Source organism: Solanum dulcamara, chromosome 12, assembly GCF_947179165.1.
Source record: "Solanum dulcamara chromosome 12, daSolDulc1.2, whole genome shotgun sequence".
Taxonomy (NCBI): domain Eukaryota; kingdom Viridiplantae; phylum Streptophyta; class Magnoliopsida; order Solanales; family Solanaceae; genus Solanum; species Solanum dulcamara.
This window is the reverse complement of record NC_077248.1, coordinates 31,157,078-31,229,166: the sequence shown is the minus strand read 5'-3', so window position 1 is coordinate 31,229,166 and position 72,089 is coordinate 31,157,078. Positions and strand designations below refer to the sequence as shown.

At 35.7% G+C, this 72,089-nt stretch overlaps 1 protein-coding gene across 1 annotated transcript; it reads left to right on the top strand.

Annotated features, from left to right (window-relative positions):
• The first annotated feature begins 40,095 nt into the window (after nucleotides 1-40,095).
• On the top strand, nucleotides 40,096-45,888 carry LOC129876738 (G2/mitotic-specific cyclin C13-1-like). Its single transcript, XM_055952238.1, has 8 exons — nucleotides 40,096-40,654; nucleotides 42,144-42,376; nucleotides 42,461-42,536; nucleotides 42,614-42,690; nucleotides 42,871-42,904; nucleotides 42,988-43,137; nucleotides 45,084-45,218; nucleotides 45,430-45,888. The coding sequence occupies exons 1-8, from the start codon at nucleotides 40,283-40,285 to the stop codon at nucleotides 45,490-45,492; spliced, it is 1,140 nt and encodes a 379-aa protein (XP_055808213.1). The 5' UTR covers nucleotides 40,096-40,282; the 3' UTR covers nucleotides 45,493-45,888.
• The last annotated feature ends 26,201 nt before the right edge of the window (nucleotides 45,889-72,089 follow it).

The window sequence follows — 72,089 nt, the reverse complement described above, 5'->3', positions numbered from 1 at the left end:
GAATTTGTACTATTGTTAAGATATATGAATATTGTGTTGTTAGAACTGTTAGACTGGTTGATCTCTATGTAGGTTATAGTCAGGGGTTGGATGGTGTGATAGGAGTAGGGGTATTTTACTAGTTTTGCTTAGTCTTATTTATTTACTTGTTGGGTACCGCATTATTGGTACTCACTCATTGCTAACTATACTTGTGTGGGTTCTGAGCCCGGACAGTAACCTAGCTTTTCTTATTCTCATACAAGGTGATTCGAGAGGTAGTTATTGATGTCAGCCTTCTTTTCTATTCCTTTTTACTTATTACTTTGTTCTATTCGAGAGACAAAGATTGAGACTTGTATTTATTTCGTATCTTGTAATTAGAAGGATTGTACATGTGAAAACTATTCCATGAGGGATTTTTGTAGTTGACTAAGTTTTTGCTTTATCTATATTTATTTATCTAAACTGTCTTCCGCTTTTACCTTCCGTATTTATTGGGTTTAGGCTGACTTGTCTGGTAGGAAAGGACAAGTTCCATCATGCCCGTTTTAGGGTCATGACAAGATAATCCAAGTCACAGTTCAGATAGATTAGTTTCAGATATCGATGGATTAAATACAAGTTATGCTAGTCCATAAATATCTATTAGATCCCCAAGCGTCTGAGAAGATGATCATGATGGAGCACATTCTTATTACCAAGATGCTCAAGACCCCAACATAGATGATGACTATGGGATGATTTTTGACTCCATTGCATTACATAACTTGAATACGTAAAACAAATAGGCAAGGACACTAGAATAGATAGAGACATCAACAATAATGCAGGATGAATGACTAAGATTCAATATAAAAAGATAAGACGATAAGAAAGGATACATGGCTAAATTACCTCCAACTATTATGTAAACAATAGAGTGTGCCATGTGGGTATGCCCACATTCGTATTGTGAGTGCTTACTTTATCACTACCCTCCAAAGAAAAAAATTGATAAGCACACGTTTAGTCCATGTCAGTCCAAGAAAAGAAGCAAATAATGCATGTGACGATGGAACCCACAGAGCAACCGACGTGTATTATTTTGAATCTTATCTTTAAAGTACCGGCCATATGTTTTAGGTCACTACTTTATTTTTACTTTATGCCTTTGAACATCTATATAAGATGCCCCTCTTTATTCGAAGAGAGACAGGGCTTAGAGAGAACAAAGCCAAACACACAACATATTCCCCTTCCTTCATATTTCCAACTCCTCTCCAAAAACCAACTACCCTCTTTCTGTAATCAGTCTTTATATAATACTAAGTGTGTTTTAATAAAGTTTTTAAGTTTGTAAAAGTTCTTCGGGGTTCCCAAAAGAAAAACCTCTCTCAGTTTTAATCATGTAAGTCTTTATGTTGTTATATTTTTCCTATATTCTCTTTCAAAAATATGTTTTATTTACTATTATGTTATAATAGTTGTTTAAGTATTTGTGTATTATGTTTATCATGTTCATATCATGCATTATCCTTAATATATGGTTAACCTCTTAATCTCTTAACTATAACGATAGATTAACCTATAAATTCCTAGGAGTTTAAAGGCTTGGCTTTGGAGTCCGACATAAGTAAAAGGAAACGTTTGTTGCCATATGCCATATCTGGGGTGAGGTTAAAGAAGAAGTTGTTAAGAATATAGGTTAAGAGAGAGCTGAACAAGGTAAGTTTAAAAAAAGGGAGAAAACATAGGTTAAAATAATCAAACAAGAGGCTAATACATGATAAGATTACATGAGAGAGGGAGTACTGAGTAGGATTTACAACAATACTTGAACACACCGCATGTTTAATCTAAATCACATTAATTATCAAATCACTTTATATTCAAAGCACTTTATTTTGGTATATATATATATATATATGTTTGTCTGTGTGTATTTTCCCTTCAAAAACAAGTTCCTTCAATAAAGTGTAATACGGGTCTCACCCCATTACCATTACCAAAAGTTTAGTCAATGCCGCTAACAAAGGTAATTCACATAAATGCAACCCATTGAAAAATCAACAATCCACACTACATAAGCATCAGACCAAAATTAGGTAAACACCATTCACGAGTAGTGGTACTAACCTGGAACTCTAGCCAGTCCAAGTTCAAGGCTTTGGGCTCAACAAGTATAAATAAAGCGATAAAACCAAAGATAACTGCACCAAGATAACCAATCAACTCAAGCATTCAAGTCATTTAAGAACTAGGTTTCATATCACCTAAAAACATACTAAGGAGATAAATCATCAAGCAAACCAAAAGTAGACCTAGACTAAGGCTAAACGGCTAAATACTAGGTACAATTCTTGGACATGGCCATTTCAATACTAAAGATCATGAAATCCTAAAATCATTACATATATTCCGTCTCAATGATCAAACTACTATCATATATATACATAAATTATCCAAACCAAGTCTTAAAGAGAAATCATAATCTACCTCAAGGACAAAACCACATCCGAACCTCTTTCCACTCTACCAAATTAGCGGAGAAAACATTAAAACAAGACAATTGATACCCATATTGTAATTTATAAATTCAGAATCAAAATGGGCTAAAATTGGACCTTGAGACTCGCATACGAAATCGCGAAAATGATTTTATCATAAGGTCCCAATTAACTCAAGAAATTTATGCTCCAAAAAAATGAGCACAATTTGGGCACGTTTACCAAGAATGTTGACCGAAATCAAACTTTGGCCAAAACATTAAAACTAAAACTCCTAATCTCACAAACTCAAAATGATAGCCTAGAATTCTAAACCAATCATCCCATTGGATTAAAATGACTCTTTTGGAGCTAATGGAACTTACAAAATCTTCATCCGACATCAAAATATTTGAATGTTGACTAAACTCAACTCTTTCAAGCCTTAGGCCTCAAAAAGGCTAAACATACTCAAAACTCACCCAACCTTCTCAAAAAACGTACATCCCTCCCAGCACCTCAAAAATTCTACAAAGAATCTATGGGAAGGGAAAAAAATAAAAGCATGCAAAAATACAAAAATGACCACAAGGTTTATTACAGCCCTATTACACTGGTCTTCGCAAACATAGAGAAGGCTCTTCCGTGATCACGGAAGGCAATCTGCCTACCCTTTGAAAAACATCGCCCAAGCCTCGTGAACGTGGATGCCAACTATCGTGGCTATCACAAATGCAATGAAGGTCTCCACGATTACGAAGAAAAAAGGTGGCCTACACTATCTGAGTTGCATCACCTTGTTTGGCCAAGTCCAAAATTCTACGACGGGGTTCTCAAAATTGTTTGGGACCCCCTGCATGCAAAAAAAGTTCTAGACTCAATGGTAAATTTCAAATTTTCAACAGAGGTTGTTTTGATAAAAAGTGGGTTCCATACCCAAGTGTCATTTTAGCAAATTTCAACAAGGGGCACATAATCATATCGAAAGCCTCGGGAAGAGCACACAAGATTCTAGAAAAAAGTTGACATTCTAGAGCTAACCACGCTGACAAAATTCTCATTCGAACACCCTTGACAAGAATGTTGACTAGGGTCAAACTTAGGCCAAAGCTTAAAAGCTAAACCGCATAATGGCACAAACTCGCATCGACCTCTTTGGGACTTGAGTCAATCATGTTACTAGCCTAATATGACCTTTCTAGAGCTGATGGAACTGTCAAAATTCAATTATGAGGCTTCTTATCTAATGTTTTGATCGAAGTCAACTATTTAAGTTTCATAAGCTCCAAAACATAAAACGAGCATAAAACCCAAATGAACGATCAGGCAACCGAACAGTTAGTGCCAGCAAGTTGTAAATGACTTGGGGTCACTATAGGAACACTCTAAAAAATGAAAAGAAGAAATTAACACAAAAATTATATGGAGGGTCATTACATAATAAGTCTTACTCTTATTCCAAAAGTACGAGTAAATGAAAAAGGTAGCTGTCCAAACTTCAAAAAAATATCACACTTTGCATATTATATATATGTATGTTTTTTTTAATTATTTTTTACTAAACTATTCTGTGATAATTTTTTATAATATCAACATAGTTAAAGGTAATCAAATTCCCCACATCACAAAAATTGAGTTAAGAGATTGGAATTGATAATATAATCAATAAATGGTATGTTGGAATGTGAATGTTGGTATAAATATTTGAGGGCGCTACAATACCTTTGATATAATGTAGAGGTGAACATTATAAATGAACATGAGGATATTAATTTTAAATTTGTCAAATAGTGTGAACAGATAAATGATTGGCCAAATAAAATATGTAATTCATGTACATTTTATTTCAATTGAAAAAGTGTTGTTTTGAGCTTACGATCCAAAGACCAAGGCATAACGTCAGTGGGATCCAAATCAGTTATTGTGCGAATAGAAAAATGAAATGTAAAATCCTAAGATATAAAGTATGGCTTGTGTCTTAGAGTATAAATTTTTTTTTCGCAAAAGTCCTAGCATTATTGTATGAAGATGTGTTCTCCTGTTATAGACACAATTAATAAGGTCTCTTTTGATCTGGCAGTATATGAAAAACGTGAATGTATATATAATGAAATTGTAATGACCCAAATCATCGTTAATTAAAATTAGAAGAAATCACAAGAAATTTACTCAACTGGTCCTATCATCACGCTAAAGCGGGATGGTCCAGTCTTAGCGGCATCGCCAGAGCGGGAATATGGCAGCCAAAGTGGGAGAACGTGGGATAAAACTTAAGTCTCAATTTTCTTATTTTCCCCACTTTGTCCAAGGAGAGTTTAGAGGCAAGAGTTACAACAAAAACCCTCCAAAAGGCTGCTCCTGGCTTGGGGAGAAAAGGGGAAAGAATCTCAACATTGGAATGCTTTCAACTGGTGGAATTTAGTCCTACCCTGCCCATAGGATATCTGGAACCAAGTATTTCAGCAACATTATCTCTTCACAGTTGCTTGGCGCCCAGGTAGGCTAGGCTTTTCTTTTCTGAGTAGTAAATCTATGCCCATTATGTAGTATAGAAGGAAATCTAATGAGAAATCGTACAATGAAGTTGTGGTTCATGAGTCACAGATAGAATTCGGTTGCATTAGTATGAAATTCGAAGTGATCTGGGTAAGAGGGTGGTACAATTATTGGAAAAGTTATTAATTATTGTATTATTGTATACAAACGAGTTAAGTTGTAATGGATATGGTAGTATGTACAGAGATATAAAATACTTAGAAATAGGAGATAAACCTTATTGTTTAGTAGTGCAGGTAATGGTTTGTTTTTTAGATGTGTTCCATGTAATCCTTGAATTACTTATAATACGCATAGATGTGTATGAATAGGGGAACATGCTAGAACTTATGTGAAATGATCACTTGCTGGTCTATTTGATGATGAACCTTTTTTTTGATATAATGTGGTCTGTTATTAATATTGGTGATTGGTTTGTATCAAGGGATCGGGTGTCACATTCTGACACATTCATGGTTGGATTGGATCCCCTGAGAGGGCCAAGTATGTGTGTGTGGATAGTCCCATGAGAGGACCAGATGATATATGTATTTGTGTAAATAGGGAGGTTAGTGCACATGAGCCAAGGAAAAAGGCATATAAAGGAACATTTGAGTACGGTATGTTAGTTATAAAGAACTGTGAACCTATGCAATATTACTAGGGGGTAAGATGGCGGGCTATGTCAGACCTCGAGGTGACATATGTGATATATGATTTATCCTATATTTATAGGTTTAGAGGTGGAGGTTGTTTGGTTACAGAGAATTGTTCATATTGAAGTTTCCCCCAGAAATTGTAGTAGTAGTTGTCACTAGAATTCAGGGTTAGTTATGAGGTGTGGTTATGGAACAGCTAGGTTCTTATGTTGTGAGATAGTTGTATCAAGAAAAGTGGTAGTGGGGCGGAACCATTGAGTGGCTAAGGCTGTTAGGTGGTGATTAATAGATTGAAGTGAGTAGGTAGAGTGGTGAAGGCTATAAGAGTGAGAGTAAATTAGTTATCAGTCGCTTTCATCTCCTTATCTTCTTGCCTTTCAATTCTTATGTTCTACATATCTTCTCAAGAAGACAAAATGTTAGCTATCAGTAGCAATCATCCTTTTCTTTCTTCTTCTGCCTTATCTTCTCATCCTTCGTCCATTTGTCTCATTCCTATTCGGAGGATGTTGACATGACATCTTCAATTATCTTCTTTTTTGGAGAGCAAAATTCGCACGTGCCTTTGGCGTGCTTCCTCATTTCGCACAATCGTTGTTGAACCTGAGGGCTGGACTTAAGAATACCTTTATTAATTAAATTTATCTTTGTTTCCATATATCTTTTAGCTGCCGGCAGAGTATTCTTTGTCGGGGCAATCAAAATAGAGGAATGTATTTTGGTTCCTCCATAAGTTCTAAATTCTTTTTTGAAACTGTGTTCCATATTTTACAATACAATTCTTAATCCAATAGCACGTCTATAATGGAAATCCTTGTTGGTGAATCTTTGAAATATCTTTTCTTGAAAATTATTTACAATATTAAAATCGTCAGCCTTTCCAATTTGCATAAAATGGTAGGCATGATATCTTTCTTCTTTGTAGAAATCTGGTCCGGTAGAAATAAACTTAAGGACCAAAATATCTTTTATGGTAATCATTGGGTTATTGAGATAACAATATTTTACTCCGTCTTGTACCTATTACGGTAATCTACTAATTTCTGAAAAATTTGGAGAAGTAAGATAAATAGAATTTATCGCTCCAAAATCATACCAATATCTAATTTCTTGAAGGGATGAATCATGCAAGTAATTGATTCGAGAATATATCCCCGTAAAATCGATGTACCTGTTGGGAGTAATTTTAAGAGAAAATAAATCTCTTATTATCTGTTCTTGATCTCCAATGACTTGAAGTAACTTATCGAATTTTTTTATATATCCCAAAGTAATTCCTTTTTGAGGCAATTGGGGTCTAAAAGATATTTTTTATACTTATCTTTTTCCTTCGTATTTATCGAGGTATTATCATTTTTTTGCGCTTTTATCAAGCTATTAACAATATCATAAGAATCACTGCACTGTCCAATTTTGAATGTTATCTGGGCACATACGCTGATTAATTTGTCAGAAATCAATTGTTCACAATCGAAATTAGCAATTTTAATAATATCCAAAACTGCTTTTTGAATATCTTTAAATTCTTTATCAATATCTTGAAGATGGTCTTTGACTCTTTCCATCTCTAGTGAGAAAATCTGCTGCAATATTTTTGTCAGTTCGAATAATTTCAATATCAAAAGAGTATTCAGACAAAAGCATTTGACATCTGATAAATCGTTTGTATTCCGATTTTGATGAAAGACTATTATGAACAAAAGTCTTTACTTGAGTATTATCAGTTCTAAGAGTAAATCATTTTGGTAGTAAGAAGTAATATAATTTTTGACAACTTTTTACTACGGATAATAATTCTTTTTCATTAATATGATATCTAGTTTGTGTATCTGAAAAGGTTCCGAAACAATATCTACATAGACTTTCTCCTATCTTATTTTTATTAACAGCATAATCTATCTTTTTTAATATTCTGCTCCAGCACTGTTCCGAAGCATCTGTTTCTAAAATTAAATCATCACTATCTTTTGGTAATTATAATTTTGGTAAGTTTTTACAAATAGATTTAATATCTTTTACTTTTTTCATTAAGATTTTATTAAATTCAAAGCTTTTATCCTTTTTTAATAATTCCTGAAATGGCCTTCTTAGTTCAGCCAAATTCTGGATATAATCAGAAGCATAGTTAAGTATTCCTAAAAAGCATTGTACTTGCTTTTTATCGACTAATTTATCTGAGAAAACAGATATTTTTTCGATGATATGGCTTTGTAATTTTATGTCATTTCCATCAATTATCATTCCTAAAAACTCTATCTTATTTTTTAATAAGCTTGCTTTCTTTTTAGAAAGTGCTAATCCATTTTTTAAGCATTAGTTAGTAAATTTATTTAAGTGTATTAAGTGTTTTTCGAGACTATCGGATAGAACTAAAATATCATCAACGTAAACAAATATATAGTCATAATCTTTAAATATATTATCCATTTTTCTTTGAAATATCTGTGGGCATTTTTTAATCCAAATGGCATGACTAACCATTCATATTGCCCTTGAGGGGTAGAAAATGCAGTATAATGAATACTATCTTTATTCATTTTTATCTGTCAAAATCCTCTTTTACAATCAAATTTAGAAAATATCTTTTTGTTAGTAGTTCTATTAATTAGACTTTCTTTATGAGGTAAGAAATATCCATCAAATATAGTATTATCATTTAATTTTTTATAATTAATAACCATTCTTGGTTTATTTCGTATTATCTCTGCATGGTTTCTAACCATGAAGGTTGGTGAACTGTGAGGAGAGTTACTAGGTCTTATTATTCTAAGACTTAATAATTCCTTAATCTGTTTTTGGAATTCTTCTTGGTCATCGGGGTTGTATCTCATTGATTTTACTCTAATAACTTTATCTTTATCTTTCATTTCTAACTTGGCTTCCATCTTATTTTTATCCCAAAATTCTAAAGGATTTTTTGAAAAACATTGTTCTAGCTTTTGTTTAATCATGTCTAAACTTTCTTCTAATTTATTAAAAGTTATTTTATATTCTAACAAGTTGTTAGATTATTTATTTATTGTTTGAGGGTTGTCTCAATCTGTATCGTATTGAAGAAAAGGAGTACTTTTTGGAAAAATCGGTCTATTTTGATATCCTATATCACCACGCTGGGCTGTGCGGGGTTTAAAGTGAATCGGTAGTCTTTTGGAGTAAGCAGTTTTAAATCGTGTTACCACAATAATATGTTGGCACGGAGTTTTGAATTTTATTTGAAATAAAACTCTATCATATAAAACAGTATGAAACATTTTAAAAAGTTATTTCCTAATAGAATATCTTGTCCGGTATTATGGAAATAAAATGGAGGACATTTTATTAGAAAATATCCTAGTAGTATAATCGGTTGAGCAATGCCTTTAGACATTGTTATGATATTATTAGATATATCTTTTACCTTAGTAATGGATAGTTCTTGATGGTATTCTTTGGGGAATACTTCTGGTCTACAGCAACATATTCCCGATCTGTTATCTATATAGGCAGCAAAATATTCTTCTTTGTAATCTTTATAAGTTATTCCTATTGGTATATAGATACTATATGGACTTGTCATTTTGATATGAAAATTATCTTATCGTCATAAGTAATCTTGATACCATGATCAAGTATATCATATATTTTTACACTATCTAGAAAAGTGGTTCCTAGCAGTATTTCTAACATATCGTTATTTCCTTCTGGTTCAACCAATAGTCTTATAGGTATAGTGTTATCTTTGAATTTTAAAATGGTTTCTATCATGTTTGTTATTTCATGTCTTTTTCCATTAAAATCAGTATAAAGATGATTATCTTTTAGTTTATATTGTTGGAGATGGTTACATAGCCTAAGGCTAATGTAATTTCCACTAGCTCCTGTATCTAATAGGATGTTGATGGGAATAAATTGTATACTATTAAAATATTCTCCTTTTATCTTATAATTTTTTATTTCATTATTTTTTGCTTCTAAGATAGGTTATCTTATATGGCATCTACACACCATGTACTAAGCCTATCTTTTAAATGAGTTATTCTTTTTCCTAAAGTATTGGTTGTTCGAGGATTATAAGTATCTATTAACTTTTTACCCCAAGGGTCTGGTATCTTAGTAAAAAACATCGATAAATTTCTGTATTTTTAACTTTGTTATAAACATAGTAATAATAGTCTTGAAAGACACAAATATATTTATCTATTTCACACATATCACATAATTGTAATCATAACAAAGCAATTTCATATTTTTAATCGTTGCAGGGTCTTTTAAAATATTACCTTCTCCGGCAAATTTTAATCTTATAGCTTCAGTAGCTCTTGTAATTAAATTAGCAATATTATCATCGGTACCAAATATATCATTTCTAGTGGCATCATTTAAGTTTTGCCAAAATCTTAGCACAATATTTAATAAAATTCGTTCTATAAAATGTTTAGTGGTGTCATAATCTATTTTGTTTACTGTTACTGCTATCCTTAAAGAAGTTTCTCATTTATCTATAGCTTCTTCAGTATTATTAATACAATCTAAATCTAGATATAATCCAAACAGATTAATCGCTTCACCTTTCATTGATCCTACGAGTGTGTGACTATCTATTGTTCTTAATACAACATTTATACTTGCATAAGCCCTAGTGGGACTATTAAAACTTGTTCGGCTGGTTTCAGCCTGAGTAGGGAGCTCAGTAATATTAGGATTAAAATCTATTTATTTTGGTTTGACTGTATCCATTTTTAAGTTTATCATATCACCTTTATTTTTTAACTGCGTTTCTTTTATATTTATTATAAGATTATCTAGTTCAGAATTTTCTGAGTCAGAGCTTACCATTTTAAATTATTTCCTCCGTATCCTTCAGGTATTTTTATTTTTGAAATATGGGATCCTATGATATCTAAGGTTTTATTTATAGGTTCTTTATCAACATTTATTTCTTTTTGATTTGGTATATCTTTCAAAGTTTGAATTTCTTTAACTATTAAATTTCCAAAATAAATTATCGTTTTTTGTATTTTGTACAAATCTTGTTTTATTTTTAGAGGATCTTCTTCATTAGGTAATTTATAATTGGATTTATTTTCCATTCTATCCTAAACTAGCTGGATGCTTTTTGAAATAATAGTTTTGAAGCAATTTTATATTATCTCATTCTCCTATTATATCATCTTCATTAGCATGTATTATATTTTGTACTCTTTTTACTTGTTCAATTTTATCAGGGTCTAATCTTTTTAAATATCTTTTGTAAGATCCGTCTTTTATCTTATCAACTTTTAAGTTTTTCTGAAAGGTCCAATTTAGAAGGTTATCTAATCTTATTTCTGTAAAAGAGGGTAATCTATTCATTATCCTATGCTAGAAGGATGAGTTTTAATTTCGAGTTGAATGAGTTTTATGTTATCAGTTAGTCCTTCTATGACTGTGTCATAGTCATCTAATATTTGTTTTGTTCTAATAATAGAATCTTTCAAGTTTTTGTTGTTATCTTTCAAAAGTAAACGTAATAATTTTTTACATTTTTCTTTACCATCATGGGTATCCTTTAAATATTTTCTAAACTCTCATAGATAGTTATTATCTATTTTTATATCTGAAAAGAGGGATGTATTTTCATTCTATATCTATGTTATTAAAAATTTTATCACATCTTAAAGAGTTAGTTATTTTATCAAATTTATCTTCACTATTTTCTTGTCTAATATTAATATCTAATGAGGACATGGACATATTTTGAGTAATATCAACTTCTACATCTTTAACGTCTATCATGGCTCTGATACCAATGGAGAGAGGGAGTCCATAAAATTGCTGGTTCGATAAGTCAAGTATCTAGGTAGGTATATTTTCATATCTAATAGCATTATCATCTTGTTTAACAAGCAAAATAAAGCCTCTTGAGGAGGTATATATAATGTCTAAAATTAACATAATTATTGGATTAGAGTAATTTTTCAGAGCAACGGGATATTATAATAGCATAATATAACTTGAATAAAAAGATAAGGGTCCAACACGCTTCTATACCTGTCCCGTTTTGACCAAAATTACACCGAGTATCCGTCGAGACTTTTACCGAATATTGCAATCCTAACCTGAAAACAAGTAACTTCTCTAACGTTCCTTCAGCATAACTCAACATAGCCTTAGTTCGTTTTCTACTCTAAGGCGTAAGGGTGATATGGAAGGGGATACTATTCTTTTTATAAAAGGAAAGTAATTATAACAGAAATAATAAAATTTTGCTCCAGAAAATACTCACAAACTTTTTAGTTATTATTCATAGTGCAGATGTTTGTAAAAAAAAAGAAGGCTGATAATTTCTCGATGCCTCCTTCGTTTACAAACTATCTCCTTTTATAGACAAAGGAGACGAATTTCAACTGCGGACTTCAAACTTACATTCACATATACTTAATAGTTACATTCACATTACCCACCAAAAATGTTTAATAGATAACCTATGGATGGCATAATAAGAAAGACTAAATATTTTATAGCTGCAGTAAATTCTTTATGCCAATATTTTACAGACAAAAGTAGAGAAAAAAAATTTAAATTCTAGTCATACTTGGAAAAACTAACTGTGTTTTTTCAGACATGGATAGAAGCACTAGACACTATAAAATGTTTGCAAAAACCTCTTTTTAAAGTTTTTAATGATTTTACTGAAGCTCTAGACTATGCAAGAGGGATATTTGGTCCCAACTACTATATTTCTCCAGTCCTTAGACAAAACCCAGACAAGACCCCTCAATATAACATCCAAAAAGACACAGACAAAATAATATTTTGCGACCATTGCTCTTTGATGATCGAAGCCTTCAAAAGACAAAATGCTAAAACTGAATTCCTCCTCCAAGAGAATGCTAAACTAATGCAGTAGGTGAAGATACTCAAAGGCAAAGTTACTCCTCAGAAGATCAATACCAGTACTCATACATTAGAACCAATATGTAATGACCCTGAAGATCAGTTTCAACATTTTCAATAAAATTATTATTTTACCCCTCACGTTAGTTGCCTTGAGTCATTTTAGATTGGGTTTGAAAGTTGGTTTTTGGAAATCTTGTGATAAGTTGAGGTTTTGCAAGAGAAATGAGTTTTAAATGCTTAAGTTGTCAAACTTTGAGTTTCAGAATCATTTGGTATTTCAAGTCTCGAAATGGAATTCCATCAGTTCCAAAATATGTAAATTAGTCTAGGAGAGTTGTCGGTATCATATTTGGAGTTGAAACATGGAATTTAGGTCCGAAGTTGCAAATTGAGTTAAAGTTTGATCCAAGTTTGACTTTGGTCAACATTTGAGGTTCGGATGCTCAGAATGAATATATGATGGTTCCAATGGTTTCGAAAAGTGTTTTAACGCTAGAAAGGGATTCATTGTAATTTTTGGAAGTCCCAAGCTCGTTGTGGTATTTTTGAGTTCTAAGTTATTTTAGTTGCGACTTTTTGAGTTTTGGGTTAAGAAGACCTCGAATTTGAATTCCGTCAATTCTATTGACTCCAAAATATCATTTCCATTCTAGTAGCATATTTGTTTTATATTCGGAAAGTTTCGGATGAATTTTGGGTGAGTTTTTAAGCTTTTTGGGTGTTTTGGCGCTGTTTCAAAAAATTGTGGCAACTAAAAGGTTCATTATTAGTTTTAAAGATCAAAAAATTATTTTGAAACTTTTAAAATTTTGAGCATGAATTATAGTACTTATCTTCAAAGTTTGGTGCATTTTCGCTAAGCCGATATTGGACTTTTATCGCAAAATAAGAAATAATTCTTTAGTGAGCAGAAATGATATTTGACTGGGCAAACGAGTTCAAAATTGAAATTTAATTGAAGGAGAAGACCTGTATCATTATTTAAGACATTTAGGGAAAAGAATTGGGTCATTGCGTTATCGTATGAGGGATTTACGGCTCTTTTATTGAAAATATAAGTTGTTGTTTTTCTAGTGCAAATAGAGTTGCGCAGTTATATAAATTTTAGATTGTGTTCATTTCGTATTTTGAGCTTATCGGGAGTTCTTATAGCTCGAAATGGAGTGATTCTTGCATATTTTATCTAGATATATTATGGGGGTTAGTATAGAATCCTCAATTCAACATTTTCTAATGATTTTTTCATTTTCTTTCCTTATCTGTAAATTTTAATGGAAAAAATTGGGGTTTTATTAATTTGGACTCCGTTTTTGATGAAAAATGTATATTTAGGAGCCTTGTGTTATGGGTAACCTGATTTTGGCATAAATTTGCTGATTCATCAAATATTTTCATCATATTAACTGCGTATAATTTGAATTTTCCGGTAAACTTAAAGATTGCTAAATTGAGGTTTTCAATGTTGATTTTAACTCTATTTTTGATGAAATTTCCTATTTAAACTTTTTAAAATATGGGTAAGATATTTTTCAAGAAATATTTTAGATTTAAGTTGGGATTTCAGATTCGGATATAGGGGGTTTTGTCAAGAACATGGATTTTGATAAAATTGGGGTTTGAGGGCTGATTTCAGCTCCAAATTCAAATTGGTTTTCAACATTAGTTTCTAACTACTTCAAGGATTATTTTTATGTAAAAAATGGATTTTCTATTCATTTACAAAATAGGGTTTTTTGGGTGTTTTGGGTCAAATTTGGCCCAGTTTTCAAAAATATTAATTTGGATAATATTAGACTCGTGTTCTCTTTGGGATTGCATATTTGAATAGATTATATTCATTCGGAGCACCAACGTAAGGGTAAGGCTCAAGTTTTGGAATAGAGGTATCAGATTTGAGGCCAGTGAATTTCTAATCTTATTCTAAAGCTTGTAGGATCATGTATTCGTGTCTTATATGTTAAGGATGGATATAAAGTGGTGTTAATAACTATTGATATTCAAATGAACTTGATGATAAAGAGTGGGATAATAAATGAAAAAATTGAGATGAGATGACATGTGGTGTTCGATGCGATAGAACCTTGGGCTTGTTGTGAATAATTAGATATATTTATTTATTGTTGATATGATATTGGTTAATTAGGTAATTGTGGACTATATGGAATTATATGTAAATATCCATTCTGTTTTCACTCATTACTTGAGCATACACTTATCTGTGATGGCTGAGAAAGTTATATGAGTGAGATACTGGATATTGGGACTAAGGTTTCTACTGGCCGAGGTGATTTGCCGAGCTCTTTTTTTGGTGGTTGAGGTCTTTTCCAGCAAATATTATGGACGAAGTCTTTTTCGACGGATGTTATAGCTGATGTCTCTTCCAACAGATACATGGTCTATATGAGGCCCCCATAGGTTCTGGTCTGAGGTAATCAACGAATGTGTAATATTAGGGCAGACATGCATCACAATATGTGATATTGCATTGCATTTTATTGCATCATACATCTTTTCCATTATGGATGGTTTTACCCCTGATATTCCCCTGATCTGTATTATTGATTGTGCTAATTTGCTTGTAAATTTTGTACTGTTGTTTAGATATATGAATATTGTGTTGTTAGAAGTTTACACTAGGCCAATCTCTATGCAGTTTGTAGTCTGTGGTTGGATAGTGTTATAGGAGTATGTGTATTTTACTAGCTTTGCTTAGTCTTAGTTGTTTTCTTTCTGGGTACGACGTTGTTGGTACTCACTCTTTGCTAACTACACTTTTGTAGGTTCTGAGCCCGGACAGTGATCTAGCTTTTCTTATTTTCATCCGAGGTGATTCGAGAGGTAGCTGTTGATGCCGGCCGTCTTTCCTATTCCTCCTTACTTATTACTTTGTTCTATTCGAGAGACAAAGTTTGAGTCTTGTATTTATTTTGCATTTTGTAATTAGAAGGCTTGTACATGTGACAACCAGTCCGTGGGGGATTTTTGTAGTTGACTAAGTTTTTGATTTATCTATATTTATTTATCTAAACTGTATTTTTCTTTTACCTTTTGTATTTATTGGGTTTAGGCTGACTTATTCGGTGGGAAATGACAAATGTCGTCACGTCTGATTTTTGGATCGTGACAAATTGGTATCATAGACCAAGTTCATAGGTCTCACGTGTACAAGCCAAGTCTAAGTAGATCCTCGAGGATAGGTATGGAGACGTATGTACTTGTCTTCGAGAGACTATGAATACTGTTAGGAAATACATTCACTTCTTGATTCTTTATAGTGCGTCCTTTATTCGATCTAGTTCCTATCATTTCACTACGTCCTCTCTCTTATAGATATGACTCGTTCTTGGTCGAGCATGTGAGAAATTGAGGTATCGTCGCTCGTTGTTAGTGTCAGATCTAGTATTAAGGCAAAAGTTATATAATTATGAGAAGGATGTGTAGTCAGACTTGAAATGCTCTGCGACTAGAAAGGGGTGAGTAAGGTTGTGGTTTAGTGATATGTTTCGAGGTTATGGAATTGAAAGATGAACAACTGTGAAGAGACTTCATGAATATCTCATCCTGTCTGGTTAGTTATTCAGCAACAAAAAATAGCATTGGTGTGGGTTATTCGACATCTGAAGTGGTTTGACAATGAAGAATGGTATAATTAGGGGAATTAATATGTGGTGAGAACTGTGACTTTGGGACTACAGACTATGAAATTATTCACAAAGTAATGTGTTGCGTATTGTATTATGATGATAAAGTTGTGCCAATCGAGATTAGAATTTCTACGGCGATATTTTAGAGTGAATGTATATCATGAAGGCTTATGATACATCTATTGTCGTGATACCTATGTTTAATTGGGTGAGGTTATGGGTTGTGTTGCTTCTGCTATCGACCTTACCTACGAAAAGGTCCATATCATTTTTGATTGGAGACTGAAATGTTTTGTTAATGTATGGCGGTTACATAATGGGTAGAAAGATATAGACCATCTAGGAATGATATCTCCGGTGAGTATTATGTATTTTAGTGGTGGATCTATGAGGATCTCATGGTATGGTACTAGTGATATGTGGAAACGGAAACATCGGTTAGCAAGCGCGAATAGTATCGACTTAGGTGTTATCAGTTATTTCACCTACTAGGGCAATGAAGTTCGATGTTGCATTCACATTTGAGAAACCAATTGGTTGTTACTACGGATGTTGGAGTCAGGCATGGTTTATAAGGAAAATTATAGTGGTGGATCTTCGGTGGGGAATTAATGTGTTTGAATGGTGATGTGTATTTTGAGGATCTAAGTGGGGATTGGTGAGTTCCTTATGAGCCAAAAGGAGTGGATTGACATTGAAAGGATAAGCTTATTAGGTGATTGTGGACTATATGGCATTATATGTGAATATCCATTCCATTTTTACTCATTACTTGTGCATACACTTATCTGTGATGACTGAGAAAGTGATATGAGTAAGATACTGGATATTGGGACCGAGGTTTCTATTGGTTGAGGTGATTTGATGAGGTCCTTTTTCATTGAATATTAAGGTCGAGGTCTTTTCTGGAAATCGAGGTCTTTTCTGGAAGCTGAGGTCTTTTCCGACAGATACATGGTCTATGTGAGGCCCCTATGGGTTCTAGTCTAAGGTGATTAGAGGATATGTATCATTAGGGTAGACACTCATCACGATATGTGACATTGCATTGTATTTCATTGCATCATACATCTTTTGCCATTGTGGTTGATTTTACCCTTAATATTCCCCTGATCTGTATTATTGATTATTATAATTTACTTGCGAATTTGTACTATTGTTAAGATATATGAATGTTGTGTTGTTAGAACTGTTAGAATGGTTGATCTCTATGCAGGTTATAGTCTGGGGTTGGATGGTGTGATAGGAGTAGGGGTATTTTGCTAGTTTTGCTTAGTCTTATTTATTTACTTATTGGGTACCGTGTTGTTGGTACTCACTCCTTGCTAACTATACTTGTGTGGGTTCTAAGCCCAGACAGTAACCTAGCTTTTCTTATTCTCATACAAGGTGATTCGAGAGGTAGTTGTTGATGTCGACCGTCTTTCCTATTCCACTTTACTTATTACTTTGTTCTATTCGAGAGATAAAGATTGAGACTTGTATTTATTTCGTATCTTGTAATTAGAAGGATATTACATGTGACAACTATTCCGTGAGGGATTTTTGTAGTTGACTAAGTTTTCGCTTTATCTATATTTATTTATCTAAACTGTCTTCCGCTTTTACCTTCCGCATTTATTGGGTTTAGGCTGACTTGTCTGGTGGGAAAGGACAAGTGCCATCACGCCTATTTTTGGGTCATGACAAGATAATCCAAGTCCCAGTTTAGATAGATTAGTTTCAGATATCGATGGATTAAATACAAGTTATGCTAGTCCATAAATATCTATTAGATCCCCAAGCGTCTGAGAAGATTATCATGATGGAGAACATTCTTATTACCAAGATGCTCAAGACCCCAACAAAGATGATGACTCTGGGATGAGTTTTGACTCCATTGCATTACATAACTTGAATACGTAAAACAAATAGGCAAGGACACTAGAATAGATGGAGACATCAACAATAATGCAGGATGAATGATGGAGATTCAATATAAAAAGATAAGACGATAAGAAAGGAGACATGGCTAAATTACCTCCAACTATTATGTAAATAATAGAGTGTGCCATGTGGGATGCCCACATTTGTATTGTGAGTGCTTACTTTATCACTACCCTCCAAAGGAAAACACTGACAAGCACGCATTTAGTCCATGTCAGTCCAAGAAAAGAAGCAAATAATGCATGTGACGATGGAACCCACAGAGCAACCGACGTGTATTATTTTGAATCTTATCTTTAAAGTACCGGCCATATGTTTTAGGCCACTACTTTATTTTTACTTTATGCCTTTGAACATCTATATAAGATGCCCCTCTTTATTCGAAGAGAGACAGGGCTTAGAGAGAACAAAGCCAAACACACAACATATTCCCCTTCCTTCATATTTCCAACTCCTCTCCAAAAACCAACTACCCTCTTTCTGTAATCAGTCTTTATATAATACTAAGTGTGTTTTAATAAAGTTTTTAAGTTTGTAAAAGTTCTTCGGGGTTCCCAAAAGAAAAACCTCTCTCAGTTTTAATCATGTAAGTCTTTATGTTGTTATATTTTTCCTATATTCTCTTTCAAAAATATGTTTTATTTACTATTATGTTATAATAGTTGTTTAAGTATTTGTATATTATGTTTATCATGTTCATATCATGCATTATCCTTAATATATGGTTAACCTCTTAATCTCTTAATGATAACGATAGATTAACCTATAAATTCCTAGGAGTTCAAAGGCTTGGCTTTGGAGTCCGACATAAGTAAAAGGAAACGTTTGTTGCCATATGCTATATTCGGGGTGAGGTTAAAGAAGAAGTTATTAAGAATATAGATTAAGAGAGAGCTGAACAAGGTAAGTTAAAAAAAGGGGAGAAAAATAGGTTAAAATAATCAAACAAGAGGCTAATACATGATAAGATTACATGAGAGAGGGAGTACTGAGTAGGATTTACAACAATACTTGCACACACCACATATTTAATCTAAATCACATTAATTATCAAATCACTTTATATTTAAAGCACTTTATTTTGGTATATATATATATATATGTTTGTCTGTGTGTATTTTCCCTTCAAAAATAAGTTCCTTCAACAAAGTGCAATACGGGTCTCACCCCATTACCATTACCAAAAGTTTAGTCAATGCCGCTAACAAAGGTAATTCACATAAATGCAACCCATTGAAAAATCAACAATCCACACCACATAAGAATCACACCAAAATCAGGTAAACACCATTCATGAGTAGTGGTACTAACCTGGAACTACAGCCAATCCAAGTTCAAGGCTTTGGGCTCAACAAATATAAATAAAGCGATAAAACCAAAGATAACTGCACCAAGATAACCAATCAACTCAAGCATTCAAGTCATGTAAGAACGAGGTTTCATATCACCTAAAAACATACCAAGGAGCTAAATCATCAAGCAAACCAAAAGTAGACCTAAACTAAGGCTAAACGGCGAAATACTAGCTACAATTCCTGGACATGGCCATTTCAATACTAAAGATCATGAAATCCTAAAATCGTTACATATACTCTGTCCCAATAATCAAACTACTATCATATATATACATAAATTATCCAAACCAACTCTAAAAGAGAAATCGTAACCTACCTCAAGGCCAAAACCACATCCGAACCTCTTTCCACTCTATCAAATTAGCGGAGAAAACATTAAAACAAGACAATTGATACCCATATTGTAATTTATAAATTCAGAATCAAAATGGGCTAAAATTGGACCTTGGGACTCGCATACGAAATTGCGAAAATGACACTTTCACAAGGTCCCAATTAGCTCAAGAAATTCATGCTCCAAAAAAATGAGCACAATTTGAGCACGTTTACCAAGAATGTTGACCGAAATCAAACTTTGGCCAAAACTTTAAAACTAAAACTCCTAATCTCACAAACTCAAAATGATAGCGTAGAATTCTAAACCGATCATCACATTGGATCAAAATGACTCTTTTGGAGCTAATGGAACTTACAAAATCTTCATCCGACATCAAAATATCTGAATGTTGACTAAAATCAACTCTTTCAAGCCTTAGGCCTCAAAAATGGCCAAACATACTCAAAACTCACCTAACCTTCTCAAAAAACGTGCATCCCTCCCAGCACCTCAAAAATGCTACAAAGAATCTATGGGAAGGGGAAAAAATAAAAACACGCAAAAATACAAAAATGACCACAAGGTTTTTTACAGCCCTATTACACTGGACTTTGCAAACATAGAGAAGGGTCTTCCGTGATCAAAGTAGGCAATCTGCCTACCCTTTGAAAAACATCACCCAAGCCTCATGAATGTGGATACCAACTATCGTGGCCATCACAAATGCAGTGAAGGGCTTCGCGATCAAGAAGAAAAAAGGTGGCCTACACTATCTGAGTTGCATCACCTTGTTTGGCCAAGTCCAAAATTCTCCGATGGGGTTCTCAAAATTGTTTGGGACCCCGTGCATGAAAAAAAAGTTCTAGACTCAATGGTAAATTTCAGATTTTCAACAGAGGTTGTTTTGATAAAAAGTGGGTTCCACACCCAAGTGTCATTTTAGCCAATTTCAACAAAGGGCACAGAATCATATCGAAAGCCTCGGGAAGAGCACACAGGATTCTAGAAAAAAGTTGACATTCTGGAGCTAACCACACTGATAAAATTCTCATTCGAAAACCCTTGCCAAGAATGTTGACTAGGGTCAAATTTAGACCAAAGCTTAAAAGCTAAACTACATAATGGCACAAACTCGCATCGACCGCTTTGGGACTCAAGCCAAACATGTTACTAGCCTAATATGACCCTTCTAGAGCTGATGAAACTGTCAAAATTCAATTATGAGGCCGCTTATCTAATGTTTTGATCGAAGTCAATTATTTAAGTTTCATAAGCTCCAAAACACAAAACGAGCATAAACCCCAAACGAACGATCAGGCAACCGAACAGTTAGTGCCAGCAAGTCGTAAATAACTTGGGGTCACTATAAGAACACTCTAAAAAATGAAAAGAAGAAATTTACACAAAAATTATATGGAGGGTCATTACATAATAAGTCTTACTCTTATTCTAAAAGTACGAGTAAATGAAAAAGGTGGCTGTCCAAACTTCAAAAAAATATCACACTTTGCTTATTATATATATGTATTTTTTTTTTAATTATTTTTTACTAAACTATTCTGTGATAATTTTTTATAATATCAACACAGTTAAAGGTAAGCAAATTCCCCACATCACAAAATTTGAGTTAAGAGATTGGAATTGTTAATATAATCAATAAATGATCTGTTAGAATGTGAATGTTGGTATAAATATTTGAGGGCGCTACAATACCTTTGATATAATGTAGAGGTGAACATTATAAATGAACATGAGGATATTAATTTTAAATTTGTCAAATAGTGTGAACAGATAAATGATTGGCCAAATAAATATGTAATTCATGTACATTTTATTTCACTTGAAAAAGTGATATTTTGGGCTTACGGTCCAAAGACCAAGGCATAACGTCAGTGGGATCCAAATCAATTATTGTGCAAATAGAAAAATGAAATGTAAAATCCTAAGATATAAAGTATGGCTTGTGTCTTAGAGTATAAATTTTTTTTTCGCAAAAGTCCTAGCATTATTGTATGAAGACGTGTTCTCCTGTGATAGACACAATTAATAAGGTCTCTTTTGATCTGGCAGTATATGAAAAACTTGAATGCATATATAATGAAATTTTAACGACCTGAATCGTCGTTAATTAAAATTAAAAGAAATCTCAAGAAATTTACTCAACCGGTCCTATCACCACGCTAGAGCGGGATGGTCCAGCCTTAGCGGTGTTGCCAGAGCAGGAATATGGCAGCCAGAGTGGGAGAACGTGGGAAAGAACTTAAGTCTCAATTTTCTTATTTTCCCCCACTTTGTCCAAGGAGAGTTTAGAGGCAAGAGTTACTGCAAAAACCCTCCAAAAGGCTGGTCCTGGCTTGGGGAGAAAAGGGGAAAGAATCTCAACATTGGAATGCTTTATACTGGTTGAATTCAGTCCTACCCTGCCCATAAGACATCTGGAACCAAGGATTTCAGCAGCATTATTCTCCACAGTTGCTTGGCGCCCAGGTAGGCAATGCTTCTCTTTTCTGAGTAGTAAATCTATGCCCATTGTGTAGTATAGAAGGAAATTAAATGAGAAATTGTACAATGAAGTTGTGGGTCATGAGTCACAGATAGAATTCGGTTGCATTAGTATGAAATTCGAAGTGATCTGGGTAAGAGGGTGGTATAATTATTGGAGAAGTTATTGATTATTGTATTATTGTATACAGATGGGTTAAGTTGTAATGGATATGGTAGTATGTACAGAGATATAAAATACTCAGAAATAGGAGATAAACCTTAGTGTTTGGTAGTGCAGGTAATGGTTTGTTTTTCAGATGTGTTCCATATACTCATTGAATTACTTATAATATGCATAGATGTGTGTTAATAGGGGAACATGCTAGAACTTATGTGAAATGATCACTTGCTGGTCTATTTGATGATGAACATTTTCTTATGATATAATGTGTTCTGTTATTAATAATGGTGATTGGTTTGTATCAAGGGATCGGGTGTCACATTATACACATAAATTCGAGCAGGTGTCACGTTCTGAAACCATTGAGTGGCTAAGGCTGTTAGGTGGTGATTAATAGATTGAAGTGAGCAGGTAGAGTGGTGAAGGCTATAAGAGTGAGAGTAAGGAGTTTACCTATTTGGCTAGGTGGACAGGCTTTATGAAGTTTAATTATCATGATCTATCTTATTATTTTTGTTCATATATTATGTGGTGGGTATCAGCTTGAACGATGATGTCTATCAGTACGTGTTGTTTGTACTGATACTACTATTTCTATGCTACTTGGCATAATCTATTGGTTGCAGCGGTCCTCCAACAGCTTCTATTTTTCCTTCCTCATTGTGGGAGTTGTGTCATTCTTCATTTGTTATGCTACTACTCTTAAAAGATCTTGTACCTGTTTTAGACTATCCATGGGGGTTTTATGTGTCACCTTATTTAAATTGGATTATTACAAATTACTAGAAATTCATGTATTAAATACTCAGGTTTTGATATAAATTCTGCAATGCTTTTCATGTAAGGGGTTAAGGGTTCTCCTACTTAGATCATATAGTGGTGCCCGCATATCCCGATAGGTTTGATCGTGACAGAAATTATTGTCATGTCTAGATAGATGATAAAGTTTATATGAAAATATTTGAAGGATTTAAAAGATTATAAAACAATTCCATTGAATGCCTCAATGATTGTGATATCGCTTAATATAAAGACAGACCAATTTTTATCTCATAAAAATAGTTAGAAAGCACCTTTAGTGAAATTGGTGTAATTATGGTGCATGTTATTTTTATTCATGATATAATATTTTTTATTAATGTGCAAACAAGATATAATTTTACTTTTATGCGAAGATAATTGAGTGAAATAAAATATAGGCATGAATTTATTATTTTTGACCAATATTGTCAAGTGATTGTTGATTATACAAATACAAAAACATATTTTATCTACATGTACATTTGATTGCACATAAGTTATCCATTTGCATGTGACGGTACTAGTACATTATCATGTACTACAAAGCTGTCAACATTGATACGTATTCAAGTCTTGTCAACATACTAACAACTTTTAAAACAAATGACTCAACATATTGGAGATGTGTAATTTTTCCTCAAAAAAAAGATTTCAATATTTTATGATGATGATGATGCTTGTATAACTCAACTGAATGAAGAATACATTGAAGAAAATCACATAAATAACATTTTGACGAAGTTTTTTTCAACTACGATGTTCAAATGTACATAAGATTGAGATGCGTCGTCTTAGAGAAATAAAGAATGCTTATCATGAGGGTAAGATATGTGATGCATTGTTTTTTTCTTGCCAGGTTTTATCCGATTGAATTTTTCTGATAATTGTTTTTTAACGAGGCAGCAAACAATGTGTATCTCAATATATGTGTATTCTTTTTTCTTCTGTAGAATTTTTCTCCTCTAGATTTTTTTAGTTAGGTTTTAATGAGACACATTACCTATGAACATGTAAGAGATAGTCTTATGAAATATATTATGTGGATGTCCACTAAGGGCTCATTTGACATATGAAATTATGATTTGAAAGCATGAAATGAAATTATGAGATAAAGTTGAAGTTTTATTTGGATATGCGATTTGGACTTTTTATGTTATATGTTTTCTCATAAACATAAAACCTCATAAGTTGTAAAAGTATTAAAATTATCCCAATTGTTTATATAATCTTACCAAATAAGCAAAAATTTATAAAATCGCATTATACATTATTACAAAGCTATTCTAAAAAAATACAATATTTATTGATTAAACCTTAATTAATTTAATACAAAAATAAAATTGAACATAATTTGAAGTGTCCAAGTTGTTAGTATCTAAGGAAATTATTTTTGCAATTAAAGACACAGACCACAATGATTAGTTTTCTCCACTCAATATACTGATTGAATTTTTTTATTATTAAACACTGGTTTGAATAAAGTAGTTATAAATTTGATAAAAAAATAATGAATTTGGTGAATATAAATGATAAACTAATAATTGATTTGAATTAAAAATAAATTTTATATTGGAGAGAATAATCGTTATATGAGATATAAACGATTTTAAAAGTAATGATATGAATTATAATGTCACGGCCCGATTTCTTAGGTCATGATGGCGCCGCCTACTATAACCCACCAGTAGGCAAGCCGACTCATATCCCAGAACTGGAAGTAATGAGATATCAGGTAGAAGACCAACAAATCTATCTAAAATAGTAACGAAAATATTAGGGGCATACATAAACGACGAAAGCAGCTAAATATATATATAAATCAAAATGAATCCCTCCCAGAATCTGAAAGTCACCTATACAGAGCTACTAGTAAAAAAGAGTTTAAGTTCAAAACGTGGACCACAGAAACAAAGCTATCTCAAAAAGCAAAAGACAAGAAAAATGTATATACAAAAGGAGATGGGTAAATCCAGGACGCAATGTGCTCACCCTCGCCTCTGAACACGACCGCAGCTGGCTCGAACTCAACACCGGTAGCTAGTACTCAGACCTGGATCACGAAAAAATAGATTTAGAGTGTAGTATAAGTACTAAAACAACAGGTACCCAATAGGCATCATAGGTCGACAGAGCAAGATAAGAAAAAAGCAAACTGAAATGCGAGTAAAAGATCAGTAGCAAAGACAAGACAAGAATTAAATGTAGGTATGTATACAAGCGTACTAGTAAACAAAGAGAAAGAATCTAACTAACTCTGTTGGCTTTTATAAACCCGACGGTACGCTTATGCACAAATAAGAGGTAACCACCTGCAGGACTCCCATAAGCCCGATAGATGCAAGAATAGTTGAAGGAGAAAAAAAATGGAACTAAAGGATTCAATTAATATCATTATTTCCCGAACTTGAACCGAACCATATCCAACTCTAACACCTCAACCCACAATTGAGAGTAGACAAAGATTTAACCAAATATTCATCAGGAACTATGGAATTTAACCACGTGCAAGCTGGACCACAGACTGAAACCAGGTAACTATAGCTGATGAGACGACATGAGTGGGCTAAACTATGTACTTTAACCTGGTAGCTATAGCCAAAGGTCGAGCACGGATAAGCTAAACCGCGAACTGTAACTAGGTGACTATAGCTAGAAAGATTGAACACAAGTAAGCTAGACCACGGACTTGAACCGGGTATCTGTAGCTAAGGAACCGATCACAAGTAAGCTAGACTACGGATTTTAACCGGGTAACTATAGCTAAGGAACCGAACACTAGTGAGATGAACCACGAACTTCCATCAGGTAACTGTAGCTAAGGGATCGAACCGATTCAGAATTAGCATCCAATCGTATGTCATGGGGAGTACCTCCAAACCAAGTGCCATCAATATGTCATTCCAGCCCAAACCAAATATACCCTGAATTGCCAAGGAAACTTTTGAAAATCAAGGACCAAACGATACAGGGTCGATATGAGAATAGGGCATTATAGAGGTAAAATCACAAGCTGAGTTACTGCCTAGCTAAGGCTTAAAATATCATACTCAAGTCTGCTATATCAGTCTACAGGGAGCTAACTGTCCGAAACAACGTCGGAGAAGCTCTAAGGCCCAACGGCACCCAAAGTCTCACAAGTCTAAGGCAACACTAGTCTAAGCCTAGACTAAGGCCAAACATGCTTCCAAACATATAACCACAGGCACAGTATTTATCACAAGGCATGGATGATCAATAATAATGGGAGTCATGCTTACACATTCTAATAATTACCCAAAATATGGCCTAGGACATGGATTCTAGGAAATTAGCATGCTCGACACTCAACCCCACCATACTCATACAAATTAGTGTACAATTGCCTAAACATACTCAGTCTTATGAGAAGAAAAACCATAGCCTACCTGAAAGCTGACCACACGCGTTCCAACTCACGAAACCAGAGCTTTTCCCTTGGATATGGGCATGGGCCAATTTCGAAGTCAAAAATTGGGAATTGGGGGATCCGCTCTGTAATTCACAGAATTGACTCCAAGAAGAAGCTCCAACTACTATCCCCAACTCATGTTCCAAGGAGGAACACAATCTAAATACCAATCAATCTCTAAGCTAACATGCATTAATGCTCAACTACAAGGCTCAACAACACTAGAAACGCAAGAAAAAGGGAAAATTACCTCAACGGAAGCGTCAACTCCTAAATCTGAACACACCACTAGATTCTCCTCGAAAATCTACGTAAGATAGAGTTTTGAATCGCCCAAGAATTTAAGAAGACATCACACTTTTAAATTTAATTCAACATATAAAAATCAAGACTTAAGAACGACCCTCAGGTGTCGCTTTAGAGACCACCTGGGGATCGCTTAAGCAACACCAACCTAAAAGGTGGGCCTCGCTTTAGCGACTACTGATCGCGTAAGCTGCCAATCACTTTGAAGACAGGGTTGCCACTTAAGCGACACTTGCCCACCAGGGCTGGTCGCCTTAGCGAGCTCCTGGCCACTTAAGAGACACTCGCTTTAGAAACTAAGGGTATCTTAAGCGACGGCACCAGATACAATTGGTGCAAAAACAAGCTTAGCATGCCAAATCCTCCGATGAGGTACTCAGGATTCATTCAAAACTCCATGCGCGCAAATAAGATATGCTACCCCACTAAATTCGATGTTCCGAACTCAATAGCGTAGTCAAAATCTCTATACAAGGTCATTATGACTGAAAGTGGGTCCCACACCTAAAGGCCATTTTGAGCCAACTTTCACAATGAGTCTCAGAATTAAATTAGAAGCCTCAAAAAGCAAATGAAGGGTCTTTCTAGACCAAACTAAATATTTTGGAGCTAATCGTGCTATTTGAATTTTTATCCGAGTGCATTTTCCAAAAATATTGACCAAAGTCAACTGTAGGCCAACTTTCAAAGACAAAAGAGCCCAATTGTCTTAAACTCGCACCGATTGACTCTATACTTGTGTCAACCATGCTACTAGCCTAATTTGGCTAATTCAGAGGTCATGAAACTGTTAAAATTCTGTTCTGAGGTTATTTTCATGAAGTTATGATCAAAGTCAACCTTTTAAGTTATAAAAGCTCCAAAATAGGGAAATGGGCCTAAAATCCAAATGAATGACAAGGCGATCGAACAGTTAGTGCCAGCATGTCATAAATAACTTGGGGTCGCTATAGAATTACTTTAAACAACGAAATGAATGTTTTAATTCAAAAATAACCTAGAGGAGCATTACAATATACAATACTTAAAGAACTTTCATTCGCAAAAGTAAGAGTTAAGAAGTACCTAAAGGCTCAAATAAGCTGAGGAACTGTACCCACATCTCATGCTCGGTCTCCTAGGTAGCCTCCTCGACTGGATGATGCTTCCAACAGACCTTAACCATAGAAATGGCTCTGGAACGCACCTGTCTGACATCTTAGGCCAAAATAGCAACTGGCTCCTTAATGTAGTCCAAACAATCATCCAAGTCAACTGCATCATACTAGATCACATGGGACTCATCTGGAACATACTGCCGCAACATTGAAAAATAAAAAATTGGATGAATAGCTGAAAAGGACAGAGCCAAAGCTAACTCATATGCAACCTCGCCAACAGTCCTCAATATCTCAAAAGGCCCAATATACTTGGGGCTAAGCTTACCCCACTTCCCAAATCTCATCACGCCCTTCATAGAAGATACATAGAGGAATACTCGATGACCAACGACAAATCTCAACAGCCAACACCTATGATTCGCATAACTTTGATGTCTGATCTGAGCCATCTTGGGCTTATCATGAATCACCCTTATATGATCTAAGGCTTCCTACATCAAGTCTGTACCGTGCGGCCTGGGATCTGAACTCAAACCAACCAATTGAAGAGCGACAATACTTACCATATAAGGCCTCAAATAGGGCCATGTGAACACTAGAGTGGTAGTTGTTATTATACGTAAACTCCGCTAAGGAAAAAAACTGATCCTACTGACCCCCAAAATCCATAACACAAGCTTGCAACATATCTTCGAGAACCTGAATTATTCGTTTCGACTGACCATCAGTTTGCGAGTGAAAAGTTATGCTAAGGTCGACACGGGTACCTAACTCTTGCTGAAAGGTCCTCCAAAAGCTAAATGTGAACTATGGGCCCCAATTTGAGATGATGGAAATAGGTACACCATGAAAGGGAACCACCTCCGAAATGTAGATACGAGCTAACCTCTCAGCACTATAGGAAGTATAAATGGGAAAGAAGTGTGCTGACTTGGTCAATCGCTCCACAATGACCCAAATGCTATCAATACCATGGGAAGTATGGGACCCCACAATGAAATCCATGGTGATCCTCTCCTATTTCCACTCGGGAATGAGTAATCTCTAAAGCTCACAACCAGGCCTCAAATGCTCGGCCTTAACCTACCGACAACTCAAATAATGTGATACATACTTTGCTATATCTCTCCTCATGCTGCTCCACTAGTAGTGTTTCCTCAAGTCACGATACATCTTAGTGGTTCCTGGATGGATGGAATATCTAGAATAATGGACCTTGCTAAGGATCATCTAAATCACACTCCTAACTATCTAGACACAAAATCGACCACCGAACCTCAAAACCCCATCTGAATCTAAGGTAGCTAGGCTTCTTTTACCTCCTTAAACTCGATCTCAAAGTGCAACTAAATCCTCATCCTTAAACTGACAGCCGCGAATCTGGTCCAATAGAGATAACCAAGCTCCTATATAAGCCAACATACACTGAGAATTAGAAAGATCAAGCTGAATCATCTAGTTAGCTAAGGACTGGATATCCAAAGCTAAGAGTCGCTCTACAGTAGAAAGGAAGACTAGACTACCCATACTGACCGCCTTCCGATTCAAGGCATTCGCTACTACATTCGCCTTGACCGGATGGTAGAGAATAGAGAGGTCGTAGTCCTCTAGGAGCTAAATCCAACAGTACTTCCTTGAATTAAGAACCCTCTGGCTCATAATGTACTGAAGGCTTCTATGATCAGTGTAAATCTCGCATTGAACTTTATACAAGTAGTGCCTTAAAATCTTAAGTGTAAAAACTACCATCGTCAACTCTAAATCATGAGTGGGATAGCTGCGCTCATGTAACTTAAGCTGCCTCGATGAGTAAGCAATAACCCGACCCTACTACATCAGTACACAACCCACACCAATGCCAGATGCATCACAGTAAATGGTGAATCCCTCGCCCTAAACTAGAAGAGTCAATATATGAGCGGTGGTAAGCAACTCCTTGAGCCTCAAAAAGCTCATTCACACTTCTTCGACCATACAAATGGGATATCCTGGAAAGTCAATCGAGTCAGAGGCGCCGCTATAATAGAAAAGTCCTCAATAAAATGCCTGTAGTACCATGCCAATCTGATGAAGCTATGAATCTCAGTCACAGAGGTAGACCTAGCCCAATCATAGATAGCCTCAATCTTCACCGAATATACCATAATGCCATCCCTGGATACCACGTGTCTCAAGAAATAGACTCAAGCCAAAACTCGCACTTTAAGAACTTGACATAAAGCCGATGATCTCTCAAAGTATGAAGCACTACTCTCAAATGCTGCTCATGCTCTTCTCGGCTCTATGAGTATACCAGAATGTCATTTATGAAGACTATGATAAATGGGTCCAAGTACGGCCTAAACACCCGAGTCATCAAATCCATGAATGTGGCAGGGCCGTTAGTCCACATAAAAGACATCACTAGGAACTCATAGTGGCCTAACGAGTCCTAAATGTGGTCTTAGGGAAATCCGTAGCCCTAATCCTTAATTGGTGGTAGCCGAATCTCAAATCTATCTTAGAAAACACCACGACATCCTGAAGCTGGTCAAACAGGTCATCAATACTAGGTATGTGCTAAAGGTTCTTCACCATTACCTTGTTCAATTGCATGTAGTTGATGTACATTCACATAGTACCGCCCTTCTTCTTAATGAAGAGGACCTAGGCACTCCAAGGTTACTAGGCCGAATAAATCCCTTATCCAAGAGATCCTGAAGCTGAATACTGAGCTCCTTGAGCTCTGAAGGGGCCATACAGTACGACTAGATGGAAATAGGATGAGTACCCAGCTCTACATCAATAGCAAAGTCGATATCATGGTTCAGAGGGAGTCCAGGCAGATCAGTAGGAAACACATTTGCAAACTCTCGGACAGTAGGTACTGAATCAACTATAGGTCCCTCCATACTCACATCTCTAACATAAGCCAAATATACCAAACACCTACTAGCCACTAATCTCTGGGCCCGAACAAAAGAGATTACCCCAACCGGTGTGCGACTACAAGAACCATGTCACACCACTTGCGGAATACCAGGCATGGCTAAGGTAACGGTTTTAGCATAGTAATCCAAGACCGCATAGTGAGCGGATAGCTAGTCCATGCCCAAAATCGTATCAAAATCCACCATATCAAGTAAAATGAGATCCACTCTAGTGTTACGCCCTTGAATAGTCACCATACAGGATCTAAAGACCTGATCCACTACTAAAGAATCACCTAGCGAGGTCGAAACACGCCTTAACTAATAGCTCTGGACTCATACTTAGTCGAGGGGAACAATATACATACATATAAGAATATGTAGAGTCTGGATCAAATAAAAAGGATATGGGCTAATTGTATAATAAAACTGTACCTGTGAACACATCATTCGAGGCCTCGGCATCTACCCTAACTAGAGCTACATAAAAATAGGCCTGGGCTCTTCTACCCTGCGCGTCGACTCTGCCTCCTGACCTGCCTCCCCAGGGACCACCCGTGCACTCTGGTGACTACCCCCGTGGTCCTTTTCCCCAGCCTCTGCCTCTAATAGGAGGTATTGGTGCTAGCGCGGGTCTACCTGCCTGTGGAGCTGGTAAGTCTAGCCTGCACTAAGGGCACTCACGGGACCGATGGTCTAATTCTTTGCACTCATAGCACCCCTGAGTATATCAGTTGAAAGCTGGGGGTCGGCCACATCTGCCTAATGAACCTACCTAAGAACCACTTCGGCTCTGACTCAGACTGGCACTAGAACTAATCTGACGGTCCTGATCACCCTCCGATGTTCGAAGAGAGGCCTAAAAGGGGTGGCTAGACTGACCCGACTGAAATCTCTAGCGAGATCTATCATAGGACTCTTGGGGTCTAAAATAGTGCCCATCATGGTTGTCCTCCTACCTAGCCCTCTTACCGCTGCCCCCTAAGGCCTCACAATGGAGTTGTTCGAGGTGCGGGCATGGTCTACCATCTCTAGAAATGAGCGGCCTACTAAAACTAAAAACTAAGTCTCAATCTGTAGTTAGAGCCTTAATCCCCTAATGAAGCACCGAACTCTTTCCTCTTCTATGGGTAATATCATGGTAGCATATCTGGAAGCTCGTGGAATCAAGCCTCATACTCTAATACTGTCATGGGGCCCTTATCCAACTATGAGAACTGATCCCGGAGCTGGTCTCTGACTCTCCTAGGGATAAACCGAGCCAAGAAGGCCTATGAAAATTCAGCCCATGTGACCGGTGGAGACCCAGCTGGCCTGGTCTCTAAGTAGGTGTGCCACTACTTCTTGCCGGGACCATCCAACTAATAAGCAGTGAAGTCATCTCCTCTCGAATCCACTAAACCTAAGGTATGTAGCCTCTCACATCAAGTAAGTAGAAATTTGTGGGCATCCTCACTCATAGACCCAAAAAATCTCAGTGGTGATAGTCGAAGGAACACCTCAAGCATCTTCTGCTACCGGATTGGTATGACGCCCTTCAAATCATCAGGCTGAGTAGTTGGTGTTGATGGTTGTTGAATAACTAGTGCTGCTAGTACAGGCTAGTTCTGTGGTGTCGGAGCAGCTAGAGGTGGGGCCTGTTGCATGTCTCCAATGGTAGCTAGTATCTGTGCGAGCATTACTTGTAAGTCTAGAGCTGCGGCTGGCATGGGCGGTGGCTAGGCTGGTCACGGGCCCACCGACTACTGCTGTAATAGAGCTACTAGTGGCTTCACCTCTGGCTTTAGAGTTTGCTCTCGGTCCTCGACTGGTGCTACAGCCCTGGCACGACCCCGTGGTCGGCTTCTACCCTTGGCGACTATGCGAGCCATCCTGTAAAAGTGTGGAACAAGTGAAATTTCCAGAATCCAACAAGACACATTGTACAACAGTGATGCAAAATAGACACATTCCTAAAGAAATCCTGTAGACTCCCAAGGATAAGTCACGGACGTCTCCGCGCCGATCCGCAAGACTCTACTAGACGTTACCTTTGTACAAGTGAGACTGGTGAACCTGGCCCTGATACAAACTTATTACGACCCAATTTTTCAAGTCATGATGGCACCTATTATAACCCACTAGTACGCAAGCTAACCATATCCCGGAATTGTAAGTAATGGGATATTAGGGTAGAAGCCCAACAAATCTATCTAAAATAATAACGAAAATAACAGGAGCATATATAAATGGCAGAAGCAGCTAAATATATATATAAATCAAAATGAATCTATTTTATAACTTGGAAGTCACTTGTACAAAGCTACTAGTAAAAAGAGTACAATCCAAAATGTGGACCACGAAAACAAAATTGTCTAAAAAAGCAAAACACAAGGAAAATGTATATACAGAAGGAGACGGGTAAATTCAGGACGCAATGTGCTCACCCTCGCCTCCGAACACGATCGCAGTTGGCTCGAACTCAACGCCGATAGCTAGTACTCGGAATGCATCATGAAAATACATGCATAGTGTAGTATGAGTACCAAAACAACAGGTACCTTGGCCGATTGAGCAAGATAAGAAAAAGCAAACTAAAATGCGAGTAAAAGATCACTATCAAAGACAAGACAAGAAGTAAATGTAGGTATGTACACGAGCGTACTAGCAAACAAAGAGGAAGAATCTAACTAACTCCATCGGGCTCCCATAAACCCGATGGGTATGCTTATGCAAAAATAAGGAGTAACCACCTCCATGAACTCCCATAAGCCCGACATATGCAAGAATAGTTGAAGGAGAAAAAGAATAGAACTAAAGGATTCTATTAATATCACCATTTCCCAAACTTGAACCAAACCATATCCAACTCTAACACCTCAACCCATAACTGAGATTAGACAAAGACTTAACCAAAGATTCATCAGGAACTCAAGAATTTAACCACGTGCAAGCTGGACCACGAACTAAAATCGGGTAATTGTAGCTGATGAGTCGACAAGAGTAGGCTAGACTATAGACTTTAACCGTGTAGCTGTAGCCAAAGGTCGAGCATGGGTAAGCTAGACTGCAGGCTGTAACTGGGTAACTGTATCTAGAAAGAGTGAACACAGGTAAGCTAGACCATGGACTTGAACAGAGTATTTGTAGCTAAGGAACCGATCACAAGTAGGCTAGACCACAGACTTTAATCGGGTAACTGTAGCTAAGGAACTAAATACCAGTGAGTTGGACCACAAACTTTTACCAGGTAACTGTAGTTAAGGGATCGAACTGATTCAGAATCAGCGTCCAACAATGCATCACAAGGAGTGCCTCCAAACCAAGTGCCATCAATATGTCATTCCATCCCAAACCAAATATACCCCAAATCATCGAGAAAACTTCCAAAAATCAAGGACCAAATGATACAGGGCCTATTGGAGAATAGGAAAATATAGATGTAAAATCCAAGTTGAGTTATTGCCTTGCTAAAGCTCAGACTATCAGACCCAAGTCTTCTATATCAGTCTAAAGGGAGCTAACCATTTGAAATAATGTTGGAGAAGCTCTAATGCCCAACGGCACCCAAAATCGCACAAGTCTAAGGCGACACTAGTCTAAGCCTAGACTAAGGCCAAACATGCTTCCAAACATATAACCACATACACAGTATTTACCACAAGGCATGGATGATCAACAATAACAAGAGTCATGCTTACACAATCCAATAATTACCCGAAATAAGGCCTAGGACATGGATTCTAGTAAATTAGCATGCTCTACACCCAACCCCACCATACTCATACAAATCATTATACAATTGCCTAAACATGTTTAGTCTTATGAAGGGAAAAATGGTATCCTACCTGAAAGCCAACCACGCGCGCTCCAACTCTCCAAAATGGAGATTTTTCCTTTCGAGAGTGTAACACCCCCTAAAAATGTTGTATATGGTATTTCAATTTTTAATGAAAATAATACAGCTTCTGTATTTTGGGTATACAATTTCATAAATGATCCAAATTAGGTGATTCAAATTTTTGAGTAACCCCAATATCATTACCTACAACTTTTGTGAAGACTATATTTTAAGTTTCGAAGGTTAAGTAGGTCAAATAAATTAATTGTTGCAAGACATGGTGCTGTGATGAAATGGAGTATTTTTAGAAGAAAACTCATATCTTATTGCAGGATGCTCCAAATTGGGTGATTCTTGAATGACATGAAAGTATACTTCTAGAGAAACAATTCATATGAAGACACCAAATCCTAATGAGTAAGTTATCTTGTTCAAACGCAGCTCCGAAAAGGGTATTTTGTTAAAAGAAGGTTCATCTCACCAACCATGGAAAGATCTAGATCTATTTGACATCACCCATGACATCAATAGTCCTCAATTTGACATCACCCATGACATCACAATCTTCCATTAAATTTTTAGATTTTTCTTTATAATTATTTTAATTATTGTTAGGTCTCTCCTTCACACCTATAAATACCCACCTTATTTCATCATTTTGTTCATCAAGCTTTCTCAAGCAGCTCTTCTCTCTATACACTTCTTTACTCATTCTCAAAATATAGTTTTAGTTCTTAGTAGTATAGAAATACTATTCCGATGATTCGTATACTCCGGTAAGTACACAAAATGCTCCGGCGAGGAGAAAAGGCTAGGATTCAAGAGTGTTCATTAAGTCCTTCGATTCTGAGTAACGCTTCGGATTCCAGGTATGTAAGGCTTAAATGAGAGTATTCCTTCCACTCTCATGCCTAACTATTTTGATTAGATGATAAATTATATTTATTTTCTTTAAGCTTTACTCTACGGTATGTGGGTGTTCATCCATGGGTTCTTCCACCCATGTAGTCCAAAACTCTTTTAACTAAATCTCTTGATTTCAAGTATTATTTTCTTATAGGTAATTCTTATTTCTACTTAATAGAACGAATCATGGTTAAACTAATGATTATTAATTTATTTTGATGCAAAATGATTTCATATGTATGAATTGATAGTTTGCAAGTAATTTCTCTATTTATCTCTTTAAAGGTTTTTGAAATTCATGGTTGGTTGTTTAAAGCATAATTTTTAATTAAGGGATTTCAAAGTATTTATGCATAATTTCATTTACATACATGTTTGAAAGTTGAAGTGACTTAAACTCACCTAGTTTTACTATATTTTCAATGAAGTTTGACTTGAAAGTTTTGACTCCAAATGAATGTTTATGAAAGCAATGTTTATGATGAAAAGAGTCTTATAAAATAAAAAAATAATGAAATGCTATGAGTGATGGATTCTTTATGCTATAAGGACAATTCTTGCATTTTTGAATCACTAAAGATTTTAATGAGCTATTCCACCGAATGTGATGTTTTGAATTCTCAAGCTATATGCTATGACTATTTTAAAGTATTAAACTATTCCATGTGATTGACTTAGCATCGAATGAGGCATTGAGGTGAGATTCGGTAAGGAAATCTTAGTAGCAACCCCTTGTCTCATTAACTATGTGCCAACATAGGAGCTCTTGTAGGCTTAGGCTAATGTATCCACACATAGCCCTTAAAGTTAAAGTTAAAGAAATGAATAAAGTTGACGGAGTTCTACCCGGCAAGTAGTCTCTCCGCCAACGTAGGAGGTTATGTTAGATTCCATGTAATAGTTCGCATGGTCTTAAATGTTGGTTATGGTCATCCTCCCACAAAATAAATATTTTAAAGGATATCTATATGATTGATTATGCATGCATTGCATTATGTTTCATATTACATAAATGTTTTAATGTTTCCTCAATGTTCATGCATACTTACATACTTAGTACATTCAAAGTAGTAACGCTTACTCTTTTGCCTACATGATATCACTATTTAGGGACCAGTGCTCCTCCTCGTTCTCCTCCACGTGGCTAGTTGAGATTTCGTTTGAAGATTAATTTTGGAGAGTTTCCATGTTTCGGGAACAATACTCCTTTATCTTTCTAGCTTATGATATATTGAGATCTTTAGACACTTACTATGGCATTTCTTTCTATTATGATTGAGGGTGAGCTAGGGACTTGTCTTAGCCCCGTTAAATTTAAAATTTAGAGGTATTGTTGGACATATGTAAGTTGAAGATTTACTATTATGATTTCCGCTTGTTTATTTATTGTCATTACCTATGAAATGTTAAAAGAATGCCAAGAGACTTGTTTGAAGTACTTTCGGGTTCCTCATTCGCCATGTCGCGTCTAGGCCATAGGCTTGGATCGTGACAAACTTGGAATCTGAATGCTGCCACGCTATCAACAATAGAATCACAATGTTAATATGATCGTTATGACACTAAAATCATCTAGTTTAGAGATGGGCCAATTTTGAAGTCAAAAATTAGAAATTGTGGGACCCGCTCGGTAATTTAAGGAACTGACTCCGAGAAGAAGCACCAACTACTATCCCCGGCTCATGTTCCAAGGAGGAACACAATCCACACACCAATCAAGCTCTAACCTAAAATGCATTTATGCTAAACTACAAGGCTTAAGAATACTAGAAACGCAAGAAAAAGGGGAAATTACCTCAAAGAAAGCCTCAACTCCTAAATCTGAACACACCATTGGATTTCCCTCAAAAATCTACGCAAGATAGATTTTTGAATCGCCCAAATCGCCTAAGAATTGAAGAAGAAATCTCACTTTGAACTTTAATTCAAAATCTGAAAATCAAGACTTAAGAATGACCCTCAGGTGTCGCTTTAGCGACCACCTTGGGATCGCTTAAGCAACACTCACCTAAAAGGCAGGCCTTGCTTTAGCGACTACTGGCCACTTTGGCGACAGGGCTGTCGCTTAAGCGACACCCACCCAATAGGGCTGGACGCTTTAGCGAACTCCTAGCTACTTAAGCGACACTCGCTTTAGCGATCAGGGGTCGCTTAAGTGACTGCACCAGATATAGCTGGTGCAACAACAAGCTTAGCATGCCAAATCCTCCGACGAGGTGTTCGGGATTCGTTCGAAACCGCGTGCGGACAAACGATATATGCTACCCCATCAAATTTGACGTTTCAGACTCAATGGCACAGTCGAAATTTCCATATGAGGTCGTTAGGACTGAAAGTGGATCCCATACTAAAGGATCTTTTGAGCCAACTTCCACAACTGGCCTCGGAATTAGATCGGAAGCCTCGGAAAGAAAACGAAGTGTCATTTTAGACCAAACTCGACATTTCGGAGCTAACTGCACTGTCAAAATTTTCATTCAAGCGTGTTTTCCAAGAATGTTGACCAAAGTCAATTATAGGCCAACTTTCAAAGGCAAAAAGCCAAATGGTCTTAAACTCCTGATTGCCTCGATACTCATGTCGACCGTGTTACTACTCTAATTTGGCTATTTCGGAGCTAATGGAACCGTCAAAATTTTATTCTGAGGTCGTTTTCCTGAAGTTATGATCGAAGTCAACTTTTCAAGTTATAAAAGCTCCAAAAGAGAAAAACGAGCCTAAAACCTAAACGAACGACTAGGCGACCAAACAGTCAGTGCCAACAAGTCATAAATGACTTGGAGTCGCTACAGGAATGCTCTAAACGATGAATGAATGCTTTAATTCAAAAATAACCTAGAGGTTCATTACATATAAATTTTATTTACATATGAAACAAATGGCTAGTAGATATATATAAAATAAATATGGGTTATTTTTATAAAATATAAATTTTTGCGTCAATTTTTGTTTTTGAATTATCCATATCATGATTTGAAATTTCAAGTCATGATTTTTGATGAATTTGGAATTTCATCTCATGATATGAAATTATGAGATGAAATCAACGTAAAATTGCATGTCCAAACGTTGATTTCATCTCATGAGATGAAATCGCATGGCCAAACGCCTACTAAATATAATATCTCCACTACTCTTTATTATTTATGTAGTAATATCCACACCCCTCAATTTTTCCTATATTCTCAAAGATTAATTTCATGTTTATGACTATTTTTTTATATAATTTTATGTAACACTATAAATAGAGGTTTTGAAGATTATTTTATATACACTTGACGGCAATGGAAATATATTTGAAAGGGAGAAAATATTATCTTATATAATTCTGTTGTTCTATATCATTTGAGTTCTCTTACTCTTATATTGTTATTCTTATCTTGATTTTGTCATGATTAGGTGATTTTTCTAAGTGAAATATTAATGTTTGAGTATTTTTTTTAATTATAAAACAAAAATAAAATGACTTTTCAAGAAAGCTACTAAGGTGTTCTTCGGCAAAGCATACTTTAGGCTTAAAAAGTATTCAAAAAATAAAGTTAAAAGTCAAAAATAGATAGCTATCTGCTTTACTTATATTTGACGTTGTCACTCGAAAATACTTATTCAAACACCCCTAAATAGTTATTTAAATTAACTTATTTAAAGTGATTTTTGACTTTTAAACTCTTTGAAAAATTAACTCAAAATTTATATTACTATAATCAAATGAAACATTTATCTCAAGCAAACTAGCAAGGCCATCCTCTTGAAATCGCGGAAACGCGAACATATCTCGAGTATGGTTTTATATTTTTAGGTAGCGTTTGGTTTAAAGTAGTTTTTGAGAAAAATTTAAAAAATATTTGGAAACTTGTGTTTGTCCATATAATTTATCATTACTTGACAAATATTTTTGACAAAATGCTCAAGTTTCCAAGTTTTAAAACAAAGTAGAACTTAAGAACTTGGGAAGTTTTAAAAATTTAAAAATAACTCCAAATTTTTATATTTTATAAAACACCAGCTATTTATTAATTCCAACTAGATATTATCTACCAATTTACTCCATTAATATTATAAACTAAGATTTTATAAAAGAATAGTTTGGTATTACCTTTTCAGAAAAAAATAATTTGAGTAACAAGATTTGGAAAAAAATAATTTATTTTTAATTCTATTAATGTATTGTTCTTGCCTATAATGTTATTTTGTTGTTGTTGTTGATTGTTATCAATTATATTATAGTTTTTTTAACGAAACATGTTTATTATAAAATGATGACACAAACTTATGAGTATTTTTAATAATTTTTAGAATTTACGAGTATAAAATAATATTATTTGAAATTTCACTAAAACTTAAGAAAATTTGGGGCCAAATAAATGATGCAATTTCACTAAAATTTCTTTGTATAATAACTTCCTTAGAATATTTGGGAATTTGGATACAAACGGTGCCTTAGGTCCAAGCTGAATTGTGTGGCCTTGCTAGGAAAAACTGAATAGCCAGGGCGCGCCGATCAATTGGCGGCATCTTCACTTCGCCTTCAGCTCAGTAAACCCTAAATTCGCCCAAACACACCCAATTGCTAAAACGGGCAGTTTATCTAAATCATTTGCTGTCAAAATGGTCGACGAGGAGAATAAAGTGCCCGCCGGCACCGCCAGTAGAGCATCCAATAAACGGACCTTTGATTCCATAGCCATATCCAATGAAAATGATCCACTGCAAATTCCAGAGAGACCGTTTCCCGTGACCAAGAAACGGGTCGTGTTGGGAGAGCTTAACAACTTGGGAAACGTTGTCGTGTCGATTCAAAATTCGGATTTCACCGAAACCCACGAGTCCAAACGCAAAATCAAGTTGACAAAAACTACAACCAGAAATGTAGTTAAAGACACTGTCGACCCCGAGACTAGTATTAATTCTAGTCCTAAAGTTTATCTGCAGAAATGTGCTTATGGTCCTCTCATTTATCAGCATCTTCACTCCTTGGAGGTACACTAATTTTGGGGATTTCCTAATTATATGTTGAAAAAAGGGTTTTTTTTATTTGGTTTAGTAACTTGTTACCAATGAATTGGATACTAGAATTGTTGAAATTAAAAGGAAATGTGTTAGTCTTAATTTTATTTGGTTTGCCTTTTTAACTATTGCACGTACATACGCTTGCATTATTTTGTTAGATTACGGCGTAAGAGTTTTCTATTTTTGATACTTTGAATTTTTGCTCTTTTTATTCTAAATCCTACACAGTTTCTATTTTTATAATACAGTATCTGGTATGAACTTGCTTTTTGGGTGAATTTGGATGTTTCTTTTTTGTCAGATTTAGGGATATATATTTTGTATCCTGACTTCTAAAATATTTCCTAAAGTCTGTGATTTTGTTAGACTCCTTGATCAAATAGGCCTCACTTCTGTTCCTTGTATAGTGCCGTTCTTATTCAAGTTGTACTATGCTTTATTACAATCTTGGTTTTGTAAGATTCTAACCTCTGAGGTTCAGCTGAAACTTTGTCAACGTAATTGTTATTCTGTTCACCAAATGCAGTGTTATCAAAAGCAAAAAGCTTTAAGCTCCATTGGGGTATTAAGTGCAAAGCGCAAGTAAAGCGTGAACTTTAATGAAGAAAAGGCTCAAAGGAGAAAAAAATACAAATATATATGTTTTGTCCAAGACTAATAATTATAAGCACGAATGACACAAATATACGGACAAAGAAATTGATTTTTTTATGATAAAATGAAACATCAGTTGTATAGTATCGCGTCTTCAGAAGAGGCTCATTGCAAGGGAAAGCATGCCTTAGAACCTTGATGATAACACTGAACTGTACGTTAAGTGAGGCGAAAGCTCAAGAAATTTTGAGCTTCGCTTTAAGGGCATAAGTGTGCTACCTTTGACAACACTGAACAAATGTGCATCATAGTTCATCCTAATTGTAATTTATGTGCATGTGCTTTGTAGAAAGATGTGAGTGCCAATTTTTTGTTTTCTCTTGTTTAGGGAATGGCAGGTGCGGAACAGGGATCAAACTTGTTTCTTCATTATGATAGTTCCCTGGTTACCATCTGGCAGAGGTGGATCCAAAATTTAAAGGCAATTATACATGTACATATTCTTAAGAGACAGTGGATACACGTGCATCCACTGGTTATATGCCAGATTCATCTTTGCAACTAGGTGAAAGACTCAATGGTAAATGAGTCAAATGATACTACCAGATTTGTACTTTTACGTAGACGTGAATTTATTGCAGTTTGTACACTATCAAGAATAGTTAGTAATAGGAAAACAGCCAAAAATTGAAGGCTGTCTCACCATTGTTTCAGTTTCTTTAGTTCTGTAAGACCAGACTTACCTTATAACTTCCAGTAGCTTATTGCAAATCTTTGCACACATTGTATATCCCAAGGTCTTTAATGTTTTGGAGTGTAAAATTTCTTTGAATGCATCAATCTGATTCAACAATTTGATATGTAGGTTGAGGAAAGGAGGAGGCCTTTGTCTAACTACATGGAGAAGGTTCAGAATAACTTGATTCCTACTATGCGTATGGTTTTAGTTGATTGGTTGGTGGAGGTTGCAGAAGAGTACAAACTTGTTTCAGACACCCTTTATCTCGCAGTGTCATACATCGACAGATTTTTGTCTTCTCACGTTTTAGCCATGGAAAGGCTTCAGCTTCTCGGTGTATCTTGCATGCTTGTTGCATCGTATGGCTATTAAAACTCTTATTATGTTGATTAAAATCTGTATGTGACATCAGATATATTCATTTATAGTGTTTAATGCTTCAGAAAGTATGAAGAGATCAGTCCGCCTCATGTTGAAGATTTTTGTTACATTACAGACAATACATACACCAGAGAAGAGGTTGATTTACATCTCTTTCAATCATTTTGTTGACTATTATGCAAACTTTTAGATTGAATAATGGATTTGAACTTCAGGTAGTGAATATGGAGAGGGATTTGCTCAGTTTTCTGAATTTTGAGATCAGTAGTCCCACCACAATAACATTTCTCAGGTTTGGATGCACACAGTATTTTTAGAAGTTGTTGATCATAATTTTTATCCTCAAGCCCATGCATCTAATCCTAGTTGTTGCCTTCTGTATTCATGCATGTGTCTCTTGTTTACGTAGAGTTTTATGTGTACTTGACTAAATGGGTATACAATGATGAAAATTCCCTTGGTGAATTTGCAGAATCTTTATCAAGGCCGCCCAAGATAATTTTTCTGTAAGTTTTGGCTATAGGTCTCGGGTGAATATGTTTCTCTTATGTCATTATTTCCCAATGATAAATTGTTTTCTCTCCTGCAGTTTCTAACTTTGCAATTTGAATTCTTGAGCTGTTACCTCGCGGAGCTGAGTTTGTTAGATTATAGTTGTGTGCGGTTCTTGCCATCAATGACTGCTGCTTCAGCTATCTTTCTATCAAGGTTTACAGTGTTGCCTAAAGTCCGCCCATGGGTAAGATTGGTTTTCTTTCTTCATATTCCATGTATATGAGTATCTCACATGTGAATTTCTGGCTATAACTTTGTTTGGTGATGGGATCAGCACCGAGAACCAGACGGTGGGGGGAGTAGTGGCTGTGGGCTCTCTTCAACCTAATCATGATTTAAGGGGTTTGTTGAACTTCAAGTGTGCAACTTCACTTTAGCTGTTTATGAGTTACTGACTTTACTTTCTAATAGAAATATAAATTAAAACTGCATTTGGCTAAAAGATAGATTCTCTTTTACTTAGCTGTTATAACTTATAAGGCATCCATAAAGTTGAACCAATGAATACTCAATGATTGTTTTGATGATCGGGGCGCTAGATATGATATTGTCCTAGAGATCTTCATATACAGTCACTGAATCTGATTTTTAAATCGTGAGATCCTATATAAAACTGCATATCTCTTATTGAATGACTAATAGACATTTAGTAAAACTCTACTCTATGTTAAAATCGAGGCCAAATAGAATAATATAGTTCAATGTCTCTCGTTCAAAGCTGTGGCATGCAGTTTACATAGAAAATTTCCAAAACTAGAATTGTTGAACAAATTATGGTAATGAATATGCGGCTTATCTTAGATTATATTGTTGTTTATATCTATTCCCAGTGAAACTATGTCTGGGTTTGTAATGCAAAAGTTACGTGGTAAATAAAATACCGAAAATAACAAAAACATATAAAATTGCCAAAAGTGGTAGGATGGTGTTTGAGTTTTAGCTTTTAAGTCCATATGTGATCCTATTTTGATACAAGCACACTTAGCTTCTACCAAAAAAAAAAAAGATTACTAGGAGCATACAGTTATTAGGATCCTATGGTAACTTTAGCACTTCACTGTTTACCAAGGACATGTCCTTAGATAGGAGGCTATGAGGACACAAATTAGGTAGAAGGTTACCTAGTAGGTAGTGGAGTGTTGTCTCACTTATCCTTCCATGATATTAGTCATAGTATTAATCTTTTAGTTTCTTGTTTCTTCGATTGTTGTTTCTATATGTCGTTTCTTGTACTTCGATTAATGTATTATTTTGTTGTAGTTATTGTTCGTTTTTCAGAATGCTTTGTCATGCTATCTTAAGTATTTTGTTGTGGCTTCTTCACTTCTATTACTTCTCTTCCCGAACTGTTTTTGATATGCTTTTCCTTGAGCCAGCGTCTATTAGAAACAACCTTTGTACCTTCTAAGGTAGGGGTAAGGTTTTATGTACACTCTACCCTGCAGACCTGACTTGTGGAATTACAGTGGATATGTTGTTGTTGTTGTTCCACTATGTATTGAATAGAAGGCGCATTAGACAAAAACTAGAAACTTGAGTGATGTTGTGGAATGTCTTTTGGTGCATCAACGTCTTAAAAAGTATGTCATAAATTTAAAATAGTCGCCAGTATTGGTTTGTCAAAATCTAGTTATTCTTAGTATTTGGATTCTCTTGTTTTGGTTTTGTGATAATTAAAGTTAGTGCAAGGAATAGTTTCATTGTGTGCTTATTGTTTAATTAAGGGAACATATGTGACCCAACAATAGCTTTTATTATCTAAGAATAGAATAGATGAAAAACCTTTTTTTAGAAGATTCAATGTGGCTTTCATTTACTTTGTAGAGTTTAATATATTCAAGAAGTTTCTAAAAACAAATGTAGGTATTCAATGAGAAAACGCATGGAGTATTTAATCTATATCTCTTTCTGAGGCGTTAGATTCTCTACAAGAAATATTATTAAGGCCTCCAAATTTGATATAATCAATGCGCATTATTTTGGAATATGATATGAATTATTGAAGCTAGTAACTTCTATTTAAGATCTACCGTTTTAGAAAACTATTCAACCATTTATGTCGGATGCTGAAATTGCCACCACTGATCTGTACAGATTCCAACAGTCTTGATGGTTCTTTTGGTTTTGCAGACTATGGCACTACAACAATGTACAGGTTATAAACCATCTGAACTGAAGGATTGTGTTCTCGTAATCCATGAGTTGCAATCTGGTAGAAGGGAAGCAACTGGGCGCGCATTAAGAGAAAAATATATGAATCACAAGGTACTTAGTTTGGATTTTTGTATGAAATTACTTTCTAGTACTGGCAGAATTCTTTTTTAAGTCTAAAATATATCTTGCTGGGGCTTCCTCCTAAATTATGCAGCTCCTGAACTGTACTAGGTATTTGCCAAAGGCAATAATTGATAATTTTATCTGCCTCCTAACGTATTCCACCCATGACCCTTCACCCAAAAATAATATTTGGATGCAGTACAAGTGTGTGGCTGCATTGCATCCTCCAGATATTCCTGCTTGCTTTTTCGACGATGCTTGAACAAGATGCTCAAGCCAATTTCGAGCTTCCCCAAAGATAGTTCACCAAGCAATATACTTTACTGGATTTTGCTCGGCAGAACACCAGGTCTTTATTTGAATTTTACCATCGCTGTCAACAGATTCAACTTCTGATTGTTTTCCCCGGCGAGGGACTTCAGGATTTCTTAGCTCCAGAAAAGACGCAATGGCGTGAAAAATCATTCTTTTCGAATGGCTTGGGATAAGGATGTATAGATTATGTTCAAGAAGGATGGTCTATACTCTGATGTTTCAAACATGGAAATGGAAAAAATTGTAAATTTTGTTTGTTATAAGTTAAGGTGGATACTGTACATGGCTTGCTAGTTTCTTCTTTCTGCATTTAATCTTTTGCCAGTTCATTTACCAATCTATATATATCTTCTTAATTTAGAAATGGACCCAGAATATTACGTGTTGAAATTGTTATTTACCTTTTTAATGCTTCAAAGTGGTCGTCATCTACGTTCAAGAGAGAAATTTCCAAAAATATGCGACATCGTTTCACAATTATAGATCTCTTTAAACGAATAATTCTTGGGGTGTGTTTGATATGAAAGTAAAATGTTTTCCATCTAAAATATTGTTTAGAAAAATAGTTTGGAATGTCTTTTGGGTTGGACTAATGTCCCGGTGACATTTATGAAGTTGATAAATAGGGTGTTTCATAGTACTTGGACTATTTGGTGATTGTATTCATTGATGATATTTTAATGTACCGGCATAGCGAGGAGGGGCGCACACAATATTTGCGGATTATGCTCCAAAGATTGAGAGATGAGCAGTTGTATATTAAGTTTTTGAAGTGCGAGTTTCGGCTCAGTTCTGTGGCGTTCTTAGGATACATGGTGTCCAAGGAGGATATTATGGTAGATCCGGCTAAGATGAAGGTGGTCCAAGATTGGACTTAGCCTACTTCACCTATCGAGATTTAGAGTTTTGTTGGCTTGACAGGTTACCACGAGTAATTCGTGGAGGGTTCTCTTCTATTGCATCATCTTTGACCAAGTTGACTCAGATCAATGTTGTGTTCAATAGTTCGATGAGTGTGATAAAATTTCAAAAACTCAAGACTTAGTTAACTTCTACTTCTATTATGAACTGTTTGTGAACGGTGAAGGTTTCACAGTGTATTGTGATGCTTCAAGAGTTAGGTTTGATTGAGTTTTGATGTAGAAAGAAAAGGTGATTGCATATGTTTCGAGACATTTGAAGGTCCTTGAGAAGAACTATCTCAATCATGACAGTTGGCATCGATAGTATTTGCTTTGAAGATTTGAATGCACTACTTGTATGAAGTTCATTGTGAGATTTTCAACAATCATCGCAGCTTACGGTACATATTCAGCTAGAAGGATTTGAATTTGAGACAATAATGATGGTTGAAGTTGCTCAAGAATTATGACATGACAATCTTTTATCACCCAAGAAAGGTCAATGTGGTGACAGATGCCTTGAGTAGGAAGACAGTGAGTATGCATAATCTTGTTTTCTTGTTAGCTAAGTAGTGCCCTTTGGTTATAGATGTTTAGAGTTTAGCATATAGCTTCGTGAGACTTGATATTTCTGAGTCAGGTATAGTTCTTGCATATGTTGAGGCACATTTGCTATTGGTTGAGCATATTAAGTCTAGACAGTTTGAAGATGAGAAATTATGCATGATTAGGGATAAGGTGTTGAAAGAAGAAGCTCATACAAAGATGTATTAGGGTCAGATTTGTGTTCTAAGAAAGTAATTCTAGATCAAGAGGGTGTTTTGAGGATCGAAGGGTTAGATTTGTGTTCCTAGAGTTGATGATTTGACTAGAGTGATCATGGAGGAAGCTCACATTTTGAGGTATTCTATTCATATAGGAGCGACGAAGATATATTCATATTTAAAGTTGTATTATTGGTGGTGTAGAGTGAAGAGGGATATTGTGAAGTATGTGTCCAAGTATTTGAATTGTCAACAAGTATGAGCATTAGCAATCGGGTGCTATGCCTCGTAGGATGTCTAAACCTAACTAGAAATGGGAGCGCATTGCAATGGACTTTATAGTTGGGTTGCGTCAGACTTTTGGGAGGTTCAATTTTATTTGGGTCATTGGGGATAGTTTGACCAAATCAACACACTTTGTGTTTGTTTTGCTACCTATAACGCGGAGAGTTGGCTAAGATCCATATTCGAGAAACTGTTCATTTGCATGTTGTGTGCCTATTTTCATAATTTTAGATCAAAGTCCTTAGTTTACATTGCAATTTTGGAGTTTTATGCAATATGAGTTGGTGTTCACTTCTAACACACACAAAAGTGTACATGGTCTTACAAGTAATATAACGGCTATAAAGAGCCAGATATTGATCCCACAAAGACTTCTGACTTATAAACAATTTAAGTAATCTAATACTGCAGATTTATGCAAGTGTTTAAGTGACCAAGGAGAATAAGTTTATAAATTATAACTATTTCAATTAAACAACTAAAAGAATTAAAATTGGTTGATATCATTGATTGAGAGATATTTTAGGGTTACGAATCTGCTAAGCATTCATGTCTGCTATCCGATTTTTTTAGACAGTTTATTTATCTCGTTGCTGATTTATGGGATTAATAATATGATCGTGGTCCTCTGATCCTCTAATCGTCTATCCATATTTACCTCATAACTTTATTGTTTAGAGGAGATGCAATGATGTAATATTCCGGAAGTTGGAAAGTTTAAATAAAAAAAAGAACTCAGAAAAGTTGTTGGTGCAATGATTGCACAAGCCCTTATACAGATCGTAGAAGGTTGTAAGGACCATAGGAACCAGTCGTGAAAGGAAGGATTTGAGATTTAGGAAATTTTTGGTCAGTGAAGCTTCATATGAGACCATCTACGAACCGTATAAGGCCCTATGGTCCATAGAAGGGGTCCTGAGAGTTGGAAGAAAAATCTGAATTTCGAATATTTTGTATGAGCCTCTTTACGGGTCGTACAAGTCCCTACAATCCATAAGAGTGCCCGTAGAAGGAGATCCAGAGATGTTGATTTTAATAGTTGTACAGGACGAGAGGGTAGTTCTACGGACCATAAAAGGTGGTCGTAGAAAGGAACCCTTGAGAATTGGACTTCAACACTCGACTTCTACAGACGTTTTTACAGGTCGTGTCATGTTCTACAGACCATAGAAAGGTCTTGTATACCTTGGATTCAAAAACTAAAAAATTAAGGTAACCTTTTACTTACTACCTCTACGGGATGTATAAGGTTTCTACGGTCCGTATAAGAGTCCGTAGTTTGGCCGACTGTTAAATTTTTAGGGGCATTCTAGACATTTCCAACTCTTTCCATATTGAAGATATGTCATTTTTGGCCTATTTTCCCACGACCTATAAATACCAGACCCTCCGAATTTCTCCCACTCCCTCTCATTCACCTAAATATCTCTAAGACCCTCAAGGAACTCTCCCAAGGTCTTCTTCTACGAGTCAAGCTAAGGTTCAAGGATTTAAAATTTCATCCATGGATCTTCTTCCATTCATGGAGTCCCAAAGTACTTTCGATTCCACTTTTGAGATTTCTTCCTAAACTATAGGTTTTGATGACTTTTGCATTGGGTTCAATCAATTATGCTTTTATCCAATCTCAACGATCTTATTATGCATGAATAGATCTTAATTACATGTTTTTCATGAATTTTACATGAATCCATGCATTATGCCTATTTTATGATTATGAACAATGTTTACGCATGCATCGTGAATTTATGAACTATGATTTCAAGAATGCTTTTAGATAAAATATCAATATAATTTTCTATGACGACAAAGGTTGCTTCAAGTAAAGAATCCTTATCATGAAGATTTTCCATGATTTTTCTATGAACAAGCTTACCATGATTTTTGATGCTTAGATAAGTATCACCATGAACATGTTATGATATATGATTTTTATAGAACTTATTGTTATGATTTTCATGTGTTTATGATGAATTTGGTCTTACAAGGCTAATTCATTTTTCGATGACTATATTATGCTTATGATTATTCGTTTGAGAGTTTAACTAACACTAATGGATATTGGATGGAGGCTCTCCAGTTAGTAGAGGTCAAGGTATCTGGTAGAAATCTCCTTGTTCTATAACAACGAGCCCCCGTAGGATTGCCTTAATTGGTACTAGCTAGTGGATACACAATAACTCATGTTTGTGGTCCTTACCTTGGTAAGTAGCACAATCTTTTTTCAGTGTGGGAGGTATGACACCGGACTCTACGTTATAGCAAACATGGTTTATGCCGGTTAACGGTTTATCTCACTATGTTATGTTTCTATATAATCTATATACAAGTTTTGCATTGACCATGTCTCATGTTTTTAACAACATTTTAAAGGGTTTTACTATATTTTAGCTTGGTCATTGCGCTATCATATTTTATTTCATGAATTGCACATTCTTCCTACTCAGTACATTCCATAATACTGACCGCATACTTGTTTGCCTATATTGTTTTATAATATAGGTCTCTATGCTCCCCATTTAGCTCGCGGTTAGTATTGCATCCTGTCCACGTAGAACTACTTTAGCGAGTCCTGATGCTTTGAGGGCACAACCATGTTATGATTTCTTTTATTCTTTTCTTTTAATACTTATTTCAGATTATTTTGGTGAGCTAGGGTTTGTCATATGCCCCATCTATGTTAATAGAGTCTATGTCAAACTTAGTATGTTTTCTGCTTTTCAAATGTTATTCTTAGATTCTTTTATCTTGAGTTGTTGTGATAAGATTGCTTTTAAGACTTATCTTTCTCATTTTGTTTACGTTGATTCTATGTTGTTTAAGTCATGCTTATGTTAAGAGACTTGTAGGGTCTTTAGAGATCCTACTCGCCATGTCATGTTTAGGGTTTATCTTGGGTCGTGACATGTGATAACCCAACATGGATGTATATATCTATCTTCCGGTTTCATAACCAAGTAGGGCCTTTTAGGTGCACTCCTTTCCTAGACGCAAATCAATTCTTTATTTTACTAAAGTAAAGATTCTACTCCCTATATTCTTCGTTCTATCTCAATGATTCATCTTTTGAATTCACAAAGAGATTATCTATTTATTTTAATAGTAGCTAAGCGTTAAAATAGTAAGCACAAGAATATAAGAACAATTAATATTGATAAATAAACTTCAGGTACTATATGTAACGCCCCAAACTCAAGGGGGCACAATAAGCACCTAATGCCAAAACTCAGGCTCGAGCCGACCCTGCTAAACCATTTGCTACTAGCGCATGGAATCCACCCGCAATCAAGAACACAAACAGGTATATCTGGGCTTAAATTAAGCCCTCGGCCGGCAAGGCCCCTAACAACAACCCTATAACAGAAACAACTACTCCTAACAATTCATATATAGAAATAGCCAACTAGCACACAAGTCCTGATTGCGCCATCGAGGCCACTATGATCTCTATACAGAAGCTGAAAGCAGATATGTAATAAGACAATGTATCAAACAACTGTCAAGCCCAGCAACCCAACAAACTAGACCAACATGGTCATAATATAGCTATACAACCCACACACTAGTCTTCAAGCCTATACGAGTAGTAAATCTTTGCGGGATAGGGCCTCGACCTACCCAAAAGTATATACAACAAAAGCTAACAAACCTCAGAAATATGGCAGCTCTGGAGGAAAGGGGCTAGCGAACCTTCTAGAACTCAATTGTGTTATTGGGGAGGTCTATCAGGACGCCTGTCGAGTCCTACATGCATGAATGCAGCACCCTAGACAATGGGGTGTCAGTAGGAAATAATGTATCGAGTATGAAAGGCAATAGACTAAGCAAGTATAAATTGACTGAAAGTAATCAGGTAGGGAAATCAAGAATAGGATAAGCATACTAACCTGCTCCGGAATCTAAACATACCAAAAATAATCAAACAACAACCTAAATAAGCCCCCATAAGCTCGGCAGGTACAAACAACAAGCAAGACCACCTACCTAGGCCCCCATAAGCCCAAAAGGTGCCAATTCAGTCTATATACCCCTATCGGTAGTCCCCTAGCCCCATAGGAAATCACATAGCCCTTTTAGGAAATAATATAGCCCCGTAGGAAGCACATAGCCATTTCAGGCATCAATATAACCTCATAGTCCACTCATATCCCTCTTGGCAATAGCATAGCCCCATAGGCAACACATAGCCTTCTAAGGCATCAATATAGCCCCATAGGCAACTCATAGCCCTCTTAGGCAACACGATAACTCTGTAGGCAGCACATAACCTTCTTAGGCATCAATATAACCCTGCGGGAAACACATTGCCTTCTTAGGCAACTATCACATTTCTGCAGCTAACAACAATAGCCCCAAGGGCAATAATAACAATTTAATAGGCTAAAGACGAGCAATTAAGCTATATGAAACCTATACAAATAGACTCTAAGTCATGGCCAACATAAGTATGCTACTAACAGAATAAAATCCTGATAAGGGAGGATTACAACTACTCAGGCATCCAACAACCAATAATCTTGGCTACAAGTATAACAACGATAACAACCACCTTCTCATATTGCCGCTAAGCATTAAGGAAACATGCCAAAGGAAAGAAATATCCTTAACATACCCTTTTTAATTATTTCCAGTAGCCTATGGACTTCTTAACAAATCCACTTGATACTACAATAAGGCAATATCATAATCAATACACAAGAATAGAAGATGCCACGATAATTTGATAAAAGATACAAATTTCCATTGCAAATTACTACTAGCGGCCTACCAAAGCTAGAAACAATAAAAGAAAGGTCTTATCATGAGCTTAAGATTGTAATACACCTAGAACCCTTAAAATATGTCCAAAACCTTGCTGAGCCAATACCAAAGTGTGATACATTATGAAATCGATAAAACAAATTATACCATGATGACTAGATCAACAGGTAGAACAACTTCCGTCAAGGGCTTAGGTTGAGAAAATTACTAATTTGAGTGATCGTAGAAATGGGTTTGAAGGTTTTTCTGGTTTATTACTGAAAAAATGAAGAACAAACAAAAAAGAAGATATATATATATATAAAGTTCCACCGACCTAGGGGCCCCGCTTCACGTGCTTGCTTGTACAATCTCATGGAAATGTGAATATCTCTCTATTCTGAAGTTGTATTGATGAACGGTTTTATATATTGGAAACTAGACTCATAGACCTTCAATTTGATAGGTCCCATAACTCTTTATGTATTGGGAGAAAACCTCCAAGACATTTGACCCAACGTTCGGAGAATTCTCTATAAAGGAACTTACAATAATTTTTGCCAACTTTTATTTTGTAATACGCTACACTTCAAAACTTAAAATACGAACATTGAACACTTAAAATGTGATATACCACATAATTTTTAATTTATTAATCAATCTCTTATCTTACTGCGAAGGTACGAGCTAATTTAGACGTTTCAAAAAGTCGGGGTCTTATATCCTTCCCCTCTTAGAAACATTCATCCTCGAATGAAAAATCTGAGTCACGCATTTAAGTTCTTAGGAGTTGCCAAAATTTGGATGAGTCTCCTCTGTAAATGTAGCTATTGAAAAACCTGAAATGCAGAAATTCCAACCTAGGCATCTCATAGGACGCCATCAATAGGTAATCACTATAGCTCCGCAATATCAGTGCGAGCAAAAAAACCATAATACTAGGCAACAATATAAAAACCAAATAAGTATCTTACCTTTCTTTACTAATATAAACTGATATGCCATCACCCTAGGGTATGAAACAAGTGAGGATATTTTGACCTCATGTCATCCTTAGCTTTATAGGTCATCTCTTCTATATTCTTGTTTCTCCACAATACTTTAATCAAAGTCACATATTTGGTCCTCAATTGTCATACCTGTTGATCCAAAATGGAAATTAGAGTTTCCTTATAAGACAAATCCTTCGTGATCTGAACATCCTCAACCGGGATAACTCAATAAGGGTTTCCTATGCACTTTAGTAGAATCGATACATGGAAAATCGAGTGAAAATATTCTAGCCTTGAAGGTAACTCTAACTCAAGACACTCTTCCTACCCTCCGCTGGATCCGATATGGCCCAATAAATCTTGGTTTAAGCTTGCCCTTCTTGCCAAATCTCATAACACCCTTCATAGGTGAGACTTCAAGAATACCCAATCATCGACATAAAACTCTAAGTTTCTTCACTACACATCTGAGTATGACTTCTGCAAGATTTGAGCTGTCAAAAAAAGCTCCTAAATAATCTTAACCTACTCCACTGTTTGCTTTACTATGTCTGGTCCAATCAACCTTGACACACACCTACCTTGAACCATCTAATGGGGGATCTACATTTCTGCCCATAAGGTGCCATCTTGATGCTGGAATGATAACTATTATTGTATGAGAATCCAATAAGAGGTAAGTGGTTATCGCAACTTCCCTTAAAATCAAATACACATGCCTATAACATATCCTCGAGCGTCTGAATTGTGTGCTCAGCTTGACAATTTGTTTGAGGGTGAAAGGCTGTACTTAGATTAACTTGTGTCCAGTCCTTTCTGGAAAGACTTCTAAAAGTTAGCAATAAATTGTGCTCCTCTATAAGTGATAATAGATACTGGGACACAGTGCAGCCTAGCAATCTCTCTAGTATAAAGCTCTACATAGTCTTCGGCTGTAAAAGTAGTCTTGATGGGTAAGAAGTGAGCTGATTTTGTTAGCCTATCAACAATTACCCAAATAGAGTCAAACTTATGATGTGAAAGGGGTAACCTGTAATAAAATCCATATTAATTACTTTCCACTTCCACAAAGGAATGGCTATCTCCTGGACTAGACCAGCGGGCTCTTGATGCTCAAACTTCGTATGTTGGCAATTAGGACACTATGCCACAAACTCAGCAATGTCCTTCTTCATTTTGTGACACCAATAGATCTCTTTAATATCATGGTACATCTTCGTCGAACCTGGGTGAATTAAATAACGAGAATAATGTGTATCTTCCATAATCTTATGTTGAAGCCCAACAACATTCGAAACACACAATTGACCTTTATATTTGAGAACTCCATCTCCTTCTATGTCACGTTCTAAAGAATCCCTATCCTGAGCCTTGGCTCTGAGCTTCCCCAAGATGGAATCCTCACGCTGTCGTGCCTTTATCTCTACAACTAGAGATGATATGGTTGTGTCCTAAACTGTGACCCTACTATCATCTGCCTCTAGTAATCTAACTCCCAAGCTAGCTAACTGATGAAGATCTTAAGCTAACTCATGCCTCTCAACACCTACATAGGATAAACTACCTATAAATTTATGATTGAGGGCATCGGCTACCACATTCGCCTTTCCTGGATGATACAAAATATCTACATCGTAGTATTTCAGTAACTCAAGCCATCAGTGTTGTCATGGATTTAACTGCTTTTGTCTAAAGATATGCTCGAGGCTCTTATGATCTGTGAAGATGTCAACCTGAACGCCAAACAAATAGTGCCTCCAGATCTTTAACGCATGCCCAACTGCAGCCAAATCTAAATTATGGGTCGAATAGTTTTTCGAATGCTTCCTCAATTGCCTTGAAGCATATGTAATCACCTTACCATGTTGCATTAGAAAACATCCCAACCCAACACCACAAGCATCACCGTAAACTATATACCCCTCTGAACCCTCTAGAAAGGCTAAAAATGGTGTTGATGTCAACCTGTTCTTCAACTCCTGGAAACTATGCTTGCAAGCCTCAGTCCACTGAAACTTAGTTTCTTTCTAAGTCAACTTTGTTAGTGGTTTCGAAAGTGAAGAATATCCCTTGATGAACCTTCTATAGTACCCAACTAACCTTAGGAAAATACAACTTCTATTGGAGTCGTGGGCTGGGCCAAGTCTTCACTGCCTCAATCTTCTATGTATCCACCATAATTCCTTCATCTGATACAATATGTCATAAGAACTCACACTTAGATAACTTTGCGTAAAGTTTTCAATCTCAAAGAACTAGAAGGACTGCTCGTAAATGATATGCATGTTCAGCTTTAGAACATGAATATACACAAATATCATTAATAAATACAATCACAAATAGGTCTAGATACGACCTAAATATACTATTTATTAGGTCCATGAACACTGCTGGGGCATTAGTTAATTAAAAAGGCATCACCAAGAACTGAAAGTGTCTATATATGGTTCTAAAATCTTTCTTTGGAATATCTTCCTCCTGAACTCATTCCTCATAGTATCCTGATCTCAAATCAATCTTTGTGAAGCACTTACCACTCTGCAACTAATCAAACAAATCATCGATCCTCAGAAAGGTATACTTATTCTTTATAGTCTCTTTATTTAACTGTCGATAATCGATACACATTCTTAGTGATCCATCTTTCTTTCTCACAAATAACACTGGAGCACCTCATGGTTAAGCACTAGGCTTGATAAAGCCTTTATCTAGCAAGTCTTTCAGTAGCTCCTTCAACTCTTTTAGCTCAGCAAGAGCCATTTTATAAAGATGGATAGCTATGGGTTGTGTGCGTGGTAGCATATCGATAGCAAAATCAATTTTCCATTCTGGGTGAATACTAGGAAGCTCATCTGGAAATACTTTTGGAAACTCATTAACTATCAGAATAGACTGAAGAGTTGGTGGTTCTACATCTATATCCTGAACGCGCATAAGATGATAAATACAACCCTTTATAATCATCCTCCTTGACTTAAGATAGGAAATAAACCTACCTTTTGGCATTACTGTACTACCTTTCCATTCCCAAACCGCCTCTCCTGAAAAGTGGAATCTAACAATCTTTTTCCTACACTCAACATTAGCATAACAAGATGCTAACTAGTCCATACCTACGATGACGTTGAAATCGATCATTTCTAACTCTACCAGGTCTACAGAGGTATGCCGGTTGATAATTTTTACCGTGCAACCTCAATAAAATCTCTTGGCAATAATAGACTCACCAATTAGAGTAGACATAATAAAGGGTTGATTTAATTTCTCTACTACTATACCTAACTTCCCTGCAGAAAATAGCATAAGGAAAAAGTAGATCCAGGATCTATCAAAGCATAAACATAATGGGAGCAAATAATCAATGTACCTTTCATAACAATTGGTGAAGACTCTGAGTCCTATCGGTCAGCAAGTATATATGTACAATTCTGGCCACTACCAGAACTAGATGCTCCCTCTCTGCCTATGCCTCTTCTTCTACCTACTGAAGTATGGGTTCCACGCCTTGTAAATTGTGCTAATGAAGAGGAACCTACTACTGACCCTGTCGGCTGACCCATATAATTGTGACCTATGGCTGAGCAGTTCCTCCACCAATGTCCTTCCTGTCCACAAGAGTAACATCCTGTGGAACTTTGCCTGCACCTCCCAAAATGCATCCTACTGCAAGTAGTACAATGAGGTGAGGTTGTCCTAGCCTAGCCTAAACTCCTCTACTGTTGAGAACTTGATCCTTGTAAACCATCATCTAGTCCTGATTATCCCCGACGATCAAGTCTACTACCCGAGAACTGCTGCAATAGAAGTCTAGGTGGCCTACTAGAATATCAGGGTCTAGGACCACCCTAAAACTCTCTCTATGAACCAGTGGTCCCAGCTCTCTTCTTGTTCTCTCTCACGACCCTCTCCCTCATATACTACTGATGTTGGCGATCCTCTAAGTCCTATGCAAAGGACTTAATTCGTGAGATATCCATCTACCATTTAGTGAAGTGGTAGAACAAGCATTGATATAGTCTGAATCAATCCCTCCAACAAATCTACGTACCCTGTCATGCATCATATCAACAAATGCTGCTGCATATCTAGCCAAGGAATCAAATCTCAACACATACTCTCGAACACTCATGCTGCCCTGTCGAAGGTTCAGAAACTGATCTATCTGGGCATTCCTAATCTCTCGAGGCAAATAGATATCTATGAAAGCTTTTATAAATATACTCTAAGTGGGTAGAGGTGCATTTTTTCCCCTAGATCTCTCCCAACTCTTGTACCATAATATTGCAACATCATGTAATTGAAATGCTGCTAACTCAACTGACTCAGTCGTTGAGGCATGCATCACTCTGAAGATCTTATGAAGCTGATCAACAAAGTTTTGAGGATCCTCTTTATGATCTGTCCCTGTAAAATATAGAGGATTTAAGGCAAGAAATTTACTAACTCTCAAACTACTAGGCCCTTAAGAAGGTTTGGCAATATCTCGCACAACTAATTGGCACTATGTAGCTACTAACTTTGATAACATATAAACTACACTCTTGAAATTCTGATCAGATGGAATATGAGAAGCTAGAAGTGGTACCGCTTGTGGGGCTAGGGGTCCTGTATCCCTCATAGGATCCTGAAGTGGTGGAGAAGCTATAGGGGGCTTAGAAGATATCTCCCCTGTGTTTTCAGATGGGCTACCTCCGCCTATTGTACCCTACCGGTACCCTCACCTACAACTATATCTAGCCCTTAGATAGATGTGGTCTATCTGGTGTTAGCTATCTCTCTGTAAACAAATATTAGTTATAAGCCTAAAAAACTCAACCCTTAAGACACCGCTCTATAGCACGAGGTGAGCAAAAGAAGGATGACCATTCTAATATTCCCTATATCTTCTTTTTTATCAAATGTAGTGCACTATATATTTATAAATAAGATTCTACTAGACACGGCTTGCAGACTCTCTGGAATATGACGTTGCTTTGATACCAAGTTTGTCATGACCCTTGAATTTGGGGTGTGACACTAAATCATTCAATAAAATTATGATATGGTTGTAACCCTTTCAACAAGGGTGATTATCCGCATCTATGATTAAAACTACAAAATAATGTATTGTTCATATAAATAAATGCTAGTAAAAGTAAGCAAGAAGAGAAATCTACTGGTAGAATATCTCTTCTACTCTATGTTTTGCTCAAAGTGATCAACAATCCTTCAAAAATGCCTAAGGATATATTATTTATAGTAATGAAAAATAAAATCCAATTCTAGTTGGGTTTGAAGAATTGCAGAATTTTCCTCCCGTACAGCACCTAGCATGGCTCACCAGTCATAGCCTCAGGCAGTGGTGTGGCGCTCTAGTGGTGTGTAATTTTCTTCTCTTAAGTTTTCTATGTGATGGAGGATACTAGTTATAGTGCCTGGATTGTGCAAAATCATTCTCCGAAGTCTAAGGTATAGCACAAAGCGCCAACACTATCACCAAGATAATGCACCCTTTTTTAAAAAGGTTTTGGGTCTGGTGCTTGACACCAGCCATAGCCCCAAGGGTCTCCAGCTAGATTTATTCCAATTTCAATTCTAAGTTCTGACTTTGTGACTTCAGATTTTTTTGGGGTACTTCTTCACTTTTCTACCTACAATACATCTAGTCACATTTATCAGCTAATTGTCAAGAATATTATGAATATACATAAAAATCAAGGCTATTAGACATTTATCATTCTCAAAACAAAATAAAATATGGATAAGACAAAATAGGTTTACAAATTAGCCTAGATTAGTTGGGTAATCAGTTGAAGATCAATATATACTTTCATCTTCAAATAGATGGCCATTCTGAGCATACCATTCAGGTGTTAGAGGACATATATCGGGCATGTGTTACTAATTTTGGCGGTCATCAGGACTAGCTCTTGTCTTTGGTGGAGTTTTCTTACAACAACAATTATCATTCCAACATGCAGACTACACCATTTGAGGCCTTGTATGGTAGGGAGTGTATGTCTCTTATTCATTTTTAGATGCTTGTAAGGTTTGGCCATGAGATATAAACTTGTTGAAGGATTTTATGGATAAGGCAAAAATGATTCAGGATAGCGTTCTTATAGCTCAAAGTAGGAAAAGAATTATTTTATCAAAGAGTTCATATTTTGGAGTTCATGGTTGGTGACAAAGTTTTATTGAAGGTATCACCCTTGAATGGTGTGATGAGGTTTAAGAATAAGGGCAAACTTAGACCAAAGTTTATTGGTCTTTTTTGAGATCCTTTAGCGTATTAGGGAGGTGGCCTATGATTTGACCTTACCACCGGGCCTTATAGTTGTACATCCTATTTTTCATGTGTCTATGTATAAGAAGTATAATTATGATGGTTCTCACGTGGTTTGATGGGATTCGTTAGACTTGGGGTAGAATTTGACTTTAGAGGAGGAGTCTATGGCTATTTTGGATAGGCAAATTCAAAAGTTGAGGTCCAAGTAAACTGCTTCTGTGAACGTTAAGTGAAGGTATCACGTGGTAAAGGAGGATTCTTGGGAGAGAGAGCTTGACATGCGGAGTAAATATCTCCAACTTTTAAATAGTTCAAGTATCTTCTTTATGCTTACATTCAAGATGAAGGTGTGTTTTAATGGTCGATAATGTAATGACTCTCATAGTTATTTTGAGAGTTTTCCGTGGTTTGTACTATTGTACCCCTTTCCATAGCTTCATTGTTGCATTTGTATTCTTAAGGGGAGAATGACATGAATCTTGAGATGGTTGACTATGATGGATGAGTTTTTCATTTTGAAAAGTTTGAAATTCGGAATGATCGATCAAAGTCAACATTTGAGTAGGATTAGCTCAAAATGGAATTTTGACAATTCTGTTAGGTTTGGAGGGTCATTTTTGGGCCAGTTGGACCTTTGGTTTAGGTACCGAGGCTTTCGGATGAACTTCGAGTCATTGGTTAAAAGTTTGGAATCTTAAAATTTAAGAGATGACCTTGGTCAATACTGTAACACCCCAAAATATTATAATTTAGTTCATTCTAGAAGGCCCAGTAAATGACATCAATTTCTGCGGAAGCTTGACATTTACGGACGCCATCTACTGCCCGTAGAAGCATCCATAGACTGTAGATGGGCTCATAGATTAAAAATTTAGAGACCATCTTAAGGGATTGAGATTTATTGTAAGATCCTGTAAGTCAAAAAGACGAAATGAAGGAAAAACTTCATAAGTGGACTACCCTCAAGTTTATGAGTTCACCTACTAGTCGTAGGTGCTTCTACAAATGGTAGGAGTGACTCATAGAGAGGGCCCTGAGGAAAGAAAATGGACTAAGAGTAAGGGAGTCCCTACAAGTCGAGTTAATGGCTCATTTCTCCTTTGATGACTCGTGAAACCAACCCATAGAGAAATTCAGAGACTCATTTCTCAGCGTATCTCAGACCCTGCAGGACGAGACCCTTCTACAAGTCTTAGAAGTGTTTACAACTCGGAGAGATGAGTCATAGAGAAACTTTAGAGACTCAGTCCTTAGGTTTTTCTAGGATCCTGCAAGACAAGTCCTTTTTACGAGTCGTAGGGGGGTCTATGATTTGTAAGGACCATTCATAGGGTCTTTTCGGCAAGATTTTAAAAAGGGCATTTTAGTCATTTCCTATTTTTTTGGTCATTTTGGGACCAAATTTACCCTATCTAATGACCCTAAACCTCACCAAACCCCTCATTCTTACCTTCACTTCAATTTCACTAAACCCTCCTCTCCTAAAAGCTCTTCTCAAAGGTCTTCTTCATCACAAGCAAAGTCTAGGGTTCCTCAAGAACAAGTCTCCTCCTCCACTTTCAAGGTTGAAAATTATCAAAGTATGTGAGTCCTTATCCATGGGTTCTTTCACCCATAGAGTCCAAAACCCCTTTCAAACTAAGTCTTTGATTCCAAGTAATAATTTCTTATGGGTTACCCTAATGTCTCTTTAATAGCATGAATCATGATTTAACCATTGATTATTGGTCTATTTTAATGATATATGATTTCAAATGCATGGATTGATTGATTATAAGTATTTTGTCTACTTAATTACCTAAGGGTTCTTGAGATTCATGGGGGGTTGTTTAAACCATGATTTCATTGATAAATTTCATGGTGTTTCTGCATGATTTTAAATATATACATATTGGAAGGTTGATTTTACATGAACCCACCTAGTTTTACTCTATGATCATTTAAAATATGATTTGAAGATTTTGGACTCCATTAAATGCTTACAAAAGCTAATGACTATGATTATGGGAGTCTTTGAAAGAAATAATGAATGTTGGTATGAATCTTTCTCACCCAAATTAATGGATTCTTTATGCAAAAGGATAATTCTTGCATACTTGAATCACTAAAGGTTTTAAGGAGCTATTTTATCGAATGACAATTTGATGTCTCAAAATATAAGTATATTTATGTTATTAAGATATGATATTCCATGATATTTGAATTAGCACCGAATGAGGCTTGAGGTGGGATTTGGTAAGGGAATCTTAGTAGCAACCTCTTATTTCCTGAACTATATGCCAATATAGTAGCCCTTGTAGGCTAGGCTAGTGGATCCACAAATAGCCATTTAATAATAAAGAAATTAATGTTGACAGAGTTCTACTTGGCAAGTAGTCTCCCCTTCCAATGTAGAGGGTTACGTTGGATTCCATGTTATAGTTCACATGGTATTAATGCCGGTTATAGTCATCTTCCCACAAATGAATGTTTTGAATGCTATGTACTTAATTACTCTTGCATGCACTTACTCATGTACTTTACTTTATAAAGTCTTAATGCTTTTCATTGTATTTCATACGTACATACTTAGTACTAATGCATACTTCTGCCTACATGTTATCACCATGTAGGGACTGGTGCTACTCCTCGTTCTCCTCCACGTGGCTAGTTGAGACTTTCGCTTGAAGGCTACTTTTGGTGAGTTCCCATGTTTTGGGAATAATATTCCTTTTACCTTTCTAGATTATGATATTTTGAGACCTTTAGACACTTATTACGGAATTTTATTCTATTTTGATTAAGGGTGAGCTAGGGACTTATCTTAGCCCCCGCCAAAAGGTTAGAGGTATTGTTGGACATATGTAAGTTGAAGTTTGACCATTATGGTTTTTGCTATGATTTTTTCCTTAGTCCCCATTTCCCCTTGTTTCCCGCTTTTTGATGTATTACATTACCTATGAAAAGCTAAATGAATGATAAGAGGCTAGGGTGAGGTACCTCTGGTTTCCTCATTCACCGTGTCATGTCTAGGTCATAGGCTTAGATCGTGACATTTATGGACCAAGCGTATCTGTCGTAGAACCTTTTACGGGCCGTATACTTGACCCGTAGATCAAATCCTGAAACTCATTAAATGCCAGGTGAAGAGGAAAGGTAAGATTATGTGTCGTAGAACCATCTACGGGCCATAGAGGGGTACGTAGATAAAAGTCTTGAAAACTCTAAATTTTTTCTGAATTTCACAAGCACTCTTTTTTACCCATAAGAGGGTTTCTAGACCGTAGAAGGTTCCATAAATCCAAAGCCCTGAAACCCAGTCTCAATACTTTTTCCACGAGCATAATGTACGATGCGTAGATGGGTTTACGACCCGTTGAAGGCTCTGTAAACCCAAACTTTAGAGAACTCCATATTCTAGCCAAGCTTCTACGAGTGGCTTCTAAGGCCCGTAGAAGTTTCCACAGACCGTATATGGCTCCCGTAGATGACTTCAACAATTTTTAATGAAGGTTAATACGTCTTTTCCTGCCCTTTACAAGTCTAAGCATCGGTGTTTTGGGATACAATAAGGGTCTTTATCTATTTAGTTTGACCCTAATACTCCGATAATCATGCCCAGACTTAGACCAAAATTCAAGAGAAGAAAAATTAGGGTTTCGAGCCTCTTCTTCAAGTTCTTCAAGAATCTTGTTCTTCCAGGTATTTAAGGCTACTCATAGTATTGGATTAAGTTCGTTCTCACTCCCTACATCTAAATTCAGTCAATGAGAGATTAAACTAGGGTTTAACCCAAGTTTTCTTCAATTCTCGAATGGGTCCTGATTCTTTTTATTGAATTTTGATGTATTATAATTAGTTGTATGTTTCTTCATGTAATTATGATCCTTTGATTATATTTAGTGTTATTTCTTACATGAACTCTATTTAGTTAAGAATTTTGAAGTTTTTGCATTACTATTCATTATGCATGGTTTTCATAATCGAAGTTAAATTCAAGTTTTTTGTATTATTATTGAGAATAAGTTTTAAGGAAACTTTAATGGTTCTAAATGCATTACTTGTATTTAGAACAGCATGTCTATCTTAAAGAAAGCATAAATAGTTTTAGAAAGTAGTTCCAGTCAGTTATGTAAAGTTTAGTATAATTTTTGAGAAGTGTTTTGAGTATTTAATCACACAAGTATTATATGGGCACTATTGCATTGTTTTGGGAGAAGTATTGAACACCGATTTGGGTATGATAACTCAAACAACATAACCTGCGTCGCCAGCATAGATAGGATCGTGCCATTCATTTGGGCGACTCCTCACCCCAGTCCCTGATAAGTACTTTTAGATGGATTGATGCGAGGCAATAAAATATATATTTTTAGTCATTAATTATCTCACATTTAGTATTTTCCAATTGTCCTTTTTGAGCATTGATTTATAGATTGTGCTAAATATTTTATTTTATTTGTAGAATTAAAATAGTATGAAGATGAATAGATTTGGAGCCAAAAATTAATTAAAGATGGCATATTATAGAAGAAAATCAAGCAGGCATGTTAATGGATTAAATTTTATAAAATAATACATATGAATGCTGGAACTGAAATTGCAATTGAATTGCAATATCTTGTAATTGAATTAAACTATGGCTATGTGGCAGTGTCTTAAGACACGCCCAAATTGTTGAAAGCAGATGGGTTGTCACGACCCAAGTTAGACCATAGTATGACACAATGAATAGGGTCCCGAGAGACCCTAAAAAAGGCTCTTAGCATACCATAACATGACTTAGATAGCATAATAATCAAGAATAAACTTAAATGTGGAAGATAAGTCTCAATTAGAAGTCTCGATAAAAGAAAATCCAAACATAACATCTGAAACAAAAGGGATATTAAACTAGTCTGACAAGCCTCAGCTGCCATAGATGGGGGCATAGGACAAGACATATCTCACCCAAAACATATGAAAGTAAAATGAGTCTGAAATAAATGACGAAATAAGTGGTTTCACCCTCCAAACATGAGGACTCACCAGAGAAAGCAATGCCAAATGGAACCTGTACTAGCCACGAGAATGGACAAGAGCATTGTGACATATATTATTAAATAATACAGGCACAAAGTATGTGTCAGTACTATAGGATGTATTGAGTATGGAGAATGTGTAATGCATGATGTAAATCATAATAATGCAATGACCAAACTACACATAGTAAAAACCTTTAAAAGATCACGAGAAACACAAGACATGGCCAATGCAGAAACTCATAAAGAATTCATAAGGTAAACATAACATAGTATGAGTCATAAAAGCTTTGTGAGAGATACCGTTAGCCAGCATAAACCATGTGACCTACCAGTGTCTACCCTACACTAAAAGAGGTTGTCCCACTTGCCAAGGTAAGGACCATAAACATTGCCTAAGTGGATCCATTGAGATATAAAGGATCAAGCCTCAATTAACGGATTACCCTTTCTCCTATGGTGGCACGCAGTTATGAGACTAGAGGATTGGTTTAGAGACCCAGCCTCTACTAATGGAAGAGCCTCCATCTAAAGTCTGCTCAATGCAAAAACATGAATATATCATAATCGTAGAAAATGGTATGAATCTAATAATACCAAATTCATCATAACATACTTGAAGTTCATTAGAATAGTTCCTGTCAACAAATCATGATTCATAACATAATTAATTCATAAGAGATACTTATTTAAAACATCCTAATCATGATAAACTTTTTCATAAAATTCATATTGATACTTCATCTAGAAGCATCCTTAAATGATAGCTCATAAAAATTATAGTGCATGCATGACTTCAAAATATGGCTCATAATCATAAAATAGGCATAGGACATGGGTTCATGTGAAATTAATCAAAATCATGAAATTAAGATCAATTTATACATAATAAGATCATTGAGATTGAATAAAAATATAATTGAATGAACCCAATGCAAGATCATCAAAACCCTAGAAAATAGGATTGGAATTCATAGAAAAGGAGAGAAATATTTGGAACTCCATGGATGGAATCAAAGCCATAAATGTCCTGTAAAGGAGACTTAACTTGACAACCCTAGATTGACTTGAAGAAGAAGACTTGAGAGAATTTTTAGAGAGAGAATTTTTAGAGAGAGAATTTTTGAGTGGGAGAGTTTGACAGAGAATGGGGGAAATTTGGAGGGTTTGGGTAGTTACAGGTCTTTGGGAGTTAGTCCAAAGCGGCCTAGTATTACTATTAAAAGAGTAGACAATGATTAAAATACCCCTAAGAAAATAACTGACATGACCCTCTTCAAGGACCCCTATACGGTACGCACAAAGTACCACGGACCATACATGTATCCGTGGAAGTGAAGTCGGTCTTGACTCCTGAAGGTAGACTTATACGGGAGGGTCTACGAGCCGTGTAACTCCTTATGTCCATATGGCCTCATGAAAGTCCAAAAATTCCAATATTTTGATCTTTGCTTCTATGGTCAGGTCAACGGACCGCAGGACCTTATACGAACTGTACAACTGCTTGTCGATTTGTCTTAAGATTTTCCCTTTTCTCAGTCCCATCCATGAAAGCTTTCTACGGATCGTATAGGCTTGTACGATCCATACATGGCCTCGTACATATCTTGTACCAGTAACTTTTTCTGCACTTTCTTTTGTTTCGACTTTCCAACTTTTAGGGTCTTACAAGGGTATAGGCATAGGCTTGGAGGGTCGCGCCTATGCCAAAACTTCAGAAGCTCTAGACAAAAAATACCAGATTTTGAAAAGTCTACATCCAAGAACCAAAAGGGGTTATTTCCCAAACCCTATAAATAGAACATTATACATCTTTTATAGGGGAGCTGTCATATTTTTCAGAGTAGAAGGCAAGGAATAGAATTCACCTTTAGGTTTCTTTTCTTCTTATTTTTCCTAGACATTATTTTATGAAAACAATTCTCTTCAAATTTGTGATTATTAGGAGTAGCTAAGAACCCTTGTTCTGGGTTGCGGCTATGAATGATTGTTAAATATTAATTCTATGGATGAGGTTGGTTATCATTTAAATTACTCTTGTGTTCTTGAATTAGTATTTTGATGCTTGATCACCATTAGAATAACAGAAAAGAGCCTAAAATGTCCTCGAACTATTGGAAATGGTACAAAAATGTTCTTCATTCATCTATTAGGCCTAAAATGCCCTTGACATCCACCTTTAGGTCCAAAAATGACATTTTCTTTAATGGAAAAGGGCATTTTAGGCCCAATATATGAATGATGGGCATTTTTGTAACATTTTCAATAGTTCGAGGAAATTTTAGGCCCTATCCGTAATTGAAGTTCTGTTAAGTAAATTTTGATTTATAATTAATTTTAAATAATTAAATTGTAACCAATAGATGATTATCAAGTATTTAAGAAAATTATTCAAATTATTTAATTAAAATTCTGTTAAATAATAATTTTAAATAATTAAATTATAACCAATAGATGGCCATCACGTGTTTAAAAAAATATTCAATTTATTTAATGAAAATTTTGTTAAAGAAAAGATCATTTGTGGACCTAAAGGTGGATAGCAAGGACATTAATTTTCAGAATTTTATATGATAATCATTCACCTTTAGGTCCAAAAATGACCTTTTCTTTAATAAAACTTTAATTAAATAATTGAATAAATTTTCTAAACACATGGAGGTCATCTATTGGTTATACTTTAATTATTTAAAATTAATTATAAATCAAAATTTATTTAACAAAATTTTAATTAAATAAATTGAATATTTTTTTTAAAACATGTGGCGGTCATTATTGGTTATAATTTAATTATTTAAAATTAATTATAAATAAAAATTTATTTAACAGAATTTTAATTAAATATTTTGAATAATTTTTTTAAACACGTGGCAGTCATCTATTGTTTACAATTTAATTATTTAAAATTAAGTATAAATCAAAATTTATTTAACAGAATTTTAATTATAGAAAAGGGCCTAGAATGCCCTTTTTCGTTAAAGAAAGGGTCCTTTTTAGACCTAAAGGTAGATGTCAGGGATTTTAGGCCGAATATATGGATGAGAGCATTTTGGTAGCATTTTCAATAGTTCAGGGGCATTTTAGGCCCTTTAGAATAAATATATTGTCTTTTCTTGAATTGGGGAGAGGAATAAAGGATAGACCATGGAATACAAGGAGTATGCTATTTTCTTGCATATTACTTGAATTGATTTGTATCTAGGATAGGGATAGACCTCGAACCATGCTTGATTATGAAATAGGATGAAAACTAAATGCTCAACTGTTGATTCTATCTATTCCCGCTCAAAGATGTATTTAGATGGTCAACTGGATAGACGGTTAGAGGTCGGGAGATCATAACCATAATATCAACCTTGTAAATTAGTAATTTGATAATCACCTGAAATCCATAGAAGAAATATGACACATGAATTCTTAGTTAAGCTGCAGCCTTGGAATTGTCCCAAACATTGTAAATTAATCTTATTATTTAATCCTTGCAACTTTTAGTGTACAAATACCAATCGCATTTCTTTTGGTGAGCTTAAATAAATAGTTAGACTTTGTATAATTTAGTAAAATATTTAATCAACAAGTCCCCGTGGGTTCGACATCCGATTCCTAAAAAGATCCACTTTATTAGTTGCACGACTGTGTATACTTGTGTGTGCGGTTGGACACAACAAGTTTTTGGCGTTGTTTCCAAGGACTTAAGTTAATTATTTTTCTTACTTATACTTTTTCTTTTATTTATTTAAGTTTTTCTTTATTTTTTTGTGTAAATAATTTTTTTCCTTTGATTATTTTGGTACTCTTATTGATATGGATGATTGGATAAATGGTGGTTGGGTGACAGGTATCCTTGTCAGTATTGTGAAGTACACCACTTGGATATCGAGTGTCCTACTATTCAAAAGAGCAGGTTGGGCACACGTAAAGAGTTTTTGGAAGAGAGTAATTCTTTTCTTATTCATTGCTCAAAGATTATGATGATATAAATACATGAAGAGTACTAACTAACTTTGGTAACTAAATAATCAAAATCCCTATAAATCAGCTAGCCTACCATATTTACAATATTGCATATCTGTCATGATTTTATGACAATAATGTTGAGCTATCCTTTTGATTTTGAATTTGATTGGATAGGATTATGCTTAACAACACCTACCCAATCTTTTGATTGGATTGTATGTCATATAAGTGGTGGTCGAGATAGGCATTTTAATAGTTTTCCAACTCTTATTCCCCTCTCCTGAACTCCTATTATGATTCTTCTGTTATTTGTGATGTTGACAAGAGTGATGGAGTAGAGGATGCGAAACAAGAGGCTCGCTATATGGATTTATTTAATCAACTAATGGGCAGGCTAGACATAATTGATTAAGAAACCATGGAACAACAATCAAAAGTTATGGAACTGCAAGCTAAGTTTGATGATTATAAATTGCAAAGTACATGCCTAGATAATACTCTTAGAGGAAGAGACTGAATCCCAACAAGGAGAAAGTTGTGAAGAAGCAACGATAGAGAGTCAATCTTGACTACAGGAGCACAACTTCTAAAGTTTCAAGAGTCTCTTTGTGATGGTCTCACATACATGCAACCCAACTAACAGAAGAAAGAGTTGAGCCCAGACAAGAGATAGATCAATTTGACTCAAATATTCATGACTTGGAGGCTCATTTGAACAAAAAAATTGTGGCGTCTGATGATCAATCACCAATTGTGATGAATGATGACCATTTAGTGGAGTGTGACACCCCGAAAATTTTTTCGCAAAGACTCGAACATTTCTTCACATGTGGGTAGACTCAGACCGGAGGACTTGTAATTCCACACATGAGTTAGGATTAATTCCTAAGTATTTGAAGTGTGTTAGATGTGTTTAGGGGTCATAAGGGATCTCTAACACCAAGTCGAGTCCAAAGAACTCCAATCGATTAAGTTTTTGGACAAGTTAGTATAAGGGTCAACTTCAAACGACCATATCTCCTAGGATATAAAGTACTGGGAGGCCCACGACCTACCAAATTAAAGGTCTTCGAGTCTTCTTTCCAACTCCACCAAGATTGCAATTTGTGGAGTTCGGAGTCAAAAGTTATGTCTATTTTACTACAGACTAGTACTGCAGGAATTTCAAGCCTGGGCAAAATTTGGGCTTGGCGAAATTTGGGCTTGGCGCTCCAGTGGCGCCCCACACCACTATAGCGCCAGAAAACAGCCTCAGTAGTTTGGGGCTTGGCGCGACGCACCACTATTAGATGTGCAGGGTTTTAAGCCTATTTTGGCTTGGTGCTGCAGTGGCGCGACGCGCGACTATAGCGCCAGCAAGACTTTTGCCCAAATTTCTAGATTTTTGGAAGAGGGGCAACTTGGACTTTTTCCAAATTATATATACACCATCCTTGAGCATTTTAGACCATTATTTTCAGATTCTCTCTCTCTCTAAAAAGCCCTAGAAGTTTTCCCTCTCTTCTTCTTCTTCTTCCCTAAATCCATCTCCAACAAAGGGTGCCTTCAAGAGTTTCAAGGATTTAAGCCTCCCATTGAAGGTCTAACATCAAGGTATCTTCAAAGTCTTCAAACAAGGTATGTAAGGCTAACCTAAAATACGGATTGAGTTCTTCCATATGCCCATAGATGTGTTGGTTAGGAGTTGTGAAAGAGTTGCACCTTCTAGAAAGGTTTTCTTGAAAGTTTTCCCTAAACTAAGGAATGTTTTTAGATACAAATGGTTGATTGATGATTTTAATGACTTGAGTTACTAAATAGTTATTTTTCATATTATTAACTACAAATGTATCTTTGTATATAGATTTATAGGTATTGACGATATTCTTGAGTTGAGTTTTGTTGAGAGTATGAGTTCATGTTTCATTCACATAAATCCAAGATGAGATTTCTTGTCATAAATGTCTTGAGGTTGAGATGGATAGTTGTGTGTATATATGTATTGATTGGAATGAAAAGAATGAATTGGTTAGTTAAGAATGTCCCTTTGCTTCTATAAAATGAACATAGGACAAAATAAGGATTTTGGAGTAGATGTTAGATGATTGATGTGATGATGATACTTGACAATAATGTGATGATAATGTTTGATGATGATGTAAATGATAATATATGATGATGATGTGATGATGATGTTTTGATGATGATGTGAGTGATGACGTGAATAGTGCTTATTTAATATGTGTAGAATGATTGATGAAGAGGTATATTGATGAGGATGTTATGTGATGAAGTGGATTGGAGTCTAATGTGATTATATGATATATGATTTACCTAATTTGATGTGGTTGGAGTCTTATGAGCATTTTGAAAATAAATGATTTTGAAACCATTTTTGCATAAACTATTTATACACTATTTTGAGTTTAAAGAGTAATTATTTTCATCTATGATTTGAAAAGAGTTTAAGCATGAGTTGAGTTTGAGAAGTCTTTTAATTATTTTTGAACACGAGTATTTTGAGTATAAGTGAGTTGAATATTTTTACTTTAAAATGTCAATTTTTGAGATTGTATAGATTTTAAAGAGAAGAGTTTGATGATTTGAGATGAGTCGATTTGAAAGAAGGTCCAATAAGGCCAGATTTGATTGAGTTTTGAAAAGAGTCCAATGAGACTAAATGAGTTGATTTGAAAGAGTCCGATGAGACTGAATGAGCATTTTGAGTATTTTACTCACTTGATAGATATGAGCATATTGAGTCTTGAGAGGAGTATCGAGCACCGAATTGGGTAAGAGTATAGTCCATACTCGAACCAATAAACTACGTCGCCAAATGTAGGAGGGGATTGAACCGTTAAATTCGGATGCTTCCCCAAAATGTTTTTCCTGACATTATAGGACTCGGTTGGATTGGATCCATGATTGGTTGATGCGTTCATACCCTGGCAAGGTATGAACAGATGCGGCAACAACGTCGGCTTGTTGTACTATCACTCGCTCATATGGTGATAGTTGTCGGTTAGAGAAGCTCCCAAATTGAATGGATTGTGATTAATGTGATTGGTTTGATTGTGATTGTAGAGTATTGAGTTGAATTTTAAAACATTGCATAATTCTAAATTGCATATCTATTAAATTGAGTTAATTGCATATCATTGGATTGGATTGGATTGGGTATGTGATTGGATTGGGTTGGATATGTGATTGGATTGGATTAGATAATATGTGATTGAATTAGAGTTGATGGTATGTGATCGGATTGGATTGGACACGTGATTGGATTGGATGGGATCGAATTGTAAATGATTTGATTGAATGGTATTGTACATGATTGGATTGGATTGTATGGTATATGATTGGTCTTTGTCTAAAAATGTATTCTTACTTTAGACTTATGACGTCTTATGTGAGTCTCTCCTACCTTTCTGATTCGAGATAGTTGACCCGATGTTATTCTTCCTTGAGGTATGTTTCATTCTGCCATATTACATACCAGTACATTCCTCGTACTGACGTCATTTGGCCTGCATCGTTTCATGATGCAGAGACAGGTACTAGAGATCATCAACCGGCGCTCCATTGAAGATCCACACCCACTCTCAGCGTATTGGTGAGTCCTCCCTTACATTCGGAGGACATCGTTTGTGTATCCTT

Bases quoted from the DNA above. Each gene is read 5' to 3' on its own strand.
- LOC129876738 (XM_055952238.1), top strand. From the start codon at position 40,283: ATGGTCGACGAGGAGAATAAAGTGCCCGCCGGCACCGCCAGTAGAGCA. The intron at 42,691-42,870 runs GTTTGGATGCAC...GTGAATTTGCAG, and splicing joins ACCACAATAACATTTCTCAG to AATCTTTATCAAGGCCGCCC. The intron at 43,138-45,083 runs GTAAGATTGGTT...TTGGTTTTGCAG, and splicing joins TGCCTAAAGTCCGCCCATGG to ACTATGGCACTACAACAATG.